Here is a 72,089-nt window from a genome sequence, read left to right on the forward strand (position 1 = left end):
TTTGAAAACCACTCTTCTAAGGAATACCTCTTAGGACATTTCATCTCTTTTACAAACCTTTCCTGCCCAATCCATGCAAAATGAATCATATCCTCCATTTTCACCAGCTCTGTCCCTCGTATATATTTCTCATATGGTAGAATGTTGTGGTGCTTCCTTATGTCAGTATTCTCATGGTAACCAGCACACTTCTTTATATCAGGTACTCTCTCTCACCTGCCTTTGCAAGACCTAGCAAAATACCAATTAGGAGCCATTTGCAGTAGTCCAATCATAAAGAGGAAATGAGATCTTTAACCAAAAGAGTAGTGGGGAGGAACTGAAAAGATATTTAGGAAACAAAATGGGCAGAATGCTAGTAAGAGCTAACAATTATATAGCACTTACTATGTACCAGGAAGTTTTAACTATTTTATAAGTATTCCTACTTAATACTCACAATAACTCTATGAGGTAGTTATTATTTTTATTCCCATGTTATAGAAGTGGGAACTAGGCTAAGTAATTTACCCAAGTCAAACAGCGAGTAGTCAGCCAACGTTCAAACACAGGCGATGTCTGGCAGCAGAATCCTTGTTGATGCTATTCTGCCCCTGAAACTTGTGCTCAGATTCCCAGCTTGAGTAGCTGGGAAAAGAGGATGCCATCAGCAAGGACATAAAGACAGGAAAAACCAGGAGAAGATGCCGAGTTCAGCATTAGAGATGCTATATGAGACACCTTTACAGAGTGTCCAGCTAATAGTTTCATATAATACAGGGTTATGGAGAGGGCTAGGTGTACAGATTTAGAGATCAACAACATGTAAATCTGAGAATGGATGAGATGACCTAGGAGGGATTATATACAATGAGAAGACATGTGGCCTGAAGGCCTTGGTGAACAATATTTAAGGAAAACTAAGACTCAGTGGTCTCACAGGTATAAGGAAACCCCCAGAAGACAGTGGTGTCCTGGAAGCCTAGACAAGTAGTGTCATGAAGGGAGTGATCAACAGTATTAGTATCAATGAGTTCAAGTAAGACCCTGAAATTGTTTTGCTATGATCACCAATTAAGGAGTGAAAGCCAGATTAGAAAAGGTTAAGAAGTGAAAAGGCAAAAAATTGGGAATGCAATTCTAATTCCCTACAGATAGATGGCAACTTGTGGGAGATTCAATAAAAAAAATTTTTTTTAGATTCGATTTCAACATATTTTGACAATCTAGCAAATGGAATCAGTGGAAGTGGCGTTGAAATGAAAGAGAGATGGAGAACCAGCTTAACCGAAACCTATGTCAGAGGTTGAGCTAAAGGACAACTCAGTCTCTGAGCTGAGGCTATGAAGATGAGAATGGACATGAGATTTTTAGGTGGAAGGACAGGAATAATGGCCTTAATTGCATTGATGAAGTGAGTCTACTTGGCAAGGGATAAGTGTTAGGGGATGCAAGGAGCATCTCTAAATGCAATAAAAGGACAAGTAACTTTATGAATAAGCCATTTATAAAATCAACCAGATCAAGATTGGATAAAGACACAAGGCTAGAAGAGACTGGGAGAAAATGGTGAGAAATAAGACCGAAGGACTAAGATCAGTTTATAGCGAGTGAGGACAGGACTTGATAGGCTATAGTTAGAATAGGATATTAAGACTTCACATTCAAACAGCTTTGGATGAAAATATCCAAGCTGTAGCCTTCAGAGTGGATGGTTGAAATGGTAGATATGGTTGATAAAAGCAAGAATCATAGCACTGGGATATTAAATAAGAGTATCTACATAAGTATATGTCAGAAGACATTTAAATTGTTGGCACTCGTAGGGAGACTGCTGTTTTTGTTTGGAAAAATACACCTGAAACGTGAAGGGCCGCATTGGGGGGGGGGGGGGGGGGGGCAGATGGGTGGGTGGAATGCTTGAGGTAGATGATTCATAGCTCTGGATGCCACAGCTTAAAAAGCAGGTAACAAAATCTGATTGTTACTCTGGAAGGGGTGAGAGTGGCCACAGAGGAGGGAAGAAAGAAAAGATAAAGGAAGAAGGGAGAGGAGTCAACACTGGCACTGAGGAAGAGCTTAAGAGAAACAGTGGCAGGGTGGGTTGAAAATAACTTGTAAGAATATGTAGGAACATCTAATTTTTTTTTTAATTGATGAGACACAGAGAGAGGGAGAAACACTGATTTGTTGTTCCACTTATTTATGCACTAACTGGTTGCTTCTTGTATGTGCCCTCACCAGGATTCAAACCCACAACCTCAGTGAATCCAGACACTGCTCTAACCAACTGAGCTGTCCAGTCAAGGTGGAAGGAACATCTAATTTTAAATTGTTTGTGAAGTATGCAATGTGATGTAACTACTCCCCTGCCTCTAAGAAAGGATCACTCCACAGCTCATCTGAGCTTACTATTCTCACCAATGCCTTGGGAATGGTGTTCAGCTGTCAGGCGTAACCATGACTCCTGGCCCACCAAATATGACCAGAAGTGGTGACTGTCAATGTCAGGAGAAAGCACTAGAAGATAGTCGATTCTGTGTTCACTTTCCCTCAGTCACAGCAACCGACAGTAGAATGGTAGCTCCGTCCAAGAGATGGGAAGCAAACCCCCAATGGCACAGTGGAGAGTAAGTTGTTCTCAACTACGTATTTTGGGGACCGTCTGTATTGCAGAATAGCACATAATCCCAATATTTAATCAATTACTGTCATAATTTTATCTGAAATCCAACCTCCACTCTAAAAATACACTGGTTCAGAGTAACATCCCTCTCACTTGTTATCCCAGTAATGTCCTAATTCATCAGCAAATGTCTTACCTTTTTCTTTCTACCTAAATTGCAGATAATCTTTCAAAAGTAAAATCTGATCACAAGACTGCCTGGCTTGCCACCACCCCTGAAATTAGGTCAAACTACAGTCCCCCTTTTTAATTGTCTCCCCTCACTGCCCCTTATATTTCAAACTACAATACTCAGCTTCTGAGTACACCATGACCTCTTGTCTCTATGCTTCTGCCAATTCTGTTCCCTCTCTAGAGTACATGACTTCTTGGTTCCCAGGCCAGGAACCTCAGTGCCACAAATCACACAAAATCATGTATTCCTCCATCTCGCCACTATTTAATGAAACTTATCAAGTACGTTTTTCTAGACACTGTCCTTGATGTTAAGCACAAAATGCTAAAAAACAGAAGGTACCAAGGAAAGGGAAAAAGGTAATTAGGTAGCTTTGCCTCCGATGATCCATTTACAGGAATGGAGGTATGGCAACAAATTTTGTATCCATCTTGCCATGCAGAGCACTGTGAGCATGGGCTATGGTATAACACAGGGGTCCTCAAACTCCAGCCTGCGGGCCACATGCAAATACAAATAACTGTATTTGTTCCCGTTTTGTTTTTTTACTTCAAAATAAGATATGTGCAGTGTGCATAGGAATTTGTTCATAGTCTTTTTTTAAACTATAGTCCGGCCCTCCAACGGTCTGAGGGACAGTGAACTGGCCCCGTTTAAAGTTTGAGGACCCCTGGTATAACAGGTCACAGCAGGCCTCTCAGTTGATTGTACTGAGGACAGCTGATGCTGGAACAAATTTCTCTATCTTTTAAAAGGAGATTTTAAAGACTGATTTTCAAGGTTTCCAAACTTAGCATTCTGAGCTTATTCAAACTACTGACGAATCAGCCTCATTAATATTTCAGTATCATCATGTAAAAGGAAAATCTTATTTTTGTTTGTGCCAATTCTCTCAAATGGGACTGAAATGGTTCAGAAGTTTAAGACTACTCGTTCAATGGACTTGTTTCAAATGAGCAATGTGTGGTAGCTTCCCTGCCACATGCTATCACCATCAGTCTTTAAAATCCATGTGTGGGTATAAAGAAGCATTTTATTGTCTCCAAATATCATCTAATCCTTGGAAAGTTAGCAAAAACCTGCTATATATAGTCAGCTAATAGTTGCCTTCAAAGTTCAAATATATATTGTTTAGGAATTACACAATATATCACTATTTAGCATGTCTTTATAGCTAGAGGCCCGGTGCACAAAATTCCTGCACTTGGGGGATGTCCGACTGATGGCTTAGGCCCACTCCCTGCTGTGCTTGCCAGCCGTGAGCCTGGCTTCTGGCTGACTAGCACTCCCCCTGTAGGAGCACACTGACCACCAGGGGGCAGCTCCTGTGTTGAGCGTCTGCCCCCTGGTGGTCAGTGTGCATCATAGCAACCGGTTGTTCTGCCGTTCAGTCAATTTGCGTATCAGCCTTTTATTATATAGGCTAGGAATTTACCCATACAAGTTCAAAAAAGTAAATTAATGGGCAAACTTTTCTTAGAGAATGTAAATGAGTAATTCTGAAAATCTATTTACTCTTCTTCTAAGAATTCAAGGAAAATACACTAGCTGCCCATGGGTAGTGTTCCTAAACATTTTTATATAGTATACTAGAGGCCTGGTGCATGGATTCATGGAGCAGTGGGCCCCCTCAGCCTGGCCTGCACCCTCTTGCAATCCGGGACCCCTCGGGGGATGTTGGACTGCTGGTCTGGGCCCAATCTGCGGGGATGGGGTCCAAATCAGCAGTCCAACATCCCCTGAGGGATGCAGTAGTGCATGATGCGGCAGGCGGCTTGGGAGGAGCCCGAGCCCGAGCCGGGCTCCCACTCATCCTGGTCCCACTGCACCTGCCGACTCCGCTGCTCGGTAGTGCTGCCATGAAGGTGGGAGAGGCTCGTGCCACTGCAGCAGCTCTCGCCAGCTGTGAGCCTCATGTCTGGCACCTGTTGATCAGCTGAGCAGCGCTCCCGCTGTGGGAGCACACTGACCACCAGGAGGCAGCTCCTGTGTTGAGCGTCTGCCCCGTGGTGGTCAGTGCGCATCATAGCTACTGGTCCACCAGTTGCTTAGGCTTTTATATATATAGACAGATTGATTCCAAAGCACTCAAAGTGCTTCATACTTCCCTGTATAGTAGTAGCTCCTTTATAACTCTTATTTCTGTTAATTATGCAGAAAGCATTTTATACCCATAGAAAAACAGTATGCTAAAGGATTTAATAAGAAGCATCTATTTAAATCAGAGAAAGTAACAGTATATAAAGTAGAAATCTACTTTTACTAATCATAACAGTTTTAAATAATGGGTGAAAGAGGTTAACTAGAAGCAGTACTTAAATTGAGTTTGGAAGCTTAAGAACTGGCACTCAAAAATATCTGAAAACTTCTACATGTATGTAAGCTATAGCTGCTAGCAAGAAAAATCTCTATAACAGTGGTTCTCAATTGCAATTCTATGCCTCACTGCACCCTCCTCTGGGGACATTTGGCAAAAGCTGGAGACAATTTTGGTTGTCACAAAGGGGATAGGGGTGGGGATGATACTAAAGTGGTATCTAAGTGGGTCAAGGCCAGGCAAGCTAACACCTTACAATGCTTAGGGCAGCACCCCATGACAGAATTATCTAGTCCAGAATGTCAACAGTGCCGAGGTTGAGAAATCCTGATCTAAAAAGAACATGCAGTTTTCTATTAAAGTATAAATTCTAGAGGAAAGCATGGATTTTTACTTCTGGAATAAGGAAACAGTTTATTTCCAGGCTTTTTAGGAAGGCCTAACTTAGTTCATGGATGGTTAACGATTCTAACCAAGATGCACATTTATATCTTTTAAAAATACGCCAAGATTACAGTAAGCAACCACCATACACATTTACGTTGCCCTTGCCTAAGCAAGCAGTGGGTTTATATTAAAAGTGAAATGTCTATGGAACAAGTGAAACAGCTCTGCTGAGTAACAGGATTATTACAGGCTAGTAAAACATGAGTTATCATAGTATTACACATTAACCAGTTCCAGAGTACAATTCTTTAGATGTTTATGTGTGAGAGAGCATTTCAGAATAAAATCACTCAATGTGCATCAAACATTAGTTACTGATAATGGCTAAATACACCAATTCCAATACTCCCTGATCCAGAAAGAATTTCAGTTCACAGAATATAAACTTTTTCTTTCTAAAACCTAAATGAAACAATTCAATTTGCCAAAAACAGCACTGATCATTAAGATCAGAATAAAAGGGTATGAAGACGTCAAGGGTATTAAGAGTCCCTCTACTAAAGATCATTCTGAAACCTGACACACATTGACATGATCTAGCAAAGTTATCATTATCTGCAATGCTCTCCGCAGTAATTCTAATTGAAGTTGGCTTTTGTTATAAAAAACAAATCCCATTTTGAATTTAGAGCTAACTTTCTAAGTTACAAAGAGCAAAAACATGTTGCCAATAGATCTTGTCTTAAATTACAGTATAAGTGTTCACAAATCTTTATTTCTAGTATTAATAGGAAAATAAAGCAACTTACTGGATTGTAAAAGGGAACTATATAATTTCAGTATGCATTTTTCTTAATGGCCTTATCTAGTCAGCTGTGGCACCTTGCCACCAAATACTTTCATTGTGTTCCATTTTTGCAACTGAAGGTTTCAAAGGAGTTTTCATTACCTAGAAAAGTCAGTTAAATCCAGAATATCCTTTTTCCAAATAGTAAAACGAACACTGTATTGTCCCTTTTCCATTTCACAGAGGATTGAATAAGATTTCAAAAACAGATATGAATCTGATGTGGCAGTGGTTTAAAAATTAGAATTAAATTTTAAAGCTAGAATCTGAATTATTTTGCTAAAATCTTAAGCTCTTTAATATCAAAACATTTATTAGGTATATTATATCTAGAGATTAGCAGTTAATTTTAACACTTTATTTTGGGTAAAATTTAAAGTGAGCAGAAATGGCCCTGGCCAGTGTGGCTCAGTTGGAGTGTTGTCCCATACACTGAAAGGTCTCAGGTTCGATTCTGGTCAGGGCACATACCTAGGTTGCAGGTTTGATCTCCAGTCAAGGTATGTGCAGGAGACAACTGTTGGATGTTTCTCTCTCCCTTTTCCTCTCTCTAAAATCAATAAAAGCATGTCCTTGGGTGAAGATTAAAAAACAAAAAATAATAAAATGGGCATAAGTGTTCAACTTCTTAAATTGTGAGATATTATTATATACTTTGTCATGTGGTTAGGTATAACTTACAAGGCCTCTTAACCAGGTAATTGAATTTTTCAATGAGGATTTTGTATCTCATTATTTTGAACTTCATGCCTTTATGATGTCTGAGATTGAGCTAGATATAAAGGTATCAGAACATCCCTTATAATTGGTTGAATTAGACATGGACATTATTTCTTTGCCTTTTACACAACGAAAGTGTTAAAAAATGACTGATTTGGTTATTTAACTATGGGTACATAAAAATTATGTAAATATTCAAACATTTGATGAAGTCATCGTATTCCAACCTTTTAAGAATTCTAATTACCGGTGGGATCTTTAGATATCATTAATGAATAATATGACCATAATTTTAAAATTATCATTCAATGCTACTGATTTTATAAATGTTTAGGATAGGCCTTGCCATACCAAGTGTCCTTTCTGCATTATTTCCATAAAATAACCTAAACTCAAAACACAATACCATATTGAGTTTTCTTTAAAAAGAAGTCAGGTGAATCCAAACAATTTAAACATACTCAAGAAAATCAGCAAACAGCTTTTTTTACTATTAACTGTTAGATCTCCTAAAGAATCTACATGTGTAGAGATGCTAAGCAGAACTAGCTAAATCTTAAAAGACCAATAAGCAGTCTGAGTGGCAGATTATGACTGGACCTCACACCTTGCAACCACCATATCAGTATTAGGACATCACCAGTAGAAGTATGGGGTTAACCAGTATGACTTGGCATTTAAAATCTGAGCATTCTTCTGTTACTTATTTTATGTATGTGAATATACATTATATATGTAAACCGTATCTACTACTAGAAAGAGCAGAACCTATTTTTGTATTAGAAGAATTTCAGCTATATTAAAAAAAATTAACCATCTTTCAAAACTTAAAAAAAAAATATGAAGGTTAAAAAAGGGAGAAATCCAATACATGAAAAATACTTGAATTTAACTTTAGATAATTAACTAAGACATCACATAACATATGCATGTCAGTTTCCTATTTGGTCCTAGAGCCTGCAGTATTGTAATTTATTGTGAAACCATGTAACCAAATACTTAAATATATCCACAACATCTATACCACGGTAATGTATAGTACATATATACTAATGTCTCAAAATAAATTTCTATTACAACTTTATGCAAATTATGGTATAAGAATACCACCTGCCACATTCTGAAATGGCACCAACTTCATGTAACATTCCATGTCAATATAATGTTTTATGCATTATCATCTGAATATTCAAAATTAAGCTGTTAACCTAATAACCACAGTATGTCACCAATTCAAATCACTGCATATTTAGATGTTAAAGCAGGTAGGTAATACAGCAGAAAAAAATATTTCTAATTCACAGTTTCAAAAATAAAGGGTGCAGTTTTCAAATATCTGACTGCTTAAAACTGGTCACTAAATTTAACAACTGCCTCCTTCAATACATGTAAACTATGTTTTGCACAGCATAGGAGATGTCTTTATTCAGAAGATAGTTCTTACTGTTACAGGAGCACCACAAATTTGAAGGAAGAGGCTACAGTGTGAAATGAGTTCACTGAAAGATATGTTCAATAAAATTTCAACTATGATATAAAGTACTGCAAAGCTTTGTTTCCCCCAGCAGAGACCCCTTAATCAGGAAAAGTAGTCAATATTTACCAAATACAATATGTAAATTAGCTCTACAAGAGAGGGGGAAATCTAACTCAATTAAAAGGAAATGCTATAATTAGCTAACAAACCTGTGGCAGCCGGTTTCAGAATTTCCTAAAACTAAAATTTAAAAGCATACACAATATTTGTATCCTTTGATAAAGGGATATAGAGATACAAATGGAATGAAAGAAAAAAACTGGCCTTAAGAATTTAATTTCTAAGTGGCAACACACACACACAAATGGGTAACTGAGAAAAACTGTGTACTTAAATATTCAAATTTTAAATGTGTAAGAAAATTTATAATAGAAAAAAGTGGCAAATTGTTATTGGGACTTGATTTGCTGAAAACATGGGAAATTCACACTGGCATTAAGAAAACCAAAGCTTCAAAAATTTACTCCTCACTTTCTCTCCAGATTTGTTTTCTGTGCAAAAATAAATATCTGCAAATTGCACTAATACAATACTTATTTTAACTTTTGTATTATGAATAATCTGCACATGCTGCTTTACAGACAATACATATTTGTAAACTTGCTCATGCAAAATTAGTGTGCGCAACAGGGATATTGCTAATCCCTATACTTAAAAAAAATGATACCTTATCTTTTTAAAATTGCCAAATCCTCCAAAATGTAACAAATCTTACACAGATATTCTTCTCTGCCAGCTAAAAATCAACTTATGTTGCTGAAACAAAAAGTTATATAAGAAAAAGAAACATGGTTATCTTGCAGAATTTTTGATTTTTAAATATGAGAAATTTTTATAAAAGAAAGAAATTCATGGTCACAAAATTTTAACATTTTAATCCTAAACATTACAGGGCAAGTAGACCCTGGACCCTATCTCCATATTCCATAAATCCTAACTTTTCGTTTCCATTTTCAATGTTGCCCTAACCACTAAAACATTAGTGGTTTTACAACCTCTGGGTTATGGAAATACATATTTCTGAAATAAATGTTACAAAAACAAAAATGGAAGAAAGCCAAACTGTCTCCATGAAGGAAAAAAAAGTGGAACATTTTGAAGCTTTTAGATACTTCTCTTTCCATGTCTTATGATTAACCTGACGATTCAGTGCATCATAAGGTCAATGTCATGGTCCCCATGTTGAACAAACATCTAACTAGTGTCCATTGATTCCAAGTTAGTAGAGGATGAATCTTTTTGGATACTTTCAAAAATAGCTGCCAGCTCAGGGTTGGAACTGATCTGCGATTGGAATTCACTCATCAGTGGACTCTTCTCTGCTTCTGGAATGGTTAGCAGTGCTGCTACTGCTCTCATGGCAGATCGCTTTAGTTCATCTTGCTTTTCAAACTCCTGCTTTACTGAGTTTGCCTTTACCTGTAACATTGAGTAAATTTATATTACATGCTATAAAAGACAAACTATCATACAAACAAAATTTAAGCACCTAGAAATTTCTGGTCAATAAAGCAAAGCTGCTCTTTCATAGGTCCAAAAGTCATGTTGTATTCTAAGTTGTTTTTAAATTTCTTTTTAGCAGTAGCTTGTCTCCTTTTAAGTGAGTAAACCCCATTAGGAAAACAAAATCCTGAACCACGCACGGTTGAAAGAGTGAAAACCTGAGCTTTATCTGCTTAGCAAGTCCTACTTTGGCCTCCACCAAGAAACTACCCCTCTTGACACCCTATTCATTATTCTTCAGACACATCATATACTAAACATCTCTGTGCCCTAATTCATATAGTTATTATTATATGGAAAGCCCTGTTTTCACCTTCTGAATCTAAACATATTTCTGACGTTTTAAGGTCCATTTTAAATGTTCATCTGAAGTCTTCTATGATTACCATCCCACCTCCACCAGAATTAAACATTTCCTTTTTTGTGGAACAATTTCACTTTATCCTGTATCAATACTTCAAAATATGTATCAAATTGTTATTATAAATAAAAACTTTAAAGTATAGCATTAAAAAGTGCTAAGTTTTCTAAAACATCCACATTCAATATGGTGCTAGCATGGTTAAATTAGGACAAATAAAAATCTTGAATACACTAAATCCACCCTAAGTTGATGTCTACCAATGATTACCTTAGTTGTACACGTGGCACGTAATGGCTCTACAAGCCGGTCCAATCTCTGCAGTACTGCACTTGGACAAAGGGTGGAGAGTCTCACCAACATTAAAAATGTTAGCATCTATTATGAATAAAGAAAGACAAAATGTAGACCTTGTGTTATTTTTCTAAAGACAATTCCAAATTCTAACAAAGCTTTTAAAAGGAAAATGACTAGCATGCACCATGAAGTTTCATTTTCATGTAATCTGTCTCTAACAGTTGTCGTAAACCTTACCTGAGGTAATTTCAGTTACAAGTACTACTGAGGCCTCACTTATACCTGGTAATATGGTCCTAGTGTAAGAACTAGAAAAGTGGTTCTCAATCTTGGCCACACATTAGAAGTGGGGAACTTTGTCCCATTCCCAGAGACTTTTACTTAACCTGTTAGGATAGGGCCATAGATTTAGAATTTTTTAAAAAGCTCATGTGCACCAAAATGGAAAGCATTGAATAAGAAAATAACTGAACCAGGAGAAAGGTCTTTTTAGTTTCTACTATCTTAGCAGATTTTCCTTTAAAAAACAAAACACAAAGCAAACTGGTTATCTTCAGATTAATCCACAGAAAGCCTGGTAACCCATAATCTTTTTTCTATTGAACTATAAACTGTAGAATTCAACAGGAAGATCCTATTACGTCCTTGGGGGCTCTTTTTAATGGATCTGGGAGGGGTCAGGTTACTACCACAAATGGAAACAAAAATGTTCGAGTTCTGAGTCTGGCTGCGTAACTGCTCAACTACCACTTTTGCCTGCTTGATCAAAGGCCATGAATGGGAAAACAAACAAAAAAAAGAGAGAGCGATAGAGACAATGCACTTACTATTTTTCAATTCACCCTTTAATAGTTCACATTTGAAATGGACAAGATCAAATAGGAAAACAAAGAACAGTTAAAAGTTCATTCTCTAAACCTAAAAAGTGGTATAATTTCTCTTCTAGTTGCTTCTACATAGATTGTTTAGGCATCTGAAAATAGTTCTTGCATGTTATCCTTTAAAAAATTCTTGATATTAATCCCAATATAACAGACTGGAAAACAAAAATCCTTCATTCAGGTAAATAATATGGGTATCTTGTAAAACGGCAGAAAACCCTCCGTGGGTAGAAACTGCAGCATACTTTTAAGACAGGCCAAACAGATCACAGGTTATACTTTGAACAAAACCTGTCCATTCTCTTCTTTGGAGGGAAAGCACCTAGGGACTATGCGCTAACCAGTGGTTGGCAAACTGCGGCCCCTTGAGTGTGGCTCTTCCACAAAATACCACGTGCAGGCGCGCACGTACAGTGTGATTGAAACTTCGTGGCCACACTCAAGGGGCCAAAGAGCCGCATGTGGCTTGCGAGCCGCAGTTTGCCGACCACTGCGCTAAGCAAGCTGCACTGAATTTCTTGGAATTTCCCATCCACTAAGAATTGACCTCTTCCTCCAATAAAAAGGTTTCTGGATTTTTTTCTGTATGTCAACTGATGTTACAATTATAGCACTATTATTTTTGCATATTATAATTCATTGACAAGCAAAACAATTTTTCTCACTTAATAGACAAAAGTAAATTACAAGGGTAAAAGTCACTATAGTTAAGTCTTCTAAAACATTCTAAAAACAGGCACAAACATCTTACCTTAATATCATAATGGTCCTTCAAACCATCTTCAACATGATTTAGAAATTCAAAGATATCTAGTCTATCAAGACAACTGTCTAGAAGTGTGTACATACACTCAAAAGCTGCCTTTCTAATATCCAGGCCGTCATCAACTGTATGCTTAAACGGACCCATTTCTACCTGTTGAAACACAAAAGAGTATGTGCATATACTTAAAAGTAAAAGACAGTCTTAGAGAAAGTGTAATCTAACTAACTAGCTTACCTCTCTTATAAGCTCCTTTCTAACTTTTGTTTCATTGTAAAGATGTGGAAGAACAGTGTCTAGAAGATCCCTTATTAAAGATGGCTTATTATGTGCTGCTGAATTGAATGTGACCAAGGCTACTCTTCTTACATTCAAATCTGGGTCTTCCAACGTTTTTAGGAAATCACCTGAGAAATTATAAGAGAAGCAACATACAATTAAGATAAGCTTAAAAAAAAAGATAAGCTTAAAAGAAAATATATGTGATACCTTTTTCTAAATTGATAGTTTATTGTGGTTGGTATTGTTATTTAATACGGGTTAGGAAAGTACATGATGAAATACTAAATAAACTATTTAGTTTCTTTTGGCAGCAGGTAAACCATCATGTCTCAATGTGAGTGGATTTAATTGATGATCTACTCTCAAGCACCTATAATACAGAGCAGCGGTTGTCAACCAGTGGTCCGCAGACCACTGGTGGTCTGTGAGGTCCAAAAGGTTGGCGACCACTGGTTTAAGGAAACCTTTGGAGCAGCGGTCGCCAACCAGTGGTTCGTGGACCACTGCTGGTCTGTGAGGTCCAAAAGGTTGGCGACCGCTGATACAGAGGATATATGGTGAGAGTTCAGAACATTCCTTAATTACTTTTATAGATACTTCATAAAAAGGTGGGTTGCAAAGAGAAGTGGTGGAGCCCTGCAGCAGGCACAGAATCTAATAACTTGAATGACTGTCCTTGGACTTCAAAATTATTAATTACTACACTAAAAACAACCTAAACAGAATTTTAAAAAACTGAGTTCAAAATAAGATAAACAAGGTGAGGACATACCCGTTGCTTGATAAAGATGGAATACTGTTAACAAGTACACAATCTATCAGATGACAAAGAGAAATGTGCCTCCAAAAAATATACATATTTTTATATGTATCTTTAACGAGAAATATACAAATTGGTAAAAAGGTAAGAATACAAAAGGAGGAAACTGAAACCTAACAGGACAAAAAGCTAAAGCGCCTAAGGCACTTTAAAAACAGAAAAAATACCATGTATGTTGTTGAATACAGTGTCTAGTATGCACCTGGTATTCACATGGAGCTATCATTATGTAATCTCAACCCTATCATCAGCAATCTTTTAGAATTCACAAGGAAAAAGAGAAGGGCCAGAAGACTTAAATGTATCACAACAGCAATGTAAAAAAATGGGAGGAAAGAAATACTTTATAGACACCACAGATTGGTAAACTCAATGTTGACCATCTAGGAAAGTTCTGCTTACAAAAACTTAGGAGATAGCTTGGGTTAAAAAATAATTTAAATGTACCATAAGAAACCTCTTCATCCTGTTTGTTTAGAGTTACTAAAACATTAAATTAGAACACTAATTGTAATAAAAATGCTTTCAGTAAAGCATCTAAATAAAACATTGCTATTATTATGGACAAATGGTGACATGGACTAGGATGAGTGGTTCTCAACTCTGGTCTAGGAATTTCAGTTTCTAAAAAGCTTCCTAGGTGTTTGTAGGCTGTTCATATAATCACAAATAATACTGAACTCAACCATAATTCAATTAGAACAATAATCACCCGATTGAATAACTACACCAATGATGACACTGACTGTTGTCAACCTGAAAAGATGTCTCTAGAGATGTGGCACAGGTCTTTTCCTCTGTCCTATCTTATACAGTATCAAATGTGAGTAAATATACCAAAGCAAAAAAAAACACACAAAAAAAACGGGTGAGGGGAAACAAAGGCAAAAATTTTTGGATAGAAAATTTCTTCGAATTATTAGCACCCATTTATCCCTGTGTCCCCTTTACTCTGAACTGGTAATTCCTTTCTGTAGTTATTTTAAATTGTGCTTTTCCCCTTTCTGGTTCACTGTAGAATGACCTGACAATGGGAAACTTCTTTCCCATGTCCTTCTATCCTCTCTACTTCGATTTCTGTTCTTATGTCCTCAAGAAAGCACAAAAGTGAGTTCTGAGGGCTTTTAGCTACTACTACCAACTCTAGGAAAACTGATGATGAAAAAAACACAGGGAAATTATGACATCATGTAAAAAGTCCTCAAAGCTAATTCTTGTCTTCACAGAAATAGAGAGCCCTAGTCGTTCTGAAGTATCTCCTTAACTTCTGGTAATTATCTTTTTTATTCTTAGGCTGTTACATATGTAAGTTTCAACAATCCCCTCAGGAACTGAAAGGTTACGTGTAATAACAGAAAATTGGGGCCCTAACAGCTCAGGTTAAGATTCATTTTTCTGGGAGGAAATTTCAGGACTATTTAGAAAGATAAAATATGCCTCCCTAACACCTACTATTACTTTAGGCCAGGGGTCCTCAAACTACGGCCCGCGGGCCACATGCAAATACAAATAACTGTATTTGTTCCCGTTTTGTTTTTTTACTTCAAAATAAGATATGTGCAGTGTGCATAGGAATTTGTTCATAGTTTTTTTTTAAACTATAGTCCAGCCCTCCAACGGTCTGAGGGACAGTGAACTGGCCCCCTCTTTAAAAAGTTTGAGGACCCCTGCTTTAGGCCATCCCAGAATATGATTATCAAATGTATAGTTGACTCTAGAGATATCTTAGTGTGTATTTACTCATTTCAGTTATTTACAAAATTATCTGCTAACAATTTCAAACTAAGGGATGACAGAATGTAAGTATGTAAGATCATATGTTAGCAGTATCTTTCTAATGAAACAACTACCAGACCCTTAAAAGCACCTGAGATTCCTTGGTGAAATTTTTAGTTATTGAAATGATTTGTTTTTTGACAATTAACTAATAAATAATCAATCAGTACGTTTATCTTTGTTCCACTTACCTATGCAGTTCTTTAATAGTGGATCAATAGGTTGTGGATGATCAGAAATAGTAAATTTCACAGCTGTAACCACTGAGCTTCGGGCATATGATGAGCCTAAGTAAAAATAAATTTAAACCTCTTGGTATTTAAGTCTACTAAAATCCATGGACATGTTTATCATTTTCAAACCACTTCAAATTAACACTAGTGTTTTCAATTTTTTTAAATTCTCTTTGGCAAGAGAGGGTATTGCTATCAGAATACTAACAGAGATGAGCAAAGTTTACTTATGAAACTATCTATATAAAACCCTAATATGCAAGTAGACTGAACAGCAGAACAACCAGTCTCTATAATGTGCGCTGACCACCAGGGGGCGCACACGAAACATGGTGGGCATTGGCCATGGCATGATGGTGGAGATGAGCAGGGGCACCAGACCAAGGCAGGGCGCCGGTCACTGTCATCAGGGGCAGCCTCTGGTGGTTACTGAAAATTCTTTGTTCCCGTGTGCCACGGTCCTCCCTGGTGTTTGCACCTGCTGCTGGTGCCTGGCGTCGGCCACAATCACTTGGCGCCATAAGCAGGTGAGAGTAGCGGCTGCTGGCCCCAATCGCCCCTCAGAGCTTCTCCACCTCCCTCTGCTTCTAAGGGGTGATCGGGACTGGCCCCAATCATTCCACGCCAACAGTGGGTGGGAGCGAAGCTGCCGGCAGAGGGGAACCGGGGGCCATGGCAGAAGGGGCCATGGCAGAAGGGGCCAGGCAGGGGCGCAGAGAATGAGCTAAGACCTGTCCCTGTGCCCACTGCAGCCTTGTGGCCCACAGATCCTTTCAAGTTGCATGAATTCATGCACTGGGCCCCTAGTTCTATTATATGTCTAAATAAACAATTTCTTCCGAGAAGGAGGAGGCCTGGGAGAGTAGCAGTGGAGGATCGAGCCCTCATAAAAGGGAACTGGTTACATCTATAAATACCTTATAATATCTTTAAGTTTTTTATTTTAAAAGGAAGCAACTTCTAAGAATAAATGGCTATTATTACCTTCTACTTCATTCAAAGGGATTTACACTACTAAATTTGGAAATTCTTCTAGCATCTTCCATTGAATTAAACTTAAGTGCACCAATTTTAGTATTATAATTACTAGCAAGTTCCTCAAGATATATTAATTCAAGAGACACCTGTCTTTGCTACATTTTAAAACAAGAGTAACATTAAAATATAATGAAAATTAGAACAGACTTATTTTACCATTATCTAATTATACTCTCTTTATTCTTTTAAACAAAATGTTATTCAAATATGGCTCCATATTATAACATAAGGCAATGGGTTCTATATGTAATAAGATACAGAAATATTTTAAATTATGCATTAGGCACCCTTTAAGGCAACCAACTGCTAATAATAATTTTTTTTTTTTTTTAAGATAAGAAAACCTAGGGCCCTGGCTGGTGTGGCTCAGTTGATTGCAGCGTCGCCCTGTTCACCAGAAGGTGGAGGTTCCATTCCCAATCAGGGCACATACCCAGGTTGCAGGTTCCATCCCTAGTTGGGGGCATGTAGGAGGCAACCAATCAATGTTTCTCTTTCTTTCTATCTCCCTCTCTCTGAGATCAATAAAAAAATAAATATGTGCCGCTGAATTGAATTAGAAAACCCGGGTACTCACCTGATATCAAGTACCCTTTAAGACGTGGAAGGAGAGTTTCTGGATCAATTAGAGTGAGTTTGCCTAGACATTCAGCAACAACATTTCTGGTTCCTTCTTCTGCACACTCACAGTGCTTTAGCAATAAGGCCCAGATGTTTTCAACATATGGTTTAAGGCCCACTACTGATGCAGAGCTAATAATTTCCTTCAAGGAATGAAGCAGAAGATACTGCCTTTTGGGTTGACTGGTTATTTCTTGTAAGACAAATGGTAGATATTCAGGAAGGTTGCCCACACTAATGCTGCCTAATGCATAAGATGCAGCTGATTTGACTTCTTCACTAGGAGACGAGAAGGCTTCTAATATTACAGATTTTAGTTCCAGTTGCCCACTTAAGTCAATATGATGCCCAACTTCTCCAAGAGAAAGTAGAGCTAAAAGGCGAATAGAATCTGTAGACCTTGAGTTCTTGACATCTTGAATAAACTGACCTACAACAGCTGGTCCTTCTTTAGGACATGCTCGAGTAAGGGCAGCTACACATTTGGCAATAGAATAATAGGACTGCTTATGAGTAAGAGCTGTGCTCTGAGAATAAACTGGACCGGTCAGCATGCGCAACAAATCCATATATCCTAGATTATTTGTTCCAGTGACAACCAGAGCTTGGAAAAAGTCCAGCATGGCGCTGAGAGCGCCCCCCTGCAATAAGGGTGATCTCACAAGTCCAATAAGTTCATTGAGAATGGATCCACTTATCTTTGAAAGGGAGGATGGATACACTTTTGCCAGTGTGGTAAGAAAACTGATAGCCATCTGTGAAACATGCATATCACTTTCACTGATAAGAGGTGGGAGCTCATCTAGAACTGCATCAATCATGGCAGCTGTCAAGCTGTCACTGTAGTTTTTAATTAGAATATCTAGGGCAGAAAGAGTACCCAGTTTCAAAGCTCTCTGGTTTTTCCTGAGAAATGAAGCAAGGATAGGAACCCCTTCTCCCAGGACAGGCCTCAAATCTATCTTCAAAGGTGACCCAGCAATCAGTGTCAACGCCTTCACTGTAGTTAGCCGGGTAATTTCATTCTTTAATCTCTCCAAGAAAATCTGAAGTGTATTAGGCAAGTCAGAACCCAAATTGTCTCCAAGGTTGCAAATAATTTGTCCCATACAGGAAATAGCCCTTTCCTTGACTTCCTGATCAATATCAGCTGCTTTTAACCTCTTAATGGTACAGGTAAATAGATCTTTGATGTAAGGAGTTGCGTCAAACGAGGAAGGTTGATCTAAGGGGCGAATTACTTTGACAAGCTGTTGAGTAACAAGAAGTGCTTCAGATGTAATCTTGTAAAATGGGTCTCCAACACAAGCCACCACTGGAGGGACCAAAGCCTGAACATGAGGATGGAAGACTTGAGGAGAGTGGTTACAGAGGATTACGTATAGACACGACAAAGCATCGATCTTCAAATTTGATGAGCTTGATTTGTCATTCAATGAGAAAATGATTCCTAAAAAGCCAATAAAAAAATCCAATAATTTTTATGTATAGTTTTAAGAAAAAATTAAAAAATTAATCTCTAAAATACCGCTAGTTTCTACTTCATCACATTATCACTAAAGTAGTAGAAATTCCACAATCTATGATACCAGAGCCAAAAAATTTAAGGATAAGATTTAACTTTTTACTTGCAAACTTCTAACTTTAGATGTTCTATGGTTCTATAACAAAGCTTACGTCTATGTATAAATCAAGTTGTCACAAATTTTATCCTTTTGAAGGAATCATTTAAGCTTATCTAGGTCTTAATAAAGTCTGTATTAAATTCCAAAAGTGATTTATTACTCTTTCTTTCATACCTGGTACAAGAACAGGAATGTGCTGTGTTAGGGCCCCAGGTAACACATTTACCAGTTCAGTTAACATGTTAAAACAGCACTGTCGAGTCTTCACACTTTTTTCTTTCATCTGTTTGTGCAAAGCTTTAACAATGTTGGGAACCTGTAATTATCACACATTCATTAGCTGTTTCAGCTCCTGGTATTTCTTCAGTACACTTAACACAAATTACAGTGGATGAAGAGAATGGGAAGAACTTATCTTTTCTTGTTAAATTCCTAATTCCTCTAACTGCTAACAAGACTATTAGATATAAACTTTGCTGCATCAATTCTGTTCTCTTGTAACTGTATTTGCTTGATACCGACACAGAAATGCACAAGACTAAAATATAAATCTAACCAAATAACAAAATTTTCAACCAAAATATTTAGAGCATAATTTATAAATTTTTTTAAACATGAATAACACAGAAAAGCATGAAAGGAAAAAAGAGACAAATTATGGAAAAGAAACCATTAAATGAGTCCTCTTTTTTGCTTTTAGTTTGCCATTACAATGGAATCAACCTCATATCAAACAAGTAACATGGGCATGATTCAAAAATATAAGCTTCTAAATTTTCTATCCTAATGTTGTTATTAAAACCTAAATAGGATATTTACTAATAAATCTTATGAATGCCAGGACACAGCCACATATCATATCGAACAATGATCTGAGAACTACACACAAAAGAAAACACCTAATTCATCCAACATAATCAGAATTCCCTGTGTTTTTACCTAATTTCTATACACTTATTCAAATGCTTATGTCACCCATATACTTTATCTTACTTCTTTCTATAATTAATCTTCAATGTTTACCTTTAAAGTTCACCACAAATCTTTTAAATTTGTACTACTTGAAAACAAGATAGATACGTATATACATCCCATCCTCTGGTTTAGTTGTTTAATCTGGCTCACATGTTTTGTAATCTATAAAAATGGACAAATATGCATCCCACTGGGCTGCAACAGGGATTACATGTATGATAGGAAAATGCCTACCACATACCAAATGGGAGCTATACAGCTGTAGTGTTTAGGATCTTAAAAAAGATGACCTAAAGTGAAAATGTGTATTTTATTAATCATAAGAGCTGCCATTTACAAGTGCTTACTATGTAGAAGGCACTACATTAAATGTTTACATAGATCATTTCTTCTATCACTACCTTAGGCAGACAGTTCTAAGTAAAACCTTATTACAAATGAAGAAAGTGAGGTTTAAAAAAATGAATAAATAATCTAGCCTGGCTGGCATGGCTCAGTGGTTGAGTGTCGACCTATGAACCAGGAGGTCTCAGTTCAATTCCCAGTCAGGGCACATGCCCCCGTTGCAGGCTTGATCCCCATGCAGGAGGCAGCCAATAAATGATTCTTTCTCATCAATGATGCTTCTCTCTCTCTCTCTCTCTCTCTCCCTCTCTCTCTCTCTCTCTCTCTCTCTCTCTCTCTCTCTTCCTTTCCCTTCCTCGCTGAAATCAATAAAAATATATATCAAAAAAGAATAAATAATCTTTCCAAGATCACACAGCTAAATTAGGAATGAAGCCAGTTACGAACGCAAGTGAGGAGTTAGAAGCCGCTAGGTAGTAAGGGACAGGACTATGAGGAGATAATGTAAAGTGGAAATGCAGCTAACCCCTGCAGGCATGAGTAGGAACCAGTTCATCAGCCACACCCTGTCCCATGTAAAATTACAAGAATGAAGGGCCCTGATTATGAGGTGGACACACAGGGCGGGGAAAGTAAACGGGAACCCTGAGATTTAAAATGTGTATGGATGTTGCTAGGGCTGAATTTTTCGGACCAACCAATGGGAAGTTAGCAGGACACATTAACTCCTAGACAAAGAAGCTTCCATGGCAACTTGTTTGGGTCCCCTCCCTGCAGCAGGGAGCTTTTCTGTAGTAACATTTTGCTTTGCTCATCTCTTTGTCCCTGAACTCATTCTTTGATTTCTCTAGACAATGAACTCAGACTCGAACAGAAAATTGGTATCACAAGTAGTCCGACCCCACTAAGATTTCTCCATTAATATCAAAGATAAAAATTACTTTACTGAATCATAAATTTTAATATTGTTTATCCAGTAAAATCAAGAATACTTCAATCACAATAAACTATTTACAAGTAACATAATATGAACATACATAAACTACTATACAAACATTCCCCAGAACTTGGTTTCACTAAAGATGTTCTGGAACTCACATTTCCACATTAAAAATACAATTTTAAAGATCACATTTACTAGCATGACTTTCAAAACCATACTTTTAAACTGACCTGACTCTGAAGCATTGTTAAAGGTGTTTCTCCCTGTTCCATTGCATCAGGGTCACACAGCCAACTTTGCACAGGACGAGTTTGTTTCAAAAGAGAAAGGTATGCATGAAAAACATCTGCCTTTACATTTTCTTCACGCTCTTTAAATCTGGATATCAGAGCAGGAGAGACTGTCTTGTAGAATTCTGCAAGCATTTCATGCCTTGTGCTAACGACAGCATCCAAGCACTTAGCAGCTGCACGTCTCACTTTCCAGCTCATGTCATCATCATCACTGTATTCATCATCACTCCCTAAAGAGAAATTTTAACATTAGGCCATTAATCATAGGCAAGTTTATTGTTTAACACAGGAAGTAAATTCATAATTAAGATAGTTTTCTAACTTTTCACTAACATATAGGGAGTGGATAAGTTTATAAAGAACTAGAACTTAAACAGATACAGTTAACTTTGATAAATTAACCTCTAAATAAAAATGATCATAATTATGTTTTTTGTGTGTTTTTTTTAATCCTCACCTGAGGATATTTTTCCATTGATTTTTAGGGAGTGTGGAAGAGAGGGGAACAGACAGAGAGAAATATCAATGTGAGAGAAACACATCAACTTGTTGCCTCCTGCATGAGCCCTGACCAGGGCCTGGGCCAGGGAGAAGCCTGCAACCAAGGTACGTATCCTTGACCGAAATTGAACCCAGGACCCTTTGGTCTGTAGGCAGATGCTCTATCCACTGAGCCAAACTGGCTAAGGGCACAATTATGTTTTTAATTTGTTAAACATTTTGTCATTTATAGCGAGTAATGAGCTGCTTATTAACCCTTTAAAATCATTAACACATTAAACTTATTTAGAACAAAAATATCTGTAAAATCATATATGCCCCAGTCTTTTAAACGATTTGAATTAAAGTTCAAAATCAAACAATCGGAGAGTTTATTAGATAACTAGTGGTCAGTGCACGGATTCTTGCACATTGAAAGGAAATTAATTAGAAGAAAATTTTTTTTAATATATCACTATTTGCCCTATAATAGAAGTGTCAGAGATTAAAGGAAATTAGTAAAATGTATATGAAATAATATATAAATTGATTAATAAATAAATAACATGATATAACAACAACAACAACTGCGGGAGGGATCACAGAAGGGCTCCAGGGCATGTCTGGCCCATCTCACCCAGCCCTAATTGGCCAGACCCCAGCAGCAAGCTAACCTACCGGTTGGAGCGTCTGCCCTCAGTGGTCAGTGCGCATCATAGCGACCAGTCAAACGGTCAGACACAGCATATTAGGCTTAAATATATATAGATTCTTGAAATAGATTTTTGGCTATAGATGATGTGATAAGAAAAATGGCTATCAATCCCAGGACATTCTGTAGAACTAATTTTCTGGGGATAAAGAGAATTCTGACATCAGCTTTCTTTGCAACTACAAGATTTTTCACTAAATTTGTTAATGGGGAGTTATTAGGAACAAATATGTATATTCTCAACCTTTCAAGATACTGTCTTAATGTAGTTTAAAGAACTACACTGTCTCAATTATAACAAGAAAATTCTGCCCATATAACAATAGAGCATCATCTTCTCCAAACTCCTATTAAGCCTTGAAACAATATTCTAACCATAAGCATTAATAATTCCACCTCATTTATGTATACCTGATGCCTTTTGTGTGTGTGAAATCTCTGAAAATTATTTCCTTCTAACACCATCAGTTTGATGAATCAGTGGGTAACACGAAGTCAGGAGGATGGTAAAAATATTAACAGTTCTAAGGGCAGTCCAAAATTATCTAGTAAGAATTTTGCTATTCTTAGATAAGACTAAAGCCCCAAAATGATTCCTCACTGGGGGGAAAAAATATCATCTCTTCATTGACTTATTTCCCAATTAGCCAGTGAAAGGTAAATGTAGCCTTAGAAAATCCTAGGATGTATAATAAAATTGTCCAATCTCTAAAAGTTTACTTAATTTCCTTTTAGCACATTATAGGAAAACCCAACCAAATACTGCTAAACCCAAGACATTTGATTTATTCACCAATACCTACTGGAATAAAAATTACAAAGTGCTATTAAAATAGACTATTTAAAAGCAAATAAATAAGTGAAGTTTTTCTCACAGCAACTCAACTATGGGAATAACTTTGCAGGAATTCATTTTATTTAAAAAAAGGTTGTAAAAATTCAAGCATCCTAATCACTGAAATTATAATATGTAAATTGATAAAGCAGCTGAAGTTGTTTTATTTTTCAATGTAAGTGCACTAAAAGCCAACAATCCAAACCTGGAATATATACTGCTACAGCTTCTTTCAAATGATAGTCCTATTAGAAGCTAAGATTTCCCTTACTGAGTGCCTACTGTGTGTCAAGTACCATCCTAGGCACTAGGATAAAGCAATCAATAACGAACTAAAATGAAAATCTCTGCCTTCATGAAGCTGACATCCTGCTAAGTGGAAAATAATTATAAAATGTTGGAAAGTGATTAAGTGTATTTAAAAAAATAAAAGTGCTGAAGAGAGAGATTAAGAGTATAAAATAAGGGAAAAGCCCTAAGATGGGGGGGAGAGGGGAGAGAAAAGTGAAAAAAAGTCATCAGGTATAACCCCAAAGTTTTTGGTCTGAGAAACTAAAAAAGAATGGAGGTGTCATTCTGAGATGGAAAAGGCTAAAGAAACAGGTTAGGCAGGGGATGGAAGAAGGGCTGGGGAGAAGATAGTTTATAGACATCTAAGCAGCAAACAAAACAGCTGTATACATGAACCTAGAATTCATAGGAAAGGTCTCAGATAAAGATAAAATTTGGATTTTCAGCTAGAAGACTAGACAAGATAAACAAAAATATCCTATCTAATAATTGACAAACATGGTAATTTACCATACCTTCGCTACACCTCCCTTTGGCTAATCAGCTCGATAAGCAAATTAACCAACAAAGATGGCGGCTAATTTGCATTCTGCAGGCAGGGCGAGCCAGTGCGAGCCGCCATCCGGGCCCCGGTGTGCCATCTAAGCCCCGCTGCCAGCCGAGACTCCCGTGTGCGGCCCTGGGCGGCAGGGCTTGGCAGTGCGATCGGCCCGAGGAAGCCCTATTCTTGCAGGAATTTTCCTGCAACGGGCTTCTAGTAAGTGTATAAGAGAGAAGTTCAAGGACTGAGCCCCAGAACACTCCAAATCAGTGGTCAGGGTGATGAGATGACCAATATGGAGACTGAGGAGTAATCACAAAGATAGGACTAAGACCAGGAGAGTGTGGGTGGTATTCTGAATGTTAAATAAAGAAATGCTACTGAGACTGAGTAACAGGCAGAGGCAAACATTTGAGGTCACTGGCAATCTTGTCCATCACTGGAAAACTAAATTCAAGAGAGAAGGGGAAGAAAAGAACTGGAGAGCCTTCTTTTAAGGAGTTCTGCTGTAAAGGCGAAAAATTGGGCAGTAGTGGCTAGAGCATAATATGGGGTTTAGAGGAGTTTTTTTGTAAGTTGTTTTTGTTTTGTTTTTAAAATATTAATGAAATTACAGAATTTAGAGGAAAGTCATTATGTAAATTCCCTCAAAGAATCAAATGAAAAGGTATTATAAAAAATAACAGGAAATCCACCAACCTATATACCTAGTAACTTATCCATTTAAACATCTCTATTATGATTCTCTTAATACAAGCAAACAAGAAAACATGAACAATCCCTATGTCCTTAAGTGCTACTCCTTTCCAGAGTAGATACCATGACATAAATTTTAAATAATAGCACCACATAAACTTTAAGAGCCTGAGAAATGTTTAGATTATTCATGAATAATCTAAAGTTAAATAGAGCCTCAAACAACATTTAGGATTTTTCATGAAAGTAGCTATGTATCAAACCAACCACACTACTCTGAATATGTTTATCTACAGGTATAGCTATAAAAATAACATTCATTTCCCTCATTACCAAAATGCTACATAGAAAATTTGAAGAACAATGAAGGACAAAAATCTAATTGCTAGCCATGAGAAAAATGTTACATTTTTTTCTGTATATTTTAAAAAAATTGTTAAAAAACAAAACCCACAGGCCCAAAATGTCATCATTGTTGTTAAAAGTCCGTGATACCAAATCTAAATTTAATACCTGATCTAACTGCAGTTTCAATCTGAAACATCAATCTTAAATAACTACTATGGAATATTCTGGTTAAGCACCAGTAAGGTAATTTGTCACATAGGCCCTCTCCATCCTCCAGAGAAGAGGGAATCTGCATAAATGAAAACCCTTCCCCTAAGAAAAGAAGTCCAAGCCCCCAAATAATCCTTTCTTTTCTTTTGCTAATAACTTCCTTGCCCCACTCTTCTTCCTGTAAGATCCTTCTATTTTGTACAACTCTCAGAGAGCCCTTCTAGTTGCTAGATTCATAAATCCCTTAATTAAAGCCAATTAAAATCTTCACATTTACTGGGCTGAAGTTTCTTTTGTAATGAAATAAAACTGGGATACTGTTACCTACTTTTTTATTCAACTTATTAACTGCTTTAGTAAATATTTTTCTACATGACTTTGAAAATACTGTATAACAGTTCAATACCTGGTTTTCCCATAATTTATTTAATCAATTTGCTATTGTTAAATATTGAGGTCTTTTCCATTTTCATTATTATCCTATATAATAAAAGCCTAATATGCGAATTGACTGAACACGGAACAACTGGTAGTTATGATGCGCACTGACCACCACGGGGCAGACGCTCAACGCAGGAGCTGCCCTCAGCCCACAGGACAGCCAAGGCGGGTATTAGCTGGGGGGTCCGCCTGATCGCAGAGGGAGGCAACCAGCGGTTGGGGGGTGGGGCCGGCCAGTGAGTGGGCTGGTGGTGCCAGGCTGGCCGAAGCAGGTACCAACGGGGGCACCCTGATCACCCCACAGATCGGCCCTGATCGCCGGCTAGGCCTAGGGACCCTAGGCCTCTAGTAAATTTTGTGCACCAGGCCTCTAGTAAATAATGAAATAGTGCAATTTGGGGTAAGAAATCAACTCCATCTGTAACACTGGTCTTTCATGAAAATTTAACAAACAAATTTCTTCTACTTAATTTGAAATACCTTGGTCATCATCATCACCACCATCTGCATCCATGGCATTTTCATCTTCATCTTCATCATCGTAATTATAATTCGGATCGTAGGTAAGATATTTAAGACAAATATTTATAATGGTAGAAACATGAGGATATACTTCCTTAGGACATCTGAAGAAAGAAACAAAAACTATCTTGAGTAACTACTTTTCTCCTTGATTCAATACCTGCTGTTTTGCTTTGTTACTAGACTTTTTCTTAACCTTTAATATAGCACAGGAAAGTGGAACCCAGATTTTTCAACACCAATGACCCTACATCTTTTTCTTCCATTGGATTCATTTTTAAAAGATTTACTTTAGCCTTCACATTTTAACATCTCTTAAGTCGGAATGATTTTTATTTTTTAAAATATATTTTTATTGATTTCAGAGAGGTACGGAGGAGAGGGAGAGGGAAACATCAATGATGAGAGAGAATCATTGATCATCTGCCTCCTGCACACCCCCCACTGGGGATCAACCCAGGCATGTGCCCTGACCAGGAATCGAACCATGACCTCCTGGTTCATAGGTCAACGCTCAACCACTGAGCCACACCAGCCAGGCCAGAATGATTTTTATAATAAATGGTATGTCAGGGTTAATGTGGGGTAGAATAGAAAGAAATACGCATACAGTAGTCCCCCCTTTATCCATGGGTTTATGTTCCAAGACCTCCCCAGTTTGAACTACAGACAGTACTGAACCTTATATATATGTGTGTGTTTTTTCCCTATACGTCATACATACACTTACATGACTTCTCTTTGGCATATCAGAATTGCCAGCATTACTACTCTTACATTTGAGGGCCATTACATTCATGCGCTATATAACAACTTTTCGGTCAATAAAGTACCTCATGTATGACGACAGTGGTCCCATCCTATATAATAAAAGCCTAATATGCAAATTGTCCCCTCGACAGGGAGTTCGAGACGGAGTTCAACCAGGGGGTGGAACTGGCTGGCCAACCACCCTACGGCCCCTCCCCGCAGCCTGCGGTGGCAGCAGGCAGCTGGGGGAAGGGAAGCCCCGACCGGCAGATGGCATCCGCTAGGGATGCTACCTGTGCACGAATTTCGTGCACTGGGCCTCTAGTAAGATTATAATGAAGCTGAAAAACTATCGCTGTCTTAATGCAATGCATTTCACAAAGACTTACCACTGTTACAACCGTTTACAGTATTCCGTAAAGTGACATGCTGTATAGGTTTATAGCCTAGGAGTTGTAGTGGAACAGAATTTATCACCTCAAAATATGTCTTTTTGGCAAAAGGATTATATTAACACTTGGAGTGCGGGTGAATTTCCCGCCAAAATATAAGATGGCTCTGTCTTTTGGTTTTGTTCCATTCACCAAAAGGGTGGATTACAAACAAATATTTGGTAATACGCAGTTACAATCGGCCCGAGTTTACACGTTTCCCGCACTCCACCGCAAATCTATATGAACCGAGTTAAAGACGGCTCCCGCAGAGTACGCGCAATTCACGCGAGCCGACTTAACTCGTTTCCCGCACTCCAAGTGTTAAGCTGGTTAATTTTAAGAAATAGCAGACATGAGAAGCTCTGAAGACCAAGTATAAAGTACCCTTTGTAAAAGATATTTACATTTATAAGGGAAATCTCTATTTGTAATGGTTTCTCCCTGGCTATACCAGGAAGAGGGTATAGCCAGGGAGAAACTTGTATCAATGAAGGCGGCCAGAACTCAAATCTTTATAACAAACTTACTCTTGTTTATCTTGCTTTTCCTGGTAACATCCCCAAACTGACTGCTCTCACACCTAACATCATCTTTTCTCTTCAACTAAAGATAGTATATCTAAGGGGTGTATCTTCAGCCATTTTGATAAGTCAATTTTCGTGGGTCTCTCCCATGTAGACATGAGATACACATGTTATTAGACTTTGTTTTTTTTCTTTTAATATATTTTATTGATTTTTTACAGCGAGGAAGGGAAAGGAATAGAGAGTTAGAAACATCGATGAGAGAGAAACATTGATCAGCTGCCTCCTGCACATCCCCTACTGGGGATGTGGCTGCAACCAAGGTACATGCCCTTGACCGGAATCGAACCTGGGACCCTTCAGTCCCCAGCCCGACGCTCTATCCAGTGAGCCAAACCAGCTAGGGCTGTTTTTTTTCTTGTCAATCTATCTTATTACATGGAGTCTCAACTAAAAACCTAGAAGGGTAGAGAGAAAATTATTTTTCCTCCCCTACAGAGCAATAGGCTATATTCCACATGGTCTCAGTATGTGGTAGGCTATACCATCTAGGTTTGTGTAAGTACACTCTGATGTTTGCACAAGGAGGAAATCACCTTAAGAAGAAATATCTCAGAATATATCCCCTTCATTAAGCAGCAAATGTCTGTATTAAAAAAAAAAAAAAAAGCACATGCAACAGATAACAGAAACAGCTATTAACTAAAGGTCTGGTAGCATATACAGCATGGATATGTTGGACAAAGGGATGATTCGCATCCCTACAGTATGGTGCAAGACTTCATGAGGCTCCTCAAAACAGGGTGCAATTTAAAACTTATGACTTTTATATTTTTGGAATTTTCTATTTAATATTTTTGGACCAGTTGATAGTGGGTAACTGAAAATAGAAACCATGAATAAGGGGGGACCACTATCTACTGTATATTTTCAACAAATGACTACAGGATTAAGCCCCTATGAACTTGCTCTCTTTAACAATTAGGATTATTTGTGAAAATGTCAGTGTACATCCATCTAGGTTTGATTATCTAGCTGTATGTTAAGAAGAAATAGCATATAAATGCCCCAAAATAAAGGAATAATTTGTTTCTCAATTAAAAGGACAAAAACGATTCCCACAATTTCTGATTTTAACAATTTGATATGACTACAAAGCTACTTAAAACCATTGGGTGCACCAAGGTATTGCTGCAGATAACCAGAGAAGTCTCCAGACACTGTATTGTCAAGACACTGTACTGTGCTACTACACTGTCAATTCTAGGCAAAGAGGGGAAAACTCTGTTACATGGCCCCTTCTAGTACATAATTGCATTTCTTTTTTTTAAATCAAGGTTTCCAATTGAGACCCACTGCCCTAGCAAAATGTATGTGACAGGCCTCAAAAACTATTGAAAAGAAATTCACTATACATTTATACATTTCTGGCCTGATTCCAGGCTGTCAGTAAAATAACCCATTTCTACTCACCCACTTAATCTAGCTCTTATTATTTTAAAGAAAAAAATTTTATTTGAAAAAATAGAGATCTTAGTAACTTACCTTCTCACAAATGATTCAAAGGCTTGAATGCAGTACTCTCTTAACTCATCATCATCTACATTACAAAATTTTACCACCAAAGGAATTATCTTCTCAAGGTATTCACCTAAGAAAAGCATATTGGTTCTTAAAAACATTCATTAATACTTTTTTTTAATTAAAGAAAACTTGAAAATATTTAAACATTGCTTACCTATTCTATGACCAGCTTGCCTACTAATAGCAGCAATACATTGTATGTAGGTTCTTGTTGTTGACATGGAATCATTTTTGGACAACTCTGACAAAAGATGTTCGATAAGATCTACAAAAACTATATTTCCACAGCTCATAACTAGATGGCCAAGAGCAATAATGGTTCTTTTCCTCACTGCAAGTCTAGGGCTGGTCAACTGGGGGAGTAGACAGGTCAGAATTGAAGGATGAAAATTAACAAGAAGTCCTCCTTGCCTTAAAAGAAAATTAAAAAAAAGAAAGAAAACAACAAATAAATTCAAGATGTTTGAGCATTACTGAAATATCTGGCCCCTGAACTCAATGTATTCAATGAGCAAAAATTTACATGACATAATCCAAAATCAGAATGAAAGGACAACTAAATTCTTATTATCTCTACCAACCCAACTAAAAACTTGAGCTAAGTGAATGTAGTTTTGAAATTTGTATCCCTAAATTACCACCTTCTGGAATCTAGACTTATATTATCCAACCAACCGACTTGGGAGTACATTAAAATTTAAAAACACAGTATGATTTTGTAATTTTCCCCTTCCCAGATCTATAAAACAATGTTCTCTATTAATAGCTTTCTCTTCTCTATTACAGCTCTTTCAGGGTTCACAAATCAAAAGTATCTCTTAACTACCCCCTCTTTCCATTGTCTTTCTTCTACACATCTGTATACTAAATTTCACTTATCCTGTTGCTCCAACCCTTTCTTCCAAATCATTTCACATATAATGGTTCAATTAAGTCAATAGCAGTCAAATATCTATGTGCCAAGACAATCCTAGTAAATCAAAGCACACAGAGGACAAAAAAGTCTAACTGAACTTTCAATACTTCCATTTTAAACCCTAAAACACACTATATTTGCAGTTAGTATTTAGTCTCATTCTGCCTTATATTATAGCCATTTGCATTCTAATCCCCTATTGTAGAGTATAAGCCAGTGATGGCGAACCTATGACATGCGTGTCAGAGGTGACAAGCGAACTCATTTTTTTGGTTGATTTTTCTTTGTTAAATGGCATTTAAATATATAAAATAAATATCAAAAATATAAATCTTTGTTTTAATATGGTTGCAAATATCAAAAAATTTCTATATGTGACACGGCACCAGAGTTAAGTTAGGGTTTTTCAAAATGCTGACACGCTGAGCTCAAAAGGTTCGCCATCACTGGTTTAAGCTCTTAGTGTGTCAGGATGATACCTCTTCAATATGTACCACATGAAGTCATTTGATTATTTATTTTCAAGTTGAAGTGCATTAGCCACAACTAACACACAAATAATGATGACATAGAATGATTATGAAAATCAAGGGTAAACTGAAATTGATAGGCCTTTTAAGGTATTTTCCCCTATGAGTTGTTTAGATCTTTGTATCTCCCCAAATTTGTCTTCCAGAGGAAAGTAGAAAAGCAACAAATGTATAAAGACAAGTTCCTTCCTCCTCAAAAACATGCAGTGTAAACTTGAAGTTTACAAATATTAACTGAAAAATTTGCCATGACTATACATCTTATCTCAGTAGATCATTGTATTCATGAATATAAGAGTAAAATAAAACACAAAAACTTTGCTGAAATATTTTAAAATCAGAAATTTATTTTTCCCTCATTCCTAACCACACATATTTACAAAACAGCCACAATTTAACCGTTTGAGTCCCAAGCAGCGCGATCGCGCTGCTGAGATTTTATGTCGAGAAAACATAGGATTCGTTTGAGTCCCAGGGGGTATTGAAAAAACATGTCGAAGAATCCCAAACAGCGCAACCGCGCTTTCTCTAAATGAGTACGAAAAGACCCAAACAGCGTGATAGCGCTTGTTTTATTTTATGTCGAGAAATACCAAGCAGCACGACTGCGCTGCTTGGGACTCAAACGGTTAAACATGAATAATTCTATATCAGAAGGGGTTTTTAATAAATGCACATAATATTTATATTACAACTAATACAAATTATAGGCACGGCACGTTTACCTGCTCAACATATCAGCCATAATATCCAAGGCTTCTAGCTGAACAGAGACATCTTCCTGCTTTGCTATCGCACTGGTAAGACGTCCAGTAATCTTTTTACATACATTAGCAGCTAATGCAGAGCCTGCATGAATAAGAAACCAATTATAATTTCAAGGCAAGTATTTTAAATTCCACCTTATACTCATGGAAGTTGCCAAATATTCAACAACTTTAAACTTGATTATGAGACTGATTCAAGAAGTCCGTGTCACAAAATTATGTATTTCAAAATAGGTTGTTTCTCAATAAAATAATTTATTAGACATTCACAAAATGAGAGATAGTAACTGCAGAAGGAGTACGTGACCCAGGGAAAACAATATCGATTCAGATAGGCTCTCCTGGATATCAATTTCTATTCATGGCATAAATGCCAATTATGGAGTCAGTAGTAGCTGTAAGTGCTTGGAAAGCAGCAATGAGATTTTTCTCTATTGAAGTCTTCTTTACCAGTAACCTAGACTTTTAAATTTTAGTGAATTTTAAAAACTAATGATCAAACACAAACAAAAACCAACATGGTGTATTAAAAAAGAGATAAGTGTAATCTCTAATAAAATTCATTCCAATCCAAAGATTCGATAACTTCATTACAAAGTGAAAATGTTGTTCCAGAGAACTCATAAATCACGGTTACTATTTTAAAGTAGATTTAGGTTTTTAAAAAGTGAGAGAGAAAAAAATTTTGCAAGAATCTGAATGGTTAACAAGAAATCAGCTAAAAACAAACGTGTTTCAATGAGAAAAAAAATAGGGAAAATATCAATATAGTTAATTCAATTATAAATAACCTACTTGAGTTGGGTGAAATAATTGCAGTTTTAAGGTTTTTATTTACTTATTTTTTAATTTATTTTATGTTTTTATTGATTTCAGAGAGGAAGGAAGAGGGAGAGAGAAACATCAGTGATGGGAGAGAATCATTGATCGGCTGCCTTCTGAATGACACCTACTGGGGAAAAGAGCCAACAACCTGGGCATGTGCTCTTGACCAGAATCGAGCCTGGGACCCTTCAGTCCTCAGGCTGACACTATCCACTGAGCCAAATGGCTAGGGCGAGTTTTAAGGTTTTTAAAATTATCAAGTAGTTGTAAGAGATTCAACCTTACCTGAAGATACTAGTAAACTGAACTATTTCACAGCTGTCTTAATAGTGTTCAATGTTTTATATCATAAATTCTAAAGCAAAGCAAAATTAATATTGAAAATAAAGAGCAAATCAGAAATAACTCATGATTTTGATTATCTTTTGCCTCATTGCATAGGATGACATAACTATTCTATAGTCATGGTACATCCTAATAATAGACAAACATGGTAATTGACCGTACCTTTGCTACACCTCCCATGGGCTAATCAGCACGATATGCAAATTAACCGCAAACAAAGGTGGCGGCTAATTTGCATACTGCAGGCCGGGCAGACAGCGTGAGCTGCCAGCATGAGCCGCCATCCAGGCCCCTGTGTGCGACCGCCTGCCTGCCTGCCGCCTGTGATCGGATGCGGTCCTGGAAGCCCCAGAAGCCACCTGATATGGCAGTAACTCTATCAGTAAGCACTCTGAAAGTCAGTGACATAGATTATGAGGATGAATCAAAAACAAAACCCACTTTTAAATATAAAGACACATATAGATTAAAAGTAAGTGGATTAAGCTGCAGCCTGTTTTGCTCAGTGGATAGAACATTAGCCCATGGACTGAAGGGTCCCAGGTTTGATTCCAGTCACGGGCATGTACCTCAGTTGCTGGCTTGATCCCCAGTCCCTATCAGAGCATGTGCAGGAGGCAACCAATGAATGTGTCTCTCCCTTTCCCTTCACTCTCTCTAAAATTCAATGGAAAAATATTCTTGGGTGAAGGTTAACAAAAACAAAGGAAATGGATTAAGTAACATTAAAGAGATTATAAGAAAAATATATTCCAAATTTTGTTAGTTGTATAATGGTTATGTTTAAATTATTAACACCTAAGAAATTGGGTGAAGGGTACGTATAATATGCTGTAGTATTCTATAGGGTTTTTTTTTTACATGTATGAGATTATTTCAAATTAAAATATTAAAAATTAAAAATTAATAAAATATTAATTGAAATGTATCTGCATTACATGAAAAATCTCCTAATTGATTCTAGCATAATTTATTAAATTGTGCTAAAATTTACAAGGGTTCAATTAAAAAATATCTTAATTCTAAATGATATAATAGAAAATATATAATAGTGCAGTTATAAGCACTTATCTAAAAATAAAAATTTAAAGAAGTGAATTTAAAGAAAGGATCAGCCAAAGAAAATATATGCACAACCCATGGACACAGACAACATTATGGTGATGGCCAGAGAGAAGTGGTGGGCAAGAGCTGGGTAGAGGGGGCAGAAGGGGGGAAATAGGGACATCCTATATAATAATAAAAGGCTAATATGCAAACTGACTGAACAGCAGAATGACCAGTTGCTATGATGTGCACTGGCCACCAGAGGGCAGACGCTCAATGCAGGAGCTGCCCCCCTGGTGGTCAGTGCACTTCCATATGGGGAGTGCCACTCAGCCAGAAGCTGGCTCATGGCTGGCCAGCGCAGAGGTGTTGGCAGGAGCCTCTCCCACCTCCGTGGCAGCACTAAGAATGTCCAACTAACGGTTTAGACCCGGTCCCTTGGGCGCCTAAGCCCTTAGTTGGACATCCCCTAAGGGCTCCCTGGCTGCCAGAAGGATGTCTGACTGCAAGCTTAGGCCTGATCCCCCAGGGAATGGGCCTAAGTCGACAGGTGGACATCCCCCAAGGGGTCCTGGACTGCAAATGGGCGCAGGCCAGGCTGAGGGACGCCCCCCCGCAGTGCACAAATTTTTGTGCACCGGGCCTCTAGTACAACAATATTAAATCTTGCTCCAACATAAGAATCATTCAGATATTTAAATTCCTATGAGATACTTAAATCCAATAAAATAATTAATTTAAAAGTGAATTTTTAATTTTTAATAAAAAATAAGACTCGGCTTTTTTTCTTAGTTGTTCAAAGGGATGATTACCAAAGATCTTTTTGATGGACACCTCTCTCCCTCCCTGACCAGGAGGGAGGAAAAAAAAGAGAAGAGAAATATCTCCAAAAGGAAACAGGAAAAAAAAAAAACAGGACCTTGCTTACTTACCACTGGAAGCTGGTGGAAGTTCTCCAATTACTGTTTTAAGGCCAATACTTGAAATATCTCGAAGTTGTTCTTTATCAGAAAGCATGTTAGTGCAGAGGGTATCTACAATTGTCTCTACTTGGTATTCTTTCACTTTACTCACTAAGGGCCCAAGGCTGTAATATAAAGAAAAACAAAAATTTTAATCTAGATAAACATAAAAACAGAAAAAAAAATAGAAACATTAACTTTCCTGCCTAGCACCTGTCAACACAAAGTAAACACACTATGCCAAAATCATAAAGAGTATACAAATAAGGGCATAAAAGAAATTCTTGATATATAAACTCCTTGCAGTTAGTTTCTAATCCCCCCTCCCCACTGATTTCCATTATAGTATAATGAAACTTAAGATAGTACTACTTTGTTCACCCAAAGCATCTGTGGTATATGCTTTTCATATTAGGACTAGAGGCCCGGTGCACAAAATTCGTGCACGGGTGTGTGTGTGTGTGTGTGTGTGTGTGTGTCCCTCAGCCTGACCTGCACCCTCTGCAATCCAGGAACCCTCAGGGGATATCCTACTGACTGCTTAGGTCTGCTCCCCATGGTTCTCTGCTCTCTGCGGGGCGTGCCTGCTCCCAACTGCAGCAACTGCCAAACAGGCCATGCTGGGTGCTGCCTGTGGGCCGCACTTGCCTGCTCCCCAGTTGCTAAGGCGACGGCCAAGCAGGCCATGCTGGGTGCTGCCTGTAGGTGGCGCTTGCCTGCTCCCAGGTCGCCACGGCGACGGCCAAGCAGGCCATGCAGTGCTGGGAGCTGCCTCCTCCCTGTTGTCAGTCTCCATGGAGGCGATGAGGTTAATTTGCATACTCACTCCTGATTGGCTGGTGGGCATCGTGAAGGTACAGTCAATTTGCATCTTTCTCTTTTATTAGTGTATATTTTATACTATTACTAGAGGCCTGGTGCACAGATTCATGCACCGGTGGTGTCCCTTGGCCTGGCCTGCACCCTCTTACAATCTGGGACCCCCTGGGGGATGTCAAACTGCCGGTTTCGGCTCGATCCCCACAGGCCAGGCTGAAGAACCCCCTGGTGCATGAATCCGTGCACCAGGCCTCTAGGATGAATATAAGATCTTTGGTTAATCTCTTCCCGCCCTCCCTACTTCCCCTTTCCCTCTGAGATTCATCAGTCTGTTCCATGTTTCCATGCCTATGCGTTGAGCATCTGACCCCTGGTAGTCAGTGTGCCTCATTGCTACCAGGTGAACAGTCACTTAGGCTTTCATATATATATATATATATATATATAGAGAGAGAGAGAGAGAGAGAGAGAGAGAGAGAGAGAGAGAGGTAGGTTTGCATGTAGGTCCACTGGCTGAGGTCATAGTACACAAAATAGGTAATGTTGAGTGCATGACTACTCATTGAGGAGGAGCCATTATATTTAGCACTGTAGTGAATAGTATAACCTCTATCACCAAAAATTTACTGTCTGGTTGGTGAGGTAAGGAATTAACATGTCTACTTTAGAAATGAATCGAAGGCATTCACTACACTGCACAGTGTTTGTAAAAACAAACAAACAAACAAACAAACCTTTAAATTCAATGTTAGTATTTACAGGAGAGGGCACCTAAAGAGTTTTTTAGGTATTGGGCTTTGATGGGATATAGCTAGAAAAAAAGAGCATAATCATATAAAAAGATCACGGACTAGAATAAGTGGAATGCATATCGAAAAAGAAATGAGAGAAAAGAAGTGTTTGATATAAAAAGCAGATAAAAAACATAATAGGAAACTTAGGCCCCTGGGACATAATGGAGAACCTTTTAATGTCAACCCGACTAATTTAAATGTGTTGTGGTAAAACTGGGAGCCAATGAATTTTCTCAAGCATTAAGTGCAGAATGAAAATAGTTTATCTGATAAATACTCTGGTCAGTGTTTCACATGTATATGCTTAATCAATAAATGCTGCTTGACTAGAGAAGTAGTAGGGAGAGAAATCTGGGGAATTAAGGGAATAAAGAAAGAAAAATAAACAAAAATGTTAAAGAAATCCAAGAATAGCCCAATCCAAAATGATGGCAGTGACAACAAAGACATGGCATATACGGAGAGAGAACTAATGTGAAACAATGAAAATTAGGAGTGAAGCCCTAACTGGTTTGGCTCAGTGGATAGACCATCGGCCTGCAGATTGAAGGGTCCCAGGTTCGATTCCAGTCAAGGGCATGTACCTTGGTTGCAGGCACATCCCCAGTAAGGGGGTGTGCAGGAGGCAACTGATCGATGTTTCTCTCTCATCCATGTTTCTAACTCTCTATCCCTTTCCCTACCTCTCTGTAAAAAATCAATAAAAAATATGTTTAAAAAAAGAAAAGAAAATAAGGAGTGAAAATAAAAGGAATTAAAATTTAGAGTTCTAGCTTACATTAATGACAAAACAGCTTTTTTGGACTAACTTTACTGCAGATAATAAATGTAAAACCTCTAAAACTATTGTTTTAGAAAACAATAATGACGAACTAAGAGGAAAAACTACCTAGATTCCATATCCAGTAAAATTACCCGTTAAAAATGAATATAAATTAATTTCAGTTAAAAACAATATATTGCCACCAGACCTATACTTAGCTCTCTAGGCTAAAGGAAAATTCAACCAGGTGATAACTGGAATTTACAGAAAGGGAATAAAGAAAGATCACGAGAAATGGTAAATGTGTGTGTGTATACACACACACACACACACACACATCTACATATATATGGCTATATTTCTAAATTCTTTTTTTTGCATTATGTATACAAGCACACACGAAAATATATAAAAAACAATAGCACAAAGACAGGAGAAAGAAGAATGTTACTGCAAAGCTTATATAATTTATATCATGTGGTACAGTACTAATTTTATTAATAGATTGTGATAAATTTAAGATGCAATTTATAATCCCTAGCCTAGAGTGAATATCAAAAATAGTAATGCAAACAGCTTTCTAAAAAGTCAACAGAGGAAATAATACAGTGATTCCCTTCTTTTTGGTTTCATAAACCCTTTTAACACTTCCAAAATCAATGAAGAACCCAAGAACTTTTCTTTACATGGGCTGTATCTGTCAATATTTACCATATTGAAATTTAAAAGTGCCAATGATAAATTATGTTAACATAAATAATACTTTTAAAAATATGTTTTCATTGAGTTTTTAGAGAGGCAGAGGGATAGAGAGATCGAAATATCGATCGGCTGCCTCCTGCACGGGCAACATAAATAATATATATATTTATTTTTGTTGTTGTTAATCATCATCTGAGGATATTTTTCCACTGATTTTTAGAGAGAATAGAAGGGAGAGAGAAAAACAGAGAAAGAGAGAAACATTGATATGAGAGAGACATATCAATTAGCTGTGTTCACACATGTCCTGACCAGGGCCAGGGATCGAGTCTGCAACCGAAGTACACGCCTTGCCCGAAACTGAACCCAGGACTCTTCAGTCCATAGGCCAGCGCTCTATCCACTGAGCTAAACCAGCTAGGGCACATAAATAATATTTTCAAGACAAAATAATTATATTCTTCAAAAAATAAAAGTGTGAAAATTTTACATTTTTACAAATTAATATTTGGGCTTGAAACAACTGGATTCAATCTGTTGTAATATCACATATCATGTGACCTCTGGAAAGTTATATTATGCACTATGAGAAAAGGGAAAGTAACACCCTAGTATTACTCATGTAACAGTTTTGATACTTTCAGGGTCACAGATGTCCCAGGAGCCCCCAAATCAAACTTTGAGAATTGTTGCTATAAAATACTTGATTAACCCAAAAGAAGGCAGAGGAAGAAAACCAACAACAAAAACAAAACAAAACAAAACAAAAAATACACACAACAAAACAAGAATCAAAATGGCACATCTAAATCCAACTATATCAATATTGACAAAAAATGTCAATGGACTATCTGAAGTCTACAAAATACAGAACTTAAAAATAAGAGATTAAAATGAAAGTAACATAGAGCGATACACTATACAAACAATCTTAAAAAAGTTGGAGTAGCTATATTAACATAAGAGAAAATATATTTCAAGATATGGTATATTTAAAAAATATTTTATACTCATAAAAGTCAAATATCAAAAAGGTATCATTGTATATGTGTTTGTACCCAGTCATACAGCTTTAAAGTACATGAACAAATTGACATTTAAGAGAAAAACACTTAAGAGATAAATTGACAACCATAGCTGAAATTTTAACACCCATTTTTCAGTATTTAATATCAACAAAAGAAAAAAATCACTAAGGATCTGAACAATACTGTCATCTACCTGATATAAGTGACATTTCTAAAATAATGTACTCAACTACAGAATACACTCTTTTCAGTGTACATGTAACATTCATCAAGACCTACCACCATATGCCAAAACATAAAACAAATCTCAGTATACAGACAAAACCAGGAAACCAAAAAACAAAGAAACAAACAAAATGACCCTAAGTCTTAGAGTGTGGTCTTCAGACCATAATGGAATTAAATTAGAAACCAGTAAAAATAAAAACAAACATCTACATAATCTTCAAACATTTGAAAATGGCTTCTCAATAATCCATGAATCAAAGGGAAAATCACAGTGGAAATTAAAAATACTTCAAATAGAAAAAAAAATAATGAAAATATCAAAATTTATAGGATATAGCTCAAGAAGTACTTAAGAGAAAAATATAAATGTTTAAGAATTAGAAAGGAAGAAAGAAGGAAATAAGAAATCAATGAAACAGGCAATTAGTAATAGAGAAAATTAACAAGTCATAAAATCAGTTATTCGATAAAAGTAGTAAAGTTTGTAAATCCGTAGAGGAATTGAAGGGGAAAAAAGAGAAAACACAAATTACCAAAATCAGGATTAAAAGAAGGGTAGTCACTGATGACAATTATTTAAGTAGAAAATCCTGAAGAATCAACAAAAAAATTCAATACTGCAATTCATGGTTAAAAGCCTCATTCTTGTTAAAATATTCTCTTCAAATATTTTTTTTAAAATATATTTTATTGATTTTTTACAGAGAGGAAGGGAGAGAGATACAGAGTTAGAAACATAAATGAGAGAGAAACATTAATCAGCTGCCTCCTGCACCTCTCCTACCGGGGATGTGCCCGCAACCCAGGTACATGCCCTTGACCAGAATCGAACCTGGGACCTTTCAGTCCGCAGGCCGACGCTCTATCCACTGAGCCAAACCGGCTTCGGCACTTCAAATATTTCTATAGCTTCAACACAGTCCCACTCAAAATTTAAGTTAGCTTATTCATTTTAAAAAAAGAAATTGACAAATTGATTCTGTAATTTAGATGGAACTATAAGAACCTGAAATTGGGGAATAAAGAATAAAACTATAAAACTTACACTACCTTACTTTAGACTTTTACAGATGTATTCCAGCATTTCCCAACCACGGTTGATTTTCACCCTTTGGTAGACATCTGGCAATGTCTAGAGACATTTTTGGTTGTTACTAACTATTGAGGGGAAGAAGGAATGCTATTGGTAAATAGTGGGTAAAGGACAAAGTGCTGCTAAACATCCTATAATACACAGAATAACTCCTCACAACAAAGAATTATCTGGCCCCCAAAATCAATAGTGCCAAGAATGAAAAAGCCTGACTACATTAACAAAACAGTGTTGTACTGGCATTAGAATAGACAGATCAACAGAACAGAATAGTCTAGAAATAGACCCACACCTTTCTAGTTAACTGATTTCTGACAAAGATGCCAATGCAATTCAGCAGGGAGAAAAGGTGTTTTCAGTAAATGGCACTTCAACAACTGGATATCTTTATGGGAAGGGGGTGTGGGGAGGAATGAACTCATTTCTTACTTCATAAAAATTAAATCAGTGGCTCAGTTGTCTGGGTGTCATCCTGTGCACTTACAGATTGCCAGTTCAATTCTGGTCAGGACACATTCCCCAGTTTGGGGCTCAATCCCCAGTAAGGGGTGTGCAGGAGGTAGCTAATCGATGTTCCATTCTCACATCAATGTTTCTCTCTCCCTCTCCATTCTTCTCTTTAAAAATCAGTAAAAACATTTTGAAAAATTACTTCAAGATAGATCATAGAACTAAAAGGAAAAGCTGAAACTATAAGGCTTTTGGAAGAAAACACAGGAGAAAATCTTTGTAACTTAACATAAATAAAGATTTCTTAGGAAACAGTAAGAACCATAAAAGAAAAGTTCAAAGTAATTTTTAAATTAAACTAAATTCAAAACTAAAATTAAAAACTTAAGTTCATCAAATTGGGAGAAAATATTTACAGAACATCTAAGTGCCAAAGGACATATCCAGAATATATGAAGAACTCCTACAATTTGATAATAAAAGATAAACTCAATTTTAAAAATTGGTTCTTCAATTAAGAGTGAGGTTGAACTCTTTATGTTTATTAGCCATTTGTATTTCTTCAGTGAATTATCTTTTCATGCTTTGCTCATTTGTATATTGGGTTGCTTTATCTGGTTGAAGATATTGTGATAAAGTGATAATCATTGGTATTCACAATTGATAAAAAATGTGTTTTTATATGGAAAAAAATAAAAATAAAAATCAGGGGGAAAAGTCAACAAAAGATAAAGCAATGGCCATAAACACAAAATAACACTGAATATCTTTAGTTATTAGGCAAATATAAACTAAAACTCTACCTGCATACCCATGGGAATGGCTAAAATTAAAGAGTGACACAACCAAGTGTTGGTGAGAATGTGGTACAACTAGTACTTTCATGTAAAAAGGTACAAATATTTTAAGAAACAATTTAGCAGGCTCTTAAAAAATTCAAAATAGACAATAGCAATTTCATACTTAGTATTTATCCATAAGAAATAAAGACACAGGAACTAAGTTAAAAAGGACTCATACAAGAATGTTTATTTTATCTTTATTCACAATAGCCAAACCCTAGAAAGAAACCAAATGTATAACAGTGTGTGGTATCATGGACTATTAATCAGTAACAAATTCATGAAATACCAATACACCCAACATAAATAACTCTCACAGATTGTATGAGAGTGAAAAAAGCCAGACACAAACCTACACATACTGTATGACTCTATTTAAATCAAGTTCTACAACAGGCAAAACTAATTTAAGGAGAACAAAACAATGGTGACCTCAAGTAGGGATGTTGTGTGTGAGGTAAAAGTACAATTTTATCTTTTTCAAATGTTTATCTAGTCTTCTGAAAAAAGACCTAACTTTTCACCTATGATGCCTGCCACCTTCATTATGTACTTTCCACTCTATTTTACTTCATTGTTCTATTAATGCCTCACTACTTCACTGCTTTGATTAGAGAAACACAATGTTTTCCTATCAAATAAGGCTAATCAATGCCCCCACTCCCACCCCAACTCCACTACTTATTATACTTTTATAGGGTTTTCTTAGCTATCTTGAGCAAACACCCTGCCCTATTCTTCTTCCCACCAAAATTTACTTTAGAATCAACTTGTCTATCTTGTGGGGAAAAGCAATGATTTTTATAATTAGGTAAGCATTAAATTAATCTGGAGAAACTGAGTTATCCTGATCCAAGAACTTGGGATGTCTTTCCAGTTGTTCCAAGTACAGTTTTGTTATCCATTAGGAGTATTTTAAAGTCTTCCTTGATAAAAGTTTTGAAAAAGATAAAATTGTTAAGTTTCTCTTATATTATAAGATAGCCTCACTCAAGATCACCATTGTAACATTTCTTGTTACATTTATTCTGAGGCATTTTGTCTTTCTATTGCTGTAATAAATGGACATTTGTTCCCATATCTTCCAACTGGCTATTACCTGCTTATATGAAAGTTACTGTTTTTTGTTCATTAATTTTACATTCTGTTACTTCACGGAATTCTCATTGCTTACATTAATATTTTTTTCTATATTGACTTAATTTTTCCCATGTACCTTTTTCAATTCTTATGTGTATAAACCTTCTCCTTGTCTTACAGTGGCTAATATCTTTAATTTATTGGTATTTGTGTTGAGGTGTGAATGTGTGTTTGTGAACTTTTAATGTTAAAAAGATACTATCAAATCCATATTATTGTTTTACTTCAAACTGGTGATGAATTCCCTCTAGTGAGATAAAGCATCTCTGACCTGTTTTTCTCCCTAATGATACATTAAATATGATGCTAGTCTCTGAAAGGTACTTCACTCCTCTAATTATCCAAAGTAACCTAAGAGTTGGGTTATGTTTTTTTGTGTGTGTTTTTTCTAAATCAAAATGAAGGTAGAATCTCACACTGCCTTGACAATTAATGAGGCAGTATTTTCCTTCCTCTGATCTATTAAAGTGATGAAACAAATGTATTAATAAAGCACATAATATTGAACTGCCCTATATTCTTGCAATGAACCTCATTTGATCATGGTATGTTACACTTAATATGCTGTTTAATTTTATTTTGAACATTTAAATGAAACTGGTCTGTAGTTTTTTAGTGTTATCTTTATTTAGTCAGGATTTGATATCAGTATTTAGCTTAAATAAAAGGCTGGATGTTTTTCATACTTTATGCTCTGGAATAGTACTAGAAGTATGTGTACTGGAATTATATACTCTTTGAGGTCTCAGAGAGTATGTGAAAGATTTCTGGGCCTGACTGTCCTTTGGATGATAAAAAAATTTAAAAGATGAAAATGTCCCAAGTTAAAGAAACATGTATGAAAGTTGTACTGTATGTCTAGAAATTCTATGTTGATCTATGAGCCTCACGTTTTTGTCTACTCTTAGAGCAAGTATCTAAAGGCTTAGCTCAAAACAAATTAAAAACCTTTATAAGGAATCCAATAAAGGAATAGTAATGAAACAAGACTTCATTTAAATTGATTATCAAATATTATATAACATAAAATGACATAAAATTCCACAACTTAATTTTTATATGAAACTAAAGGTTACACTTACTATGTAAATTAAGGATTTCTAATATTTTGGTATGTATAAATTAAATAGATACATTAACAGAGTAAGTCCAACTTTCAAGTTTTCTTCTTAGCATCATGTCTAATGTGATGCTCTGTACTATACACACAAAGACAACTGGAATTCTCACAATTTTTAAGAAAGGTTCTTTGTAGCCTGGTCAGTGTGGCTCAGTGGTTGAGCATCACCTATGAACCAGTAGGTCACAGTTAGATTCCCAGTCAGGGCACATGCCCAGGTTGCAGGCTCAATCCCCATGGGAAGGGGGGGTGGGAGAGGGCATGCAGGAGGCGGCCAATCAATGATTCTCATCATTGATGTTTCTATCTTTCTCCCTATCCCTTCCTCTCTGAAATCAATAAAATATTTTTTAAAAAAGGTTCTTTGTAACTATTTTATCATCAGTGTTAATGATGTTGTTTTAACTGCTGCTATTCTTTAAGACTTATTTTTGTCTGTACTTTCCTTGAACTCCTTGAACACTGGAATATAGAGATGGATAGAGGCAGGTAGGCCTTTTAATAAAGCTAAAAAATAATTGGGTCAAACAAGTGAGAGAACCACTCTTCCTGGAGTTTCCTATATGTACTTTTAAAGAAATTAAATACCATAAAAGACATTTAGTCAATATAAAAACTATAAGAAAATGTAGTATACCAAGTATAAATACTAAACATTCACCAGTCACCTAATACAAGACTAAGATAATTTACCATTACAGTATTTTAAATGTGGTAGAGAGCATAGTAAGCAAGTAAAAACACAACTTACCATTTGACAGCTAAATTCTGTACCTCTCCATTTTTATCTTCCAGTAACTTCAAAATCATTTTCACTACTTTCCTTTCACTATCATCATCCAACTTGATAGAATCTTTCTGCAGTTCTGTCATCAAATCATTTGTAGCCATAAACCTACATAAAAATTAAAATTTGTTAATTTCAGTAAGGTATCATTACCCAAAATTATCTTTCCCAGGTTAGTCTTGATTTCACATTTACTGACAGACCCTACAGTAAGTGATCTTTCATTCTAATTAATTGCATCACTGCTTTTAAGGGGAGAAGAGCTCCTCCTAATTTTTTCTTTGCATGCGATTTGAGTTTTACCTAGGAAGCCTTTAACTACAAACATTAAGAATACCTTCTTAAGTAATACTGTGTGTTACATATTACATATTACAAATTAATACAAATTCTCATCTCCATCCCAACTCCCACCACTAGGTATCAGGTGTCTTTTCAAAGTGGTAATGAGGTGATTCTGGAAAGCTGTTTCACCTGACATCCAAGCCCTTCCCCTTAAGAACCACTGCCAAAGGAAGGTTTAATACTAAACAGCCTGACAAAATCCCCACTGATCAACTGTCTAATCTCAGTTTTAAATAAAAGGACTGAACAGAAGATATAAATAAGGTAAACAGACTTGCAGATTTCTTCCCTTATACCTCACCAGACAGTTCATTGTTTTAAAAGTAATTTCGCAGAATATCAGATAAGCCCATTGAAATAAAACTCCAAAAATCTGTTTAAAGACCAAATGAATTTTCCCCATAATTCTTGGCTCCCCTCTACCTAAAAAAAGAATCTAACAGAAATAACTACTTAATGCCTTTTTTCTTTTATTTCAACCAGATCCAGTTTGAGCAAAATTTAAATATTTTATGTTTCATGCAGAAATGACAAAGATCCATGTTTAAATCAATTAAAAACAAATTAGAGCTAAAATGATAAGTTTTTTGACAATTTTCCCAATTTCTTAATCAGACTACTTTAGTAATGTATGTATCTATTGGGATTTTTATCAGCTATGCAGATAATCTGGCAACTTAGGCAATAAGTTATGTGGCAAGAATTTGGCAAAAGAACTTAATTTAGCAATTCATCAATTATAAGACAATTTAAGGATAAGTCCAGTAATTAGTATGTTCATTTAATGCTAACTTCACAGTTTAAAACTACATGCAAGCACAATTCTTACCAAATTTTGTAAAGGTAGTTTGGTTCTCTCCTGCATGCCCCCTACTGGGGAATCAAGCCTGATACCAGGCATGTGCCCTGACCAAGAATGGAACTGTGATATCCTGGGAACTGGGTCAACACTCAACCACTGAGTAACACTGGCAGATTAAGCATGTAATAATTCTAATTGGAAGCCCCTCTCCATTTTATATGACAAAAGTATATTAAAACTACATAATATTCTGGAAAGTAAAATAAAACAAACTGAATAACACATGAAGGCAGGCATTTTTACACAGAAAACAATTAAAAGCATCTTAACCATTATACTTAGATAAAATTCATTAAATAACCATAGTAATTAGCACCTCTAAGAATCCCTGAAATGCTAATCATGTTAAAGAAAAACATGATGACCATCAATTTCAGTAAAAAAGCAGATAAGCCCAATGTAGAAAAATGTTTTGGTTCCGGGATCGATCCCCAGTAGGGAGCGTGCAGGAGGCAGCTGATCAAAGAATCAACCGGTTGCTTAGGGTTTTATGTATCCTATATAATAAAAGGCTAATATGCAAAATGACCGAATGGCAGAATGACCAGTCGCTATGAAGCACACTGACCACTAGGGGGCAGACGCTCAATGCAGGAGTGGTCAGTGCACTCCCATAGGGGGAGCGCCACTCAGCCAGAAGCTGGGCTCATGACTAGCGAGTGTAGTGGTGGTGGCGGAAGCCTCTCCCGCCTCTGTGGCAGTGCTAAGGATGTCTGAATGATGGCTTAGGCCCGCTCTCCATGGGGAGCGGGCCTAAGCCGTCAGTTTGACATCCCCCAAGGGCTCCTGGGCTGTGAGAGGGAGCAGGCTGGGCTGAGGGGACCTCCCACCGAGTGCACAAATTTCGTGCTCTGGGCCTCTAGGATAGATATAAAAGGTTAAGTATCCATCCAATGACCGGTAGCTATGATGCACACTGACCACCATGGGGCAGATGCTCAACACAGCAGTTGCCATGACATGCACTGGCCATTTAAAAATAAATGGCACCACGGACCCGTCACCAACAAACCAATACTCGGCTTCCCCTAAGTGGGACACAGGCCCCACCCCCACCCCCACCCCAGAGTGACACCCCACCAAATTGCAGCCAACGCTACCAAGACCCCATGGCACAAAATGCAGCCCATAGTCCAGCCAAGCCCAGAAACGATCGCTGTGGGAACCGGGTAATGATGTCACGTAGCAACCCTGGCTTCCTCTCCCTAGCAACTAGCCTCCTTGGAGTTTCTTCAGCCCAGGAACCCAACTTGCTTTATAGCCAGGTGCAAACATTTTACAGTTTAACCAAATGTTTGTGAAGCATTTTCCTGTGCTTCATTTCCTTTGATCCTCACAGAAGTCCTGGAGTAGGTAGATAGGAGACTTGGTAGAATCTTATTATCTTTTCATTAGCAAGACACAAATAGTGATATTAAAATATTTTTTCTAATTAATTTCAATGTGCATGAATCTGTGCATTGGGACACTAGTATTCTAATAAAGAAGTCTCCTGATTTTCAAAGAACTATTAATGGTTAACTTTTTTTAAAAAAAGAGTTAAAATGAGCACCAGCAAAATTAGCAATAGTTAATATTTTTAAAAACCAGAAAAATTGGATATAGTATGAGGTTACAATAAGAGTTACCCCTGAATATTTCCTCCTTATGTTAATTTAATATAAGAAATTGTATTAAAAATCTTCTTATAAGGAAATTGACCATTTTGAATGTTCTCTATGGCAGATTGAAAAGCTAGTTGGTAAACTGTCTCTTGAGCATTTACTCTTTTAGGCATAATACTAATGGCTTGGATAATAAACACAGGCTCAGTCCCTTTCTCTTAACTTTTTCATCTACTAATGGGCAGACTAGTAAAGACAAATTTAAATCTTACAAATTTTTAAAAAGAATACTTAAAGACATTTGGCAATGATCACTCCAAAAAACTGATGCTTAGTTTGGGTTTCAAAAGATTAATAGGGGTTTGCATTAGGAAAGCTGGTTTGGAATTTTAAATTTTTTATCTTTGTGTGGGTGGTAGTGGTGAATAAGTACCTCAGTGTAAAGCACTAAGGAGCAGTGCAGTGGAAAGTTGATCTGATAACCAAGAAGGCAAATAGGGTATACAATGTGGATATGCCGGACAGAGATGATTTATACCTATGTGGACAGAGTGGGATGGTGAGAGAGTTCAAAATAGTGCTCAATTTAAAACTTATTAACTATATTTCTGGATCACAGTTGATTATGGGTAACTAATACTGCAGGAAGAGAAACTGTGGATAAAGAGGCACTAATGTATCTCTTCTCAGTCTACTTAGTGTCAAGTTTTATACACAACTGTGCTTTTTGTTGGCAATTTCGCTATTTAAAATGACCCCCAATAGTAATGCAAAAGTACTGTCTAGTATTCCTAAGTACAAGAAAGCTGCGATGCATCTCCCCGAAAAAACTACATCTCAGATTTGTTTAGGCATAAGTTATAGTGCTGTTGGCCTCGAGTTCAATATTATGAATCAACATCCTATGTAATAAAACCCTAATATGCAAACTGACCAAATATCAGAACGACCAGTCACTATGACATCCACTGGCCACCAGGGGGCAGACGCTCAATGCAGGAGCTGCCCTCTGATGGTCAGTGCACTGCCACAGGGGGTGCGCTGCTCAGTCAGAAGCCGGGTTCACAGCTGGCGAGTGCAGCGTTGGTGTCAGGAGCCTCTCTCGCCTCTTCTGCAGGCGGGCGGAAAGGAGGAAGGGGTCCCAGACTGTGAGAGGGCGCAAACCAGGCTGAGGGACCCCCACCCCCCACCAGTACACAAATTTTGTGTAACAGGCCTCTAATATATTAAATAAGGTGTTTTTAAACAGAAATACATATAACACCAAGTTACAAACCCTGTATTTCCCCTAAAAGCAATGGTTCAGAATAGCTAATTGAATCTTCATGGCAACTTTGAATAATGAGAACCAACCCTGAGATTTACAAGGTTAAAATTAAGAGGACTCTGAAACTGATTAGATATGGGAATGGTAAGACATGAGTTAGGGCCCTAACCTATTTGGCTCACTGGATAGAGCGTCAGCCGGTGGACTGAAGGGTCCCAGGTTCAATTCTGGTCAAGGGCATGTACCTTGGTTGCGGGCACATTCCCAGTAGGCGGTGTGCAGGAGGCAGCTGATCGATGTTTCTCTCTCATCGATGTTTCTAACTCTCTATCCCTCTTCTCCCTTCCTCTCTGTAAAAAAATCAATAAAATATATTTTAAAAAATAAATAAAAAGACATGAGTTAGGAAATGGACAGAGAAGAAGAAAACCACAGGACTCAGATGTGACAGCTGAACAGGTATCCTGTCCAGAGTCTTAATGTTATTAAACAGCCACTGTCACATCAGATGGTTCAACTTCTCACCTTAAAACAGAAGAAAGGATTAATAAGCCTGGCTCAACTACAAACTACATAAAATGGCTACTCTTCTGATCTGAAACAACAAAATATCAGCAATAGTGAAGATGTGAACTGAACATCATGAATTAATGTCCTGCAGCCCAAATTCATCTGCCTTTGGCCAAAAATGAAAACTGAGAAAGCAGCAGCAGCCACTGAAGTCCAGGAATTGATCTGAGGCTCATACCTAAACCTCAATGTTACTCCAAACTGATCTGATGTTTATAGCTAAAGCATATTGTTTCATCGACATAACCTCACAGAACAACCGTATCAGACAAGGTCACTAAGCAACATAAAATACCAAAAACTTCCTCCTCTCTTGAGTGACTGTTACTTCTTGACCAATTACAGCTCTTCCTCTGCTTTAGTCTGCCCTACCTGTAACATTAAGATGTCAAATGATGAAAGTGCCCTGGTTTCAGACAACATCCAATCTAAACCAAGTCTCCACTTCATTAGATCTTTTCCCAAATTACCCAAATAAATAGGTCCCAACCCTATTGCTGAGACACCCCATAGTGTGTGTGCTCCCTCACTATAATAGTAATAAACCCAAGCTGTGTCAGGGATAACTATATAAAAGAATTTCAAGTAGGAAAAAGTAGTACACTGCTTACATATCAAATACCAGTAAAGAAAATACCCACTAAATTAGTTACATGAAGATTGTCAGGAATTTGGGGGAAGAGTAATTTCAGCGAACTTAGGTGGGCAACAGCTAAGAAGTTTAAAGTTTATCTTGTAATCAATAAGAATTAGTGGGGAAGGATATGATCAGGTCAGGAAGAAAATTCTAATGGAAGAGTTACCAACAGATTGGATTAAAAAGAGACCTGAGCCCTGGGCTGTGTGGCTCAGTTGGTCAGAGCTTAATTCCCTGCACCAAACGGTCTTAGAGTTGATTTCTGGTCAGGACACATACCTAGGTTGTAGGTTTGACCCGTCTGGTAAGGGAGGCAACTGATCAATGTATCTCTTTCACATCAATGTCGTCCCCCCACCTTTCCCCCTTCTCTAAAATCAACAACAACAATAATAATAGCAGTAATAATAAAAAGGCCCTACAGGGAGACTAATTTGAGAAGAAAGGTAAAGGGTGACATCAAGGTTTTCCAACTGGGATATTTGGTGAATGGTAATGTAACAAGACAAAATTAGAATTAAAAAAAAAAAAGGTGTAATTTAAGGTGAGAGAGGGGGAAATTAAGATGTTAACTTTTAGACTCCCATGCGAGTCCCACTTGGATATAACTTACAGGCAGTGCCATTCATTTATTCAACAAATATTTTGGGGATATTATCATTAGAAACTGTGCCAAGCCCTGCAAACAGTTATGAACAAGACAGTCATGGTCTGGAATTTCCACACCTGACTTATTCTACAAAACTGAAAATTCCTTAAGGAGAGAAGTTATTCAATGCAGAGAAGCATAAATAATGGTAGGAATAAATACCTTGTACTGCACAATGAGTAATTCACCACAACCTTTCCCTCATGTGTAAACACAATTTTACCCTTGTGGTCAACTGCATCAAAAATCTAAATGTATGAGCCAACTGCTTCACCCAGTGAACCAACTCTCTTTCAAAGATCTTGTACACATACCACTGGAATTTAGCTTTTTCTTATTTATTCCCTTAGAGCAGTGGTTCTCAACCTTGGCTGCACATTAGAATCACCCCGGAATCTTTTTAAAATCCTGATTTCTGGGCCTCATCCTCCAGAAATTCTGTTTCTTTGTTATGAGGTGGGGCCACAACATTAGTAACAAAGAAACAGAATTCCCGGAGGATGAGGCCCAGAAACCAGGATTTTAAAAAGATTCCCAGGTGATTCTAATGTGCAGCCAAGGTTGAGAACCACTGCCTTAGTGCCATGAATTAACTTGGGTCAGTCTTAATATTGTTCATGTAAACAAAACTAATTTTTTGTCATCTTTCTTCTTAACAGTTCCCTCAATGAGGTCAGTGGTGAGCTGCAGTATAATCAGTGTTACCAGTATACCTATATCAAGAAAAATCACGTAGCCCTAGCTGGTTTGGCTCAATGGATAGAGCGTCAGTCAGCCTGCAGTCTGCAGTCAGCCTGCAGTCTGAAGGGTCCCAGGTTCAATTCTGCCCAAGGGCACATGCCTGGGTTGCAGGCTCAGTCCCCAGTAGGGGGTGTGCAGGAGGCAGCCACTCAATGATTCTCTCTCATCACTGAAGTTTCTATCTCTCCCTCCCTCTCCCTTCCTCTCTAAAATCAATAAAATATATTTTTAAAAAAAGAAAAATCACGTAAGTGAAAGCAAGTAACTTACTGCCATCAACCTGCATAGTACTTAAAAATGCCCCCCAAATCACCTTCTTATTCTCTACAAATCTATTTCTTCTGCTTAAACCTACTTTTTTTTCCCCGAGCACAAGCAGGCCAGTTAACTTCACTGTTACATTTCTGTGAATGCCCACACAGTACTGTCAGCTATGTTACAGGATCTCTAATGTCCCTTCCAGCTCTGAAAGCCTGATTCCATTTAACAGGACTGAGGTTTTTATTAGCATTTAAACAGCTTTCAAGAGAAAATGATTTCCAATATCCAAAACACAAATACACTGGGTAACACACAAACCATTATCAAGCTAAGAAATTCTACAATGCAGTGAATTATTTTAGATTGTATAAAATGGTATATAAAAAAATACATTGGCCCTGGCTGGTGTGCCAAATGGTTAGAGCATTGGCCGGTGTAACGAAGGGTCTTGGGTTCAATTCCTGGTCAAGGGCACTGTACCTGGTTTGCAGGTTCTACCCACCCCAGTCTGGTAAAGTGAAGAAAGCAACCAATTGCTGGCCCTCACATCGCTGTTTCTCTTTTTCTTTCTTTCTCCCTTCCTTTCACACTCCCTCTTAAAAAAATAAAATAAAAATAGATTGGTAGATTTCATACTGGCTTCTGGAGGAAACTTCCCCAAATCTCTATATGCTTTTTTCTTAACTTGAACTAAAATCCAATTCAACTAAACAAGTAGCTATTGGGAACCTACATGGTCAAGGCACTAGAGTAAAGAATTCAGTTCCGTTAAGACAAGGTTCCTTACCCTCAAAGCATTTCCAGAACAATACTCACCCTCAAGCTAGGTACAATCAAGATAATCTCCCCTTTCCCCCAATGAAATGTTGTACATGTGCTTTCTTTTTTAAAAAGCTTTTAATTATTATTTATTTGTAACCCTCACCCGAGGATATTTTTCCAATGATTTTTATAGAGAGTGGAAGAGAGAGGGAAAGAGAGAGAAACACCGATGTGAGAGAAATACATCAATTGGTTGCCACCTGCATGCACCCTGCCCAGGGCCTGGGCCAGGGAGGAGCCTGCAACGGAGGTAGATGCCCTTGGCCAGAACTGAACTCAGGACCCTTTGGTCCGCAAGCCAACGCTTTATCCACTGACCCAAACCGGGTAGGGCTGTATGTATACTTTCACACTGTTTTCTCTACATATAATTTAAAGAACTAGCTTAGACCCTCAGACACTCTACAACATGAATCTCCTTGCTTTTTTCATCTTCTCTGCCACTTCAGCCTACAAAGACATATTGCCATGGAGTACTTATCTTTTTTACAGTAGTGTCTTAACCATTCAGCCAGCATGCAGATATTATTGCGGGCAAGCACAAGATATTCAACTTTTTGTATTCTCTCTTACGGAATTATTAAAAGCTTCTTCCAGCACAGTATATTCCCTAAGTCTAACTTGGAACTGAAATTTAAGGACTTACTTTTAATGTCCCCTAGTCAAAACCCTGGAGAAGGAGCATAAAGTGTTCATGCTCTGGGGATATCTGGAAAACCTAGATCCACTACTGTCAAGCTGACCTCGGGCAAGTAATTAACATGACCATTTCAGTTTCCTCAGCTGTAACAGAGATTGTTAGTATCCACTTAACTAAATAGGATCACCCTGGGGGCAGAGGGGCCTGGATTGGAGCACTCACCAAAAGGTGGGTGGGTTCGATTCCAGGTGAGGGCATGTAAGGGTGGCAACCAATCAATGTTTTATCTCTCACTCTCCCTTAAAAAAAAAAAAAAAAAGAAAAAGAAAACACAAAAACAAAGGAATTTAAAACAACAGAAAAACAATATATCCTCAGGTGAAGATTAAAAATAAACAAACAGTATCAAGTGCATAAAAGCCCACACTAACCATTATTATTATTAACTACTAGAGACCCAGTGCACAAAATTCATGCACTGAGGGGGATCCCTCAGCCCGGTCTGTGCCCTTTCACAGTCCGGGAGCCCTTGGGGGATGTCTGACTGTTGGACATCCTTAGTGCTGTTGTGGAGGCAGGAGAAGCTCCCAGCACCGCCATTGCATTCACCAGCTGTGAGCCCAGCTCAGGGCTTCTGGCTGAGTGGTGCTCCCCCTGTGGGAGCACAATGACCACCTGGGGCAGCTCCTGTGTTGAGTGTCTGCCCCCTGGTAGTCAGTGCACGTCATAGTGACCGGTTGTTCCACCGTTCAGTCTATTTGCATATTAGCCTTTTATTATATAGGATTATGAACAGAGAGAGAAAAGAAAGGTAAACTTTTTCTTTAGCTCTTGATTCATTGGAATACTTTAATTCAGTTGAAGTATCCTATAGAATAAAAGCCTAATATGCTAAGTGTCCAGTCTGTTTAACCAATCAAAGCGTAATATGCTAATGATATGCTAAGGCCGCTCAACCACTATGATGTACACTGACCACCATGGGGCACACAGTTGACCGGTCAACCTGTCGCTATGATGTGCACTGACCACCAGGGGGCACATGCTTCAACCAGTAGATTAGCTTGCTGCTAGGGTCCGGCCAATTGGGACTGAGCGAGGAGCAGGCCTAAGCCGTCAGTCGGACATCCCCCCGAGGGCTCCCAGACTGCGAGAGGGTGCAGGCCGGGCTGAGGGATCCCCACCCCCCAAAGTGCACGAATTTCGTGCATCAAGCCTCTAGTATAAAAATAAAAGCAGAACTTTGTTATCTCAACCCAATATTAATATTCACAAGTGGGGCATTCACATGATTCATGCATATTGTTTCCAGTATGGTATCTACAGAATCACCTACCTACTGGTACTACACCTTAATATATATCCCACCTTCAAAATATACAAAATACTGACCACAGAAAAAAAAGGCATTAGTTGTCTGTTTTTTCAATAAATTGAGCCTATGATTTAAGTCCCACAAAACAATTCTTTTAAAGTGATGACATTTCAAACTTTGAAGCCTGCACATACTTTTTTACCTTCTTTGCATTAATGGATGAAGAGTTATCCACAGAAACCTGAAATTCCTGGCCTATAAGGGACCTTATGTAATCACCCATGTACAAGTCTCTCAAGTGAAAATTTAATTCTAAATTAAATAGCCTGCTCAAGATCTTACAGATATTTCACAACAAAAAATCCTACATGACCAGAACTCATATCTTGAGACTAGTAAGTTTTCTGTTTGGAGTCTACCATGGGAAGAATACATTTTTTTCTTCCTTTTAGATGATTTTTTTCCCCTTTACCCCTTGGCACAAGGTAGAGTGGTTTGCACATGTTAGATACTCTATAATGTTAAGTAGCCTTGTCCTCACAACCTTCTGGCACTAGGTATTTTAAAACATGTAGTAGAAACACTTTGATATTTACATCAAAATAAATAAACAAGTAAATAAATTTCTAATGAGAAATTAGAAAGCATCACTTTAAAACAGAATGTATTCAAGTAAATGCCTATACTGAAAATGTACAGAAAAACCTTCAAATACTATTTTAATTAATCTCTTAAATGTCTGTAATATATATAGTGCTTTAGTTCCAAAGACTGTCTTGTCTGTTAACTGGATGGTTTGAGCATATCATAAGTCTTTAAAACAGAGTTAATAAAAACTCTTAATGATGCCAAATTACTAGAAGTCAATTATTGTTTCTAAACATATCTCCTACCTAAAATTATCTTCTATAATACTTCTACGAACTATTATAAATATTTCAATATTACACTTTTTCGGAGAATAATCCTCCAAGCAATGTTTTGATTTATTCCAGCTCAAATTGGTAGACAATCCTTATCAAGTTCAATACTGACTACCTTAACATCAGAGCATTAATTCTTTCAGTTTAGAAACCAAAAACCAAAAAGCATGTGTGTATTTTTGTCTTTACAGAAAATTCAAGAAAGCTTCAGTCAATAATCACATATGCATAGTATTACATTTAATTTCTGTATTCTAAACATATTACCCACACAAGTCTGACTAGTTGAACAAAACTGGACTATTATTACAGGGAAAGTGCTATCTTTATACTGAAATTGAACACAATCAAAATGAAATTTAGTACCATACACTCCACTAACTGAAAGTTAGTTTTATTTAAACTTCAATGGCTTGAGTTGGGAGCAAGCAAAGCTGCAAATGGAAGTAAAGAGCATTCAAAACCTTTTTAAAAAAACAACCAACAACCAAAAACTTTTATTTCCCCTAAAAATCTTGATTTTGGCACTAGAACTACACAAATCTAAATATCAAAATACCCAAAATAAACAAGCCTCCTCCAAAAAGTCACAACACTAAATCTTCAGTATTAGCAAACTAGATTTTAAAAGTTTCAAATATGATAGTAAAAAACCCCCTAGGTAGCAACTTTCTAAAAATCACTTGGCTTTGAATAAAACTGTCTTTCACTGGCCATTTTAATATGCCAGCACATCAATTTATTTAGGAACACTCTACATTTTTCATTGTTCTTGTTTCACAAATCAGAAAATTTCTTCCTGGTAGATAAGGTTTAGACATGTTTTCAGGTGTTAAATCATACTGTTCATACCACAAACAAATACATAAGCTCTTCAGCCACAATTTTAATGGAAGACTCTATGTTCTTTTAAAATGCACACAAAAATACAACCACTAAACCTCACAGAACAAAATGAGTACCAAAGAAAGAAAAACACTTCTGTTGTAACATCGAGAGCTTTTTTAGTTTGTGATGGGATGGGAGGCGGGAAGGAAGGATTGAAAATTTCACCGTATTGCAAAAATGAAAGAGAAATCAAGGTAATCCGTGAAAAGGGAACAATTCTTCCACATGCATGTTACCAAGGTCTGGAACCCACAGTGTGAGTCTTCTGGAACAGAACGGCTATCACATGTCCCATCCCCCTCTCAGAAACCCCTCTTTTCCACCAAGACGCACTTGCTCGGCTTACTTTGCTGTTTAAGGATCAGCAAGTCGCCTTCCGGGCAGCACATTTTGGATCTAAACAAATAAAACTGAAACCCCGAGTTCCTGCTTGGGTTTTACCTGACCAGGGAGCATGACAAGGGATGCTGGCGGGAAAACCCGACGAGTCCAGTTTCCCCCGTCCTGGCTGCCCTCCCCCTTCTCCCCACGCCCACGAATGAAATAGTCCAAAGGAAAAGTTTATAACTTAAACCTGAGGAGGGCTCGAAACCAGCCAAGCGTGCAAGACGAACGCACCGAGGCCCGCGCGCCGCTGCGGGAGAGGAGGAGGCGGCTCGCGGCTGGGCCCCCGAGCGCGCCGAGCGGCCTAGCGCCTCCGGCGGCCCGGCGAGCAGGCCCGGCCTCCCGGTCTCCACGCCCCGAGCAACTCCCCGCTCCACGGTGTGGGCGATTTCGCCCCTTTTCGCGACGTGGGACACGAAAGTCCCGCCGGGGGTGGGGGAGGGGGAAAGTGTAGCAGGGAACGCGGGGGGGACTTTTGGAGACACAGCAAGGGCCGGGGACCAGCGGCGGGCAACGGCCCGGAGAAAAGAATGGGGGGAGGGGGTTCCCCGGTGCGAGGGGAAAGGGGCTGCCGGGATTCGAGGGATGGGCAGGGGGCTTCGGAGGAGCGGGGACTCCGGTGCAGGCCAAAGGGGTGGGGCATGGCCCGTCTGAGGGCCGCGCCGCGCTGCGGACGGGGGACCCCGAGGCGGGCTGAGCGTCGCATTTCGGCCTCACCTGAAGTCCTTGTCACTGGATGTCATTTTCTCCAGCAGATTGGAAATGTGGTACGAGGCGCTCGCCATGTTGACGGCCTCGATCCCGCCCGCTGGCGCCGCCGCTGCTGCTGCCCGCTGCCGCCGCCGCTGCTGCTGCTCCTCTCGCTCGCGGCGGTCTCGCTTCCAGGGTCGCAGCGCGACGCCGACGCTGACGAGGGAGGCGCCTCGACGGGTGGCCCCCTCCCTGGCGAGGCGTGGGCCTGTCCCGGGGAAAGCAGAGGCTACGAGGCCGGCCTAACGACGGCGCAGCTCGCCGGAGAGCGGGCTCATGGGAAGCAAGGAGTGCGGCCGGACCTTCCACTCGGGCTCGGCTCGCTCCCACTCCCTCCGCACTCTCTCCCCGGGGCAAGAGGCCAAAACCCGCCTCCTTCGCTCCGAGGGCGGGGGCGGCGACGCGGGACGCTACGGCGAGCGGAGGTCAGGGTTCACGGAGGTCTCCCCACGCACGCTGTAGCGACGCTAGTTGAAGGGCAATCCTGTTGGAGGAGGCCTTTGTCAGTCTTCACGTGCACCGCCTTTTAGGACGCAAGACCGCGACCCAAAGGGGCTCTTCTCGCGAGACTTAAATGCGACGGTTAAAGGATGGGGAACGAGTGGGACCAGTGTGCCTTCATCTAAAAATAACTTTTTTTTTTCCTGTGTGACGGAGGGAAAAGTTTACTATTTTTTAACCAGTATAAGGCCTGGAAATAATGCTAATGAACGGGTTAGCCTGGAGACCAACAATAGAATGACTCAAAGGAGCTTTCATTTTGAATCGGATGCGTGGCTGACACTGCTTTAACCACGATGGTAGAATGCTGCCACGTGAAAACCACAAATCCCAGAATTCAGTTTGGGGGGGTGTTATAGTGGATCAAGATGTGATTGGCTGAAGCAGCGTCTCTTTATTGGCTCCCGTAGAAGAGGCATGCTGGGATTTGCAGTCTGGCGAGGCAGCTGTGGTGGAGAGAAAACCTTTAGATCGCCGCGCGTTGAGTTTCTGCCGCAGATTCGGATTTTCTCTGCGCAAGGCATGTCTGCAGAGCTAGGCTGCCGCCTTTGGGCAGGCTCATTGCAGAGCAGTTGGTGTTCTTGGCAAAGGCCTAGTAGCAACTTTCTACCACTCACTAATATTTAAAAGTGATGGTAGCCTCCTCTAAAGACAGCCGATCCTCTGCTGGGCACCCTCCTTCCATGTGTTGAAGAGCCAGCTCCCTAAAGCAAGAAAGACGCGTCATAAGATTAATGGGCCAACGACTGATGATTGTATTCAGGGCCTACTCGTTTTATTCAGAACAGCTAGCTCAATGACTACCCTCTGTAGTCAATTTTTTTTGGACTTGATAATCCTACAGCTGTCTGTTTTATTGTGCCGAGAGACATACACACAGCAATCATAGATTAGATATCAAATCACTTGTTTTAGTATCCAGATTTTTTCTCTGCTTAGTTGGAACTAGCTACAGGCTTTTCTAAAAGAAAAAAACCCAGTCAAGAGACAAGAAAAATTCGACCTCAATCTGTTACTGCTCCTGTTAAAAAGAAAAAGAAAAACAAAAACCTCTAAATAGCTACTTTCTTCCAAGTGTTAAATCTGACCTTTCTACTGTCCTTTCCTATAGCCATCAAATGCTATTCAGTGTCTTCTAAAAGCAAGGCCCTAGCCCAGGGCCACAATGGGTTCTTAAACTGGACCGGAGGGCCAGGAACAAAAGCATGGATGGAGTGTTTGTGTGAACTAATATAAATTCAAAGTAAACATTACATAAAAGGGTACGGTCTTTTTTTTTTTTAGTTTTATTCATTTCAAACTGGCCGGATCCGGCCCGAGGGCGTAGTTTGCCCACGGCTGCAGCCGGTTTGGTTCAATGGATAGAGCGTTGGCCTGTGGACCAAGGGGTCCCTGTTCCATTCAGGTCAAAGGCATGTACCTTGGCTGCAGGCTCCTCCCCTGTCCCCGTCCTGTTGGGGGCTCACAGGAGGCAACCAATGGATGTGTTTCTCTCACATCCATGTTTCTTTCTGTCTTTCCCTCTCTCTTCCACTCTCCCTAAAAATCAATGGTGAGGATTAACAAAAAAGAGAAAACACACACACACACACACACACACACACTAAAAGCAAGGCATTGTTAGAGGTAATAAAAGTTAAAACAGCCTGGCCAGTGTGGCTCAATGGTTGACCTATCAACCAGGAGGTCACAGTTCATTTCCTGGTCAGGGCACATGCCTGGGTTGCAGGCTCCAATCCCAGTGTGGGGCGTGCAGGAAGCAGCCGATCAAAGATTCTCTCCTCATTGATGTTTCTATCTCTCCCTCCCCTTTCCTCCCTGGAATAAATAAAAAACATTTAAGAAAAAAATTTAACACAGATGACACAGGTTTTGACCTCTTAATCCATATCCAAATTTTCCCTCATTACTCTTGTTTACCCCCATGTATCCTTTTACTTGAATACTGCTTTTCTCCCCAGTAGTACCACATCTCTTCCCGCATTTTGCCGGTCAGCCATCATTAGGTTCCCTGAGAGCTTCAGTCGCAATTCCCTTCTGATCTGAACTACCTTTCCTCGGTAGTTAGTATAAACTATACACATACATTTCACACACAAATAATCCACTCATTTATCTTGTGTGGACCCCAAGGCTTAAAATCTGCCATCTAGTGATAACCTTTTCTTTTAGCCTGAATCCAAACTATGTGTAAATCCTTTCATTTATCAGTTTTCAACTGAACTATAATATTTGTAGTCAGACAGCTTGAGTGTAAATCCTGTTTACTGCCTCTTATTGGCTGTCTTAGGCAATTCACATTTAGCTCTCTAAACCTGGGTTTCTTCGTGGGTAACAAATGACCATCATGAGAGTATCACCTTATGGGGCTGGGGCTGTTTTAAGAGTCCAATAAGCTTTGTCTAACTGGGTTGCCATAAGAAAATACCATGGACTGGGTGGCTTAAACAGCAGAAATGTATATTCTCATAGTTGTGGAGGCTGAAAGTCGAAGATCAATGTGCCAGCAAAGTTGTTTTCTCCTAAGGCCAGATCACCGCCTTCTCATTGTGTTCTTACGCCGCCTTTTCCTGTGTGCTCCCAGCCCTGGTCTCTCTTTCTCTTCTTTTTTTAAAAAAATATATTTTATTGATTTTTTACAGAGAGGAAGGGAGAGGGATAGAGAGTTAGAAACATCGATCAACTGCCTCCTGCACACTCCTTACTGGGGATGTGTCCGCAACCAAGGTACATGCCTTTGACTGGAATCGAACCTGGGACCCTTGAGTCCGCAGGCCGAAGCTCTACCCACTGAACCAAATCGGTTAGGGCAGTAGTCCGCAAACTGCGGCTCTCGAGCCACATGTGGCTCTTTGGCCCCTTGAGTGTGGCTCTTCTTAAGCCTTAGGAGTACCCTAATTAAGTTAATAACAATGTACCTACCTATATAGTTTAAGTTTAAAAAATGTGGCTCTCAAAAGAAATTTCAATTGTTGTACTGTTGATATTTGGCTCTGTTGACTAATGAGTTTGCCGACCACTGGTTAGGGCAACTCTTTATCTTCTTATAAGGAAACCAGTCCTATTGGATTAGGCCCCACCTTGTTAATCTTATTTAACCTTAACTTAGTTCTAATTTAATGTTAATTACTTCTTTGAAGGCCCTACCTCTAAATGCCTTCACATTGCAGATTAGGGCTTCAACATATGAATTTGGGGAAACACAATTCAGTCATAACATATATTGCATATAAAGTACTCAGCACATGGTCTGGAACATAATAATGTTTATAACTAATATTTTTTGCACATTTACAAAGGTCATGATAACCATTTAATAAAAGTTGACTATTATTATTATATTGTCTTTTACTTGTCCCTATCCCAAACCATTCTACATAGCCAGTTTTTCAAAATACTGTTACCAATTTTTTAAAAATATTTTTTTATTAATTTCAGAGAGGAAAGAAGAGGAAGCGATAGAAATATCAATGATGAGAGAGAATCATTGATCCACTGCCTCCTGAATGCCCCCCACCAGGGATCGAGCCCAGAAGCCGGGCATGTGCCCTGACCAGGAATCAGACCATGACCTCCTGGTTCATAGGCGGAGGCTCAGCCACTGAGACACTCCAGCTGGGACTCTCTCCTTTTTTTTCTATATGAAACTAGAAGCTGTTGTAAACGTTTTATCAAACCTCTAATTCTGACACCAACCCTCTCATTCTTATCAGATGGACTTTGCACCTTATTTCAGAGAAAACATACCTCCATGCCTCCAGACTTGGTTTGACCAGTATCCACCCTCCCTTTCTTCTGTTCAAGAGGGAATCATCTTTTTTTTTAAAAAAAAATATTTTTTTCAATTACAGCTGACATACAATATTATATTAGTTTCAGGAGTACAACATAGTGATTAGACACATATAATTTAAGAAGTGATCACCCATCTGACACTATATATAGTTACAATATCATTGACCATATTCCCTATATTGTATTTTACATTTGGAAGGTGAACATGGTGGATGATGTGTGCGGGCAGGCCAAATAGTTATCTCAGACAGTGAGTTAAGAAAAATTGACTTTATTTAAGGAAGGGGGTGGGGGATGGCATATCCAAAGGGAAGGGCTGCACAGCACGGAGCCAAGGGGACATTGAGTCAATGATGGCAGCACCCTGGAGCTGGAGTTTCATCCTTATATGCAATCACTGGCAGGAAACTTGTTCATTTGGTTTGGGGGACGGGGCGGGGGGGGTGGCGGGGGGAGTCGGTGGGCTTGGAATGTGGATGGAATGCAGGTGTGTAATCAGGTGTCTTAGGACAGTTTCTATTCCTTACATGGTTTGACTCCTGATGTCCAGCAAGTCTTTCCTGGTCTTTTGTTCTCTTGTGGTGGGAAACTTACAAATGGCCGTTAAGGTTTATAATGCCTTATAGTCCTAACATTTCCCTCAACCACTGAGCTATGCCAGCCAGGCTTAAAAGTTCCCTGACTGCTCTAGCTGGTTTGGCTCAGTGGATAGAGCATTGGCCTGTGGACTGAGAGGTCCTGGGTTCGATTCTGGTCAGGGGCACATGCCCAGGTTTTGGGCTCAATCCCCAGTGGGGGGCATACAGGAGGCAGCCAATCAATGGTTCTCTCACATCATTAATGTTTCTATCTCCCTCTCCCTTCCTCTCTTAAATCAATAAAAATATATTTTTTAAAGTTATTACTAAATAAAATCCAAATGTTTTGGCAATCAATGGCTTCCTTCATCTGTCATTGTCCCTTTCTTTCTGACCTTTCTCTCACTATTCTAATATAGGAATTGCTCCCATCAATTTCTTTGTTGAGTCCTTCAAAGACCCAGTTCCACGTTTTTATACATCATTATCATGATAAGCACTTGCTTATAGGCAGGTGCTGCATTAACTCATTTGACCCACATTTTAAGAGGCACAGAGAGTTTAAGCAACTTGCTAAAGGTCACCCAATACATTACAGTCAGGATTAAAACCCAGGCAAATGTGGCTGAGGAACCTATGTTCCAAATCTCTATACTGGAATGCTTCTCCCCACCTGGGATGTCTTTCACATCCCCCGTGTCCCTTTCAAAAATCTTGAATCAATCATAGTGTTTATATGCTAACCTCCAATAAGAGTGTAAGTTCCTTAAGAGCATATACTACCAACTTTAAATCACTTCTGCTTCTTTCAAATACTTAGCCCGTGACAAAGTCATAAGAAGCACTCAATTTTATTTTGTATTCTTGACCACTTAGAGACTTGATATGTGTGTCACTAAACATGTCTGGTTACTAAATAGTGGGGAAATCCTTTCCTTTAATGATCTGTAAAGGCTAAATTAATTTAAGTGCAAAGGAAATAAGCCTAAATAAGACTATCCTCTGAAATGTTTCTTTCTAGTCCAGTGGTTCTCAACCTGTGGGTCGCGACCCCTTTGGGGGTCAAATGACCCTTTCACAAGGGTCGCCTAAGACCATCAGAAAACACATATAATTACATATTGTTTTTGTGATTAATCACTATGCTTTAATTATGTTCAATTTGTAACAATGAAGTTGGGGGTCACCACAACCTGAGGAACTGTATTAAAGGGTCGCGGCATTAGGAAGGTTGAGAACCACTGTTCTAGTCAATGGTCACCATGGAAAACTTAGACAAGAAATTTGAGAGAGGAAGAAAAAATGGAGTCCCTTTAGCTGTTAGAAGGTTCTTCAAGTATCAACCAGTATTTTAGTTTAATTCATAAACATTAATTTTGTGCCTACACTGTGGCAGGTACTAGATACTGGGGATCAAAGATGAGCAAGACATGTTCCTTAACCTTGAGGAACATTCATGTTGACCAAATCTTAAATCTTCTTTTTTTTTTCAGGCAAAATTGATAAAATTGTTTACCATAAGTATAAAATTAAAATAAATTTATATTCTATATTTGTAATGAGAAGTAGATCTGAAATTGTCTTTAAATGTTTAAATATGGTTAAGACTGGGGTGAATTAAGTATTTAGAGATAAATATTAATTAAGAGATTCTCATTTCTTCTGAGTGCTGGGGTTTTTCTGTTTGTCAGATATGGGATTTTTTTTTTTGGAGCAGGAAGGGAAGGAACGGTTCAACACCCAGAACTCTGTGAACTAGTAGTTGTCACATTTCTCTGAAATCCTTTCTGCCCATGGTAGTCATCTCACAGACGGAAGGGTGTTAGTAGAACCAGAGCAACAAAGTAACTCCTAAAAGGTGAGACTGGACTCCCTTGGTGGGTGTCTTTAAAAATAGGATATTTTATGCCTAACATCTTCATCTTGGGAACTTCTAAAACAATAAGAAATGCCTCATTTTATACATATGTGGAGGGAATGTGAGGAAAGAGACCTCTAAGAATGTGGATGGCCAATAAAGAGGGATAAGTTTAGAATGACAGTGACTCTTGTAGAGAGAAGGGAAAGGTCTGGAGTTATATAACAAAGAACAAAATTTTCTTTGTCAGTTTTATAGCTCTTGAAGCCTAAATAGATAACACATAATTCCCCAGATATTTGAAAGGAATATTGCTGAGTCCAGGTTATTTTCCCAAGAGATGCCTGAGGGCTTTATATCAATTTCCATCTTTCTCCACTATTATTATAAGGAAGCTCCACTGTACCATTTCCCAAGCTGTGCACTAGTCCCTAACACTAGTTCCATAAGATACTCGTGTAACTCAATAGAAGCAGATACTTTTGGTGGGGGAGTATGTGATAGAGAGTAGAGTTGTGGTTAAGAAAGAGTTTAGAAAGTAGGTTTCTTAACTGTGGGACATTTCAGAACATTTCATATGCTAAGTCTTGTGAATCCCTAACAGGAATATATGTAGAATCCCTATGAATTGAATTGTGTTTCCTTCCCCTCTCCTTCCCTATGCAGATACTTGACACATTTGAAATTTTTTAAAGTTCAACTTCCATTTCAAGGGATCAGAATGCCACGAAACATGATTTGGATATCATTGTTCCACTGGTTATTTTTATTTTTTTTCGCAACTGAATTCTCAATTGGTGATGGCAAGAAGGAAAGTCTTGATAGAAAATGAGTTTATTTGACATTTATGTTAAAACAGCCTTCTGTCAAGTAAATGTGGACTGGGCTTAATTCATACATTTGTTGTAAACTGAGTTAAAGGAAATAAAGAAAATGGAGCTATATTTATTCAACCAGTCATTAATTTCTGAAATACAATTCTTTGTTGAATGTCAAAGCTGATATGTTAATAGAGAAGGGAAAGGGCAATTCTGATTTGTGTTTCAGTGTAGACAGCTTTGCATGCAAATATAAATACATAAAATGCTTCCTGTTACAGATCATTTGTCAATACTGAATTCAACTTAGATGCAAAAGGAAGTAAATGCTATATATGACTAATCTTAAGAAGATTTATTTTCAATTGGTTGGAAACAACCCAACAGCCAGAGTTTTTCCTATGATCTACTCTCTTCTAAACAACTGCTAGGCGCTCTTTGTTAATTTTTAGTGGCACTCTAAATCAAACTTTATTGCAATTTTATGAAGGGATCATTCTTTTAGAGTTAGAATACATTTGCAGTATATTAGAGAAAATTACAAAGATTATTTATGTTACTAAGGTATTGCCTTTAGACTATCTACCATTTTATTCTTATTTTTGACTTTTTAAATATATATATTTTTTATTGATTTTTTTTTACAGAGAGGAAGGGAGAGGGATAGAGAGTTAAAAACATCGATCAGCTGCCTCCTGCACACTCCCTACTGGGTATGTGCACTCAGCCAAGGTACATGCCCTTGACCGGATTTGAACCTGGGACACTTGAGTCCATAGGCCAATGCTCTATCCACTGAGCCAAACCAGTTAGGGCTATTTTTGACTTTTATAATAATACTAGAGGCCCGGTGCATGAAATTCATACATGGGGAGGGTCCCTAGGCCTGGCCGGTGATCAGGGCCAATCTGTGGGGGAGCCAGAAGGGCAATCAGGGGGCCCCCCGGTAGCACCAGCCTTGGCCAGCCTGCTGCTGCTCACTTGCTGGTCCCACCCCCCATTGCCGCCTCTGGTTGCTTCCCTCTGCGGGGTGACCAGCGGGGCAATTGGGGGGCACCTGCTGGCACCCACCTTGGCTGGCCTGGGGCCTGCAGGCTGGGGACAGCTCCTGCATTGAGCATCTGCCCCCTGGTGGTCAGTGAGCAACATAGCGACCGCTTGTTCCACCAGTCATTCCACCGTTTGGTTGATTTGCATGTTAGGCTTTTATTATATAGGACTAGAGGCCCGGTGCACACAAATTTGTGCACTCGGGGGGGAAGGAGGGGTCCCTCAGCCCGGCCTGTGCCCTCTCGCAGTCTGGGACCCCTCGGGAGATAACGACCTGCTGGCTTAAGCCTGCTCCTGGGTGGCAGAGGGCAGGCCCAATCCCTAGGTGCAGCCCCTGGTCAGGCTCAGAGCAGGGCCGATTGGGGAGTTGGGGCACCGCCCCCTGTCATGCACAGAGCAGGGCGTTTTGGGAGGTTGCGATGCCACCCTCAGTCACGCTCAGGGTAGGGCTGATTGGGGGGTTGGGGCACCGCCCCCTATCACACTCAAGGCAGGGTCGATGGGGAGGTTGCGGCGCCACCCCCTGTGATGCACAGAGCAGGGCCAATCAGGGGGTTGGGGCGCTGCCCCCTGTCACTCACAGAGCAGGGCCAATCAGGGGGTTGGGGCGCTGCCCCCTGTCACTCACAGAACAGGGCCCATCAGGGGGGTTGGGGCTCCGTACCCTGTCACACACAGAGCAGGGCCCATCAGGGGGTTGGGGCTCTGCCCCCTGTCACTCACAGAGCAGGGCCCATCAGGGGGGTTCGGGCTCCATACCCTGTCACTCACAGAGCAGGGCCAATCAGGGGGTTGGGGCGCTGCCCCCTGTCACTCACAGAACAGGGCCCATCAGGGGGGTTGGGGCTCCGTACCCTGTCACACACAGAGCAGGGCCCATCAGGGGGTTGGGGCTCTGCCCCCTGTCACTCACAGAGCAGGGCCCATCAGGGGGGTTCGGGCTCCATACCCTGTCACGCACAGAGCAGGGCCCATCAGGGGGTTGAGGAGCTCCCCCCTGTCACTCACAGAGTAGGGCCGATAGGGGAGTTGGGGCACCGCCCCCTGTCACACACAGAGCAGGGCCAATCAGGGGGTTGGGGCGCTGCCCCCTGTCACTCACAGAGCAGGGCCAATCAGGGGGTTGGGGCGCTGCCCCCTGTCACTCACAGAACAGGGCCCATCAGGGGGGTTGGGGCTCCGTACCCTGTCACACACAGAGCAGGGCCCATCAGGGGGTTGGGGCTCTGCCCCCTGTCACTCACAGAGCAGGGCCCATCAGGGGGGTTCGGGCTCCATACCCTGTCACGCACAGAGCAGGGCCCATCAGGGGGTTGAGGAGCTCCCCCCTGTCACTCACAGAGTAGGGCCGATAGGGGAGTTGGGGCACCGCCCCCTGTCACACACAGAGCAGGGCGGATCAGGGGGTTGGGGCGCTGCATCCTGTCACACTCAGGGCAGGCCAATGGGGAGGTTATGGCTCTACCCTGTCACACACAGAGCAAGGCCCATGGAGGGGGGTTGGGGCGCCATCCTCTATCACCCACAGAGCAGGGCCGATCAGGGGGATGGAGCGCCACTGCTGTCACACTCTGGGCAGGGCCGATGGAGAGGTTATGGCTTTACCCTGTCACACACAGAGCAGGGCCCATGGGAGGGGGATGGGTTGGGGCGCCGCACCCTGTCAAACACAGAGCCCCAGGGCAATCAGGGGATTGGGGAGCTCCCCCCTATCAGGCACAGAGCAGGGCTGATCAGGGGGTTGGGGCGCCTTCCCCTGTCACAAACAGAGCAGGGCGGATAGGGAGGTTGTGGCCCCACCCCCTGTCAAACACAGAGCCACAGGGCGATCAGGGGGTTTGGGCGCTGCCCCCTGTCACGCTGATCCCGGTGCCGGGAGGCATATTACCCTTTTACTATATAGGATAGAGGCCTGGTGCATGGGTGGGGGCCGGCTGGTTTGCCCTGAAGGGTGTCCTGGATCAGGGTGGGGGTCCCCACTGGGGTGCCTGGCCAGTCTGGGTAAGGGGCTGAGGGCTGTTTTCCGGCTGGAGAGTGACTAAAGCTCCCAACCGCTCCTTGTTTTCTTCTTTTTTTTTTTAATTTTTTTATTCTGGGCCAGCTTTAGCTCTGAGGCCTCTCTGCTGAAAACATCGATACAATGTTTCGGTCCGGCTGGGTTTCAGTCCACTGGTTTCTGGGGTTTTGTTTACCTTCTTATTTGCAACATAGTACATAGTTGCTTAGAGTTGCAGCTGAGAGGCCGGCAAGTGAGGCGGGGAAAGTTGGAGTCCGCAACAAGCAAGCCTCATGCTCGCTTCAGTGCCTGACTGCCGGCCGCCATCTTGGCTGACAGTTAATTTGCATACACTCACTGATTAGCCAATGAAAAGGGTAGCGGTCGTACGCTAATTACCATGTTTCTCTTTTATTAGTGTAGATTAACCATCATCTGGTATTTAAAAATCATGACATTTTTCTGATACAAATTTATAAGATCACTGACTAGGATTTTCAGGCAACTAAAAATATAACTTTATAAATGTAAGAGCTGGTTATCAGTTTTGGCAGAAGGATACAGAAGAAAGTGCCAGAATTCAGCAAATGCTGCATTTTGCTTTAAATACAGATGTGCTGATGATGTCTTGTCCTGTTGCTTATAAAAATATCTGCTTGCTACCAGGTGCAAGTTTTTACTTTTGAGAAAAGGTGTGAAAAAGTAATTAAAGACAAATGAGTCCACAGGATCAAGGATATATATATTTAAATATATTTTTATTAATTTCAGAGAGGAAGGAAGAGGGAGAGAGAAACATCAAGATAAAAGAGAATCATTGATCGGCTGCCTCCTGCATGCCCCCTACTGGCAATTGAGCCCGCAACCTGGGCATGTGCCCTTGATAGTAATTAAACCAAGGACCCTTCCGGGCTAATGCTCTAGCCACTGAGCCAAACCTGCTAGGGCTCAAGGATATTTTTTAAAAATTACAGTAAAACAAATGGGGAAGAGAGTAATTTTAGTGAAAATAATGAAATGATGCTGAAATTTTTCAACAATCGATATTCATGCAATGAAATCAGTCCATTATTATTACTTATACTAATAAGTGAAGTGCTAAAAACATTCTAGAAAAAAAATTGTTCATTAAATGAAATAGATATTTTTACTGTATTTATATAACTTTGGAAAATACAAACATTTCTATATAACCTAAGTAAAAAATTTTAGGTAGGCTCTCTTTGTATTTTATGGTGAATACAAGAAATATTTTGCATTAATTCATAACAGGTGTCAGAGCTTTATTATAATTGATGTGGTTATTAGCAATTAAGATATATCAAAATCTAGAATTGACTTAGCAAATAATGGTTACTGATGGGCACAAACTATTACTTTTAACAGTATAACCAAGGCTTAAAGCAGTAGAAAATATTTGCTGAACATGTATTTGACAAAGGACTTGTATTCAGAACTCCATAGAATTCAATAATAATAAGACAGATTCTTATTTTAAAACTAGAGGCCGGGTGCACAAAAATTTGTGCATTCGGGGCGGGGGGGACCCTCATCTCGGCTTGTGCCCTCTCGCAGTCTGGGACCCCTCAGGGGATGTCCACCTGCTGACTTAGGCCCGCTCCCCAGGGGGATCGGGCCTAAGTTGGCAGTCAGACATCCCTCTGGCAGCCCGGGAGCCCTTGAGGGATGTCCACTTGCCAGTGGGGAGCAGGCCTAAGCTGCAGTTGGACATCCTTAGTGCTGCTGAGGAGGTGGGAGAGGTTCCCACCACCACCGCTGTACTGGCAGCTGTCAGCCTGGCTTGTGGCTGAGCAGAGTTCCCCCTGTGGGAGCACACTGACCACCAGGGGGCAGCTCTTGCATTGAGCATCTGCCCCCTGGTGGTCAGTGTGTGTCATAGTGACCAGTCATTCCCAGTGGTTCTGCTGTTAGAGTCAATTTGCATATTACCCTTTTATTATATAGGATAGGCAAAAGATTTGACCAAACACTTCACTAAAGAAGCTACAGGATGATACATAAACACATGAAAAGGTGTTCAATATCATTAGTGTTCAGGAAAGAGAAATTAAAGCTGCCATGAACCAGGCCTGTGTGGCTCAATTGGTTGAGCATCCTCCCATGCACCAAGAGGTCGCAGGTTCAATTCACGTGACTGTGAATGCCCAGCTTGTGGGCTCAATCCCTTTAGGGAGGCACAGAGGAGGCAGCCAATTGATGCTTCTCTCTCTCTCTCTCCCCCTCTCCCTTCCTCTCTCTGAAATCAATAAAAACATATTTTTTTTAAAAAGCGACCATGAGTCAACATTACAGACTTATTAGAAGAGTTAAAATGAAAAAGGCTGACCATAGAAAGTGTTGGTGAGGATGTGGAACAACTGAAACTTTCCTACATTGGTGGTGGAAAACTGTCTTAAAAAGCTAAACATCCATTTCTCAGCCATTCCATTTCTATGTATCTATCCCAAAGAAATGAAAGCATATGTCTATACAAAGACAAAGAGCACAAATGTCCATATCAGATTTATTTGTAGTAGTGCCAAACTGAAACAATCCAAAAGTCCACCAACAGGTGAACAGATAAACAAACTGTGATGAATCCATTCAAGGGAATACTTCCTAGAGTAAAAAAGAGAAAAAACATTGATACACACCCCAGCATAAATGATGCTCAAAATTATCGTATAAATTAAAGAAATCATAGAAAAAGAGTACACAATCAGCGAGTCTATTTACATATAATTTTAGATCTGCAGGGACAAGAGCAGACCAGTGGTCACAGAGGGATGAGGATGGAGAGAAGGACAGATTATGATCAGTTTTGAAATTGATGGAAATGTGTTATCTTAATTGTGATAATGGTTTCCTGGGTATATACAAGTGTCACAATTCACAAATGTGCACACTTTAAATGTGTGCTGTTTTTCAGATGTTAATTGTGCCTCAATAAAGATGCCAAAATAATGACAAAAATAGAAGCCAGGTTAGCTAAAAACAAACTTAGTTAGAATAGGAGTCAAAGTAAATTTTAGATTTCTTTCATGGATTTTCCCCAAAAGAGAGTGCTTGATCTAAGATATAAAAAGAATAACTCAGAATTGTCACTATTGGAGAGTAAGAGATATTAACTAGAAAGGAGGAACCAGGAATTTCGAAAAAGAGAGTATATATTTCCCATTTATATCTACAAAAACAATTTTTAAACACATAAAAATGTTTATGTGCTAATGCTCCATTTAAAATTACTTGGTAGGCATAGTTATACACTCTTAATTACTTGAACATATAATACATTCATGTTGCCTGTGCTGTACTCCCATGTTTCCCACAGTGCTGGCACATTTCTGCTTGGATATTGCACGGTCACTGTAAATCCAACATGTGATACTGTATAGCCAGGTGTTTCAGAGTGCGGGCTCTAACTCACAGAGAGCTGGGTACAAATCCTCACTATACCACTTATTCTGTATTCTTGGGCAACTTCTCTAAAAGGAGATTAATACTAATGATCCCTAGGATTATATGAGACTTCAATGAAATGAGTATAAAATGCTTAATACAAGGTAAGTACTTTATAAACATTAACTATTATTATTAAAAAACAAAATTATCTTTCTCCAAAAAACGGTCTTCCTTATTACATTTTTTTTTTTCATAGGTCCTACAAATATTCCAGTCTTCTAGACTAGAAATCTTGGGAAAATATTTAAATTTTGCATGTTCTTCATTATCTATATTCACTTCAACACCAATTCTTCATTAAAATATCACTTAGATTTTTCCTTTCCAGTAATTCCCAGTACAATTAGTCTCTCTCGGCCCTCTTCTATTCATTACTCATATAGTAAATCCGTAAACTCTAGCCACACTATATATTAGCTGAACGATTTAGGCAAATGAGTTAA

The 72,089-nt window shown here is 39.0% G+C and overlaps 1 protein-coding gene across 2 annotated transcripts; it reads right to left on the bottom strand.

Annotated features, from left to right (window-relative positions):
- Positions 1-5,525: 5,525 nt before the first annotated feature.
- CAND1 (cullin associated and neddylation dissociated 1) lies at positions 5,526-57,929 on the bottom strand. 2 transcript variants are annotated; one of them, XM_070409775.1, is made up of 15 exons: positions 57,556-57,928; positions 44,895-45,038; positions 35,135-35,289; positions 31,944-32,067; positions 29,927-30,183; positions 29,734-29,839; positions 26,439-26,584; positions 21,342-21,634; positions 19,023-19,164; positions 17,180-18,673; positions 15,523-15,618; positions 12,691-12,860; positions 12,442-12,606; positions 10,783-10,890; positions 5,526-10,067 (listed from the first exon to the last, which is right to left on the bottom strand). In XM_070409775.1, exons 1-15 carry the CDS (start codon positions 57,621-57,623, stop codon positions 9,843-9,845), a joined length of 3,693 nt encoding a protein of 1,230 aa, XP_070265876.1. In that variant the 5' UTR covers positions 57,624-57,928; the 3' UTR covers positions 5,526-9,842. The 2 variants fall into 2 exon arrangements, with proteins under 2 accessions (XP_070265876.1, XP_070265877.1); XM_070409776.1 differs by lacking the exons at positions 12,442-12,606; positions 12,691-12,860 and having other exon boundaries at positions 9,978-10,067; positions 57,556-57,929.
- Between the last annotated feature and the right edge of the window lie 14,160 nt (positions 57,930-72,089).

Source organism: Myotis yumanensis, unplaced genomic scaffold, assembly GCF_028538775.1.
Source record: "Myotis yumanensis isolate MYYU_CA2020_CCGP unplaced genomic scaffold, mMyoYum1.0.hap1 SCAF_3, whole genome shotgun sequence".
Classification (NCBI taxonomy): Eukaryota; Metazoa; Chordata; class Mammalia; order Chiroptera; family Vespertilionidae; genus Myotis; species Myotis yumanensis.

Bases quoted from the DNA above. Each gene is read 5' to 3' on its own strand.
- CAND1 (XM_070409775.1), bottom strand. From the start codon at position 57,623: ATGGCGAGCGCCTCGTACCACATTTCCAATCTGCTGGAGAAAATGACA. The intron at 21,635-26,438 runs GTATTTCAAATT...ATTTCTCTTTAG, and splicing joins TGGTGATGATGATGACCAAG to GGAGTGATGATGAATACAGT. The intron at 19,165-21,341 runs GTCAGTTTAAAA...TGATAATTACAG, and splicing joins TAACAATGCTTCAGAGTCAG to GTTCCCAACATTGTTAAAGC.